The sequence below is a fragment of the Pinus tabuliformis genome, chromosome 1_2, assembly GCF_031772625.1.
Source record: "Pinus tabuliformis cultivar Carrire ecotype Pingquan chromosome 1_2, CPIR1, whole genome shotgun sequence".
Taxonomy (NCBI): Eukaryota; Viridiplantae; Streptophyta; class Pinopsida; order Pinales; family Pinaceae; genus Pinus; species Pinus tabuliformis.
In genome coordinates, this window is record NC_142298.1 from 987,830,695 (window position 1) to 987,902,783 (window position 72,089).

Genomic DNA, 72,089 nt, shown 5'->3' on the forward strand with positions numbered 1-72,089 from the left:
TAACATTTTAGTTTATTTTATGATGGATTTACTAAACATATGTATTGTGTATACTCAATTAAGTTCTAATTACCAAGTAATGAGTACCTAAAGTTGATAAGTTCAAAAATATGGTAAACAAATAATAAAAAAATATGATAAAAATAATATTGCTTTTTCTTTTTCTCTAAATTTTTTAACTTTTATATTATTATTTTGTTTTATCTTTTCAAATTTCTTTCATTACTGGATATCTTAAAAATGTTTTTTTTCTCAAACTCTACAATAATTTTGATTTTAGATTACATTGTGGTGGTTTCAGAGTTCATCCCTAACATATAATGCTTTTAAACTATCACCATTCAAAATGAGAAAAAAAAAGTAGCTTGCAAAGTGTCAGAGCTCAATTTGGCCCTCTCTAGGAGCCTTTGAGAAGCCTAGAAAAGTGACCTTGAGATATATCCTGCACTGACGAACCCTAAAATAACGTAATTCAGTTGTTGAATGCTCCTAGGACACTAGAAAAAAACATTGCAATGCTCTTGGTGGACTCAAAAACATTGTTGAACACTCTCATGCTTTGGGAAAAGAGAGTTGATGAGGCTAGGGTGTTTGAAGAGAGGACCTAAGGTTTGAAAAGGTCAGAATAGTAATCTAAAGGAGGATAAAGATGAAATTATCATGAAAAATGAACTAGAGATAATCTGATTCATCCCCTTATCCTTCTCGAAGATACTACAAAATGAGCATCCACCATGGAGCAAGGAGAAAGTGTGAAAGTAATGATATATTGCTAAAGTGAATAGAGGGCTGCACCTACTGATAATCCTTTTAATAGTAAGCCTTAATTATGAGTGTAAATGAGATGAGGAGCCTCTTATCAAGGAGCTTGAATGACCTACATATGGTACAAGTGCTTCATTAATATAATGTTGTGTTTTCACCCCAGTTTTGTATGTTTTTATATGTGAATGGTTAGATCTAAGTTTATTTATTTGGATTTCAATCACTAATGGTGTTAACCTTTGAAGTAGAAGAGAATATTTCTATGTACTTATCTTTATTTTGGGGTAATAAGTGTTGGAGACTAGGGAAAATAATCCTAGAGATGGGCATTAGATGGACCAAAATATGATCAAAATTTAGTAAGAGGTGTATCACCCCCTCCCAGGTCTACCCAAAGTAACCATGCCAACTAGCGTAAAATGAGGAGAGATGCTACTATGATCAGATCCGACCTCGTATGTCACCTGAAGGAAGTGGAATCGACGAAACATTACATACAATCATCCAACATCATCAACAAAACCCTCAGGAGACAAGTCAACCACTCAGATGCCTTGTCCTTAGGTCCCAATATTATATTGCAGCTCTTAGGCCATAGTATCTCTCATGCTATGGGTAAGGGAGCAACCAGAAACCCAAATTCGCTCTCATAGGCCTTCCTACCAGTGACTATGGACCAAAATGGCTAGTTTTGTGCCAGCAACGTCGAGATTTAAAACACTTTTCTAGCACATAATCCTAGCCCCTACCCAGAACTTGTTGTAACTTCCAGAATTCATTTGAAGCATGATAACAATGTTGATAATTCAAAAATCACCCTAGGACTCGGCCTGAGCATCCCCAACTGGGACTGACATTCTGTCAAACACTTGGCATCAATGCAACCTACAGGTCTAGGATACAAGACAAAGCATAAATGACTGAAACAACTTACCTACTTCTCCATTGAACTACCGCATCATCAATTTGGTCTTTCTTCCATCCATTTAACAATTACAAGTAAATACATGAAATAACCATGACATAAACCAGTCATTCAACCATGCTTATAACCAACATAAAACCATACAAATATTACAAATATGACAACCATCAAATCCACATATAAATCAGTGAAAAAAATAACAGAACTTAGCTTTTATTAATCATAGGAAAATTTGACTAGGTTCGAGACTTCAACGTACCACCCAACCAAAGACATGGTTGAACCAAATCTCTTTTTTAGCTAGTCACCCCCTTTCCATATTCCAAGAATGAATGTGGAATCGCATAGAAAAACTAATCGAATAATAGCCAAGGGAATCCAATGGTTAAACCACCTGCACCCTCATCAAACCGTGATCACATCAAAACAAGTACTTCGATCAAAACCGAACATAACTTGGAATGTCATTCGGAATCCATCACTATCCTTGAGGAATTTTTTGTTTCCTTGTCTCTCATGATTTAAAACAATCCAAACCCAGATCTCTAGGCCCTAAACCGAGACTGCTCCCTTAGGCTTTACCGTGCATCCCACCAAAACTGATCATGGGATTCCTAGGCCTTTGGGAATGAACCTTGAGACCACCTCTGCCCTGGATTCCAAAATCCATCCAGTAATTCCAAAGCTCAAAACTGAGATCAACATCCCAACACACCATGGAATTCAGAAAAAGGCTAGGTGTTAGTGGCTGAAACACCCTCCAAAATTTTGTCTGCATCCAAATTTCAGAGCCTTTCTTGGTTTTTCCACTGATGGTTGCAAACACTCGAGCTCATTCTATGAGCTCTTGTAGAGTCCTTACACTCTTTTGCTTGTCTGACCAATGATCGTATTTTGGCATGTTGATTGCTTTGTCATTCTTGCAATGTTTATATGGTGATTTGGAAGGTTGGTCTTTGTGTGCATCAATTGTCTTCACTCTGTGAACATAAGTCATACTCACACAAAAAGTTGTAAGCACTGTCAAGCAACTGTCTTCATGGTCGTTCAAATGTTTCTCTCAAGTGTCACACTTGTCCCTCTTAACCTTAAGACAGTGTCATTGAGCACATGTTTGTCGTCAAGTCGTGCTAAGTGTCTGATCACAATGTCATGTCTACACAAGTTCAATTTCTCTCACACTTAGCCATTTTTCTTGAAAATATGTCTACCAAAAAAGCCCCTTCAATTGGACCCCGACTGAGCTGCACTGCATAGTCTCAGCTCTCAATGACCCTCCTCTACTGCCTAGAATTTCATAGTTCTTGTGGCTATCCTCTGGGGTAGCTACACTGTGAAATCTTGGAAATGAGCAGGCTATCTATCTCCCAGAATTTCACAGAAGTTGTCTCCAAGCCCGATCCAATATGTGCTTCACACAAGATCCGTTATCAAGCTTCCATCTAGTCTACCAAAAATCTTCACTGCACTCTAACCCAAGGCTCCGTTGCTCACCAGAATTGTGCAAACATGCCCAACTTCCTACCCTACACTGCCTGCAGAAACTACACAATCATGCTAAGTCAGGCGTCCCACTGGCTTTCTCTACTCTATTCCTAAAAATTGTGCATTTCTGACTGGTACACTTTCTCTTGCCCTGTACTGCATTGTTTCTAGAATCTATGCAGTGCTTCCTGTCCCATACTATCTTTCAGAAATGTTTAGTTATGACTAGTGGCTTCACGCAACCTGATGATGCCCTCCTCATGAAAATTACACAAAATTTCCTTCTAGTGCCCCCTATTGCCCCGCTCTGTCTCCCTCTGAGAAATTTCGTAGATCCACATCTGGACCCTAAGTGACCCGCTCATTCCTCATCCTAAAAATTGCACAAAACTTTCGAGTAGTTCCCCTGGACACCCTTCCTTATCTTCCTCCCAGGAATTTTGCAATTTTTCGCAACTTGGTTCCACATTGTAGTTGTAACTCTTGTCCTTGATTACGAATTTTGCCTCCGACTGACCTCTACACATATTTTCCTGACATTACTCTAGAGCCCCTCATCTCGGCCTAAGCTGGGCTTTATGCAATTTCAGTGTCTTTTCCTCCATCCCGATCACCTAGACCTAAAATGAAAAACAATGCATCTTTCTAGACTAGGATATTTTTGGATTTGATGTCCTCCCATCATGAGTGAATTGTAGGAATAAGTACATTGATGGAACATGGCACAGCACAAAGTGGCATGAAGAAGGAGTACATGCTAGAAGACTTGGTTTCGGTGAACGAACATACAAAGCACATCAAGTAGAAAGCAAAAGGGACACATGCACTAAACCATCAAGCAAATACAAAGACCATCAAATACCCCGCAACACTTTTCCATGCAGAGGTGAAGACACAACATACTGAGAGAACATCCATCACTTAGCAACATAACATATTGACATGGACACCATAGTCAGCTAGTACATGTCAGCAGTGTCATTTCGGGTTGTGTCATTTCTTAGCCACATCACTATTATGGGTCATAATTGTTGTAATAAAATGTAATGTAAAGTGAAAGTCCAAAGAACGCACATATTAAGTTGAAGATTCACATCAATTGAAAATTCATAGGAAGTTGAACAGTCATGAGGGAAGTCCAAGAGTCACAACGGTCAAGCATCACCCTTGTCTATATATACCCCCTAATTGTATGAGCAAAGTAACTTTTCACCTTGGATACTCCCACATAGCCTTGAGAGTTTGTAGTGTATTATTTGAGGAGTGAGGAGTTGCTCCAATGTCCCACTACTGGGGCTAGTGATGTGTGGTGTATAGATGTGTCTTGGAAGTTTTTCTTAATTCAAAAGCTTGTCTCAGACCAGAGCATTTTCACGCATGTTTTGTATAATTTGTAAGACTATTCTTTAAACGTTTGTAATGCATGTTTTCTTAGCCTGTACAAAGATAGTTGAACTACTTCAATTATTTTAGTACTTACATTGTTGAAGATGTGTTGTATTGTTTATCAATGTTGTCTCATCCTTCTGGACTACTCCATAGGACATTAGATAGAACATTCTTGTTTTCCTTGGTTATAATGACCGTCACCCCCATGTGGACTACTCGGTTGGATGGTGTACGTGTTTTCACTAGTACTTTGGTTTTAACGACTGCTGCATCCGTTGTGGACTATTCCGCTGGATGCTGGAAAAACCCTTGGTGTTTTGTGTGTGTCTCTCCCTGGGTGGTACTACTACCCTTCATCTAAAGGCTCACTTTTACCCTCTCCATTACAGTAAGAGAACCCATACACAAAGTTACATTATGCACTCACAGGGCATACTCACCTCGCTTTCTTTAAGTTACAAGCATAACACATTCATGTGCTAAACATCAAGAGATAATTAAAATCTCTAAGATAATGGAAATCAGACCATCATACTGAATGGGACTCCTACACCAAACTGTGCGAGGTTTAGTTGGGACTTCATACCAAGGAGATCCCCTGAATGTTGGCGGGTCCAATACTTTCAACATTTTTGGAGCTAGAAGGAGGGCCACCAGTGGTTTATGGCTAAATTTCCTCTCAATCCAACTTATCTATCATCTGGTCAAGGTAGTAACTTGAATCCCTATCCCCCACACGCAACTCTCATGTTGGTTACTCCTCACCTCCCAGACCTGAAAAAGAAATTTCATATCATCACATCCACGATATCCGTCCCATCACCTGTCAGTTTTCTAAAGCTGTTGGATGGATTCCAGGAGTACACACTCTTCCCTCTTCACAGAGGAAGAAAAAGACTACACCCATAGGAGTGGTAGTTTCATCTATTGAAGAAGTAATCCTTGCCATTGTTGAAGAGATGACATAAGTTGTTGAGAATGAAGAGGAACCTCCTGTTTTCCTAGTAGGAGAAGAAGATAACATCTTACTCTTGGGCTTAGGTTCTGATGGAGGCAGTGAAGGGGAAGGAAGCAGAGGAGGTGGAGGCGAACCAATAGATTCAGAGGCTGAACCGTCAGATTCGGAAGAAGAGGAGGAGTACGAAGAAGAGGTCAACATGGCTGAACAAAAACTGAAATGGATGACACAGGGCCCATTGGAACTCCCAAGTGTAGTGTAGAATATGCCAAGACATGCAGAGAAGTTTTTAACAAACTATGACCCTCACAGAACAGTGAAGGCAAAAGATAATATAGACACGTTATACCTACATCTGCAAACACTCAAGGTATGTTATGACAAAGTTGCATGTAGATTGTTTCCATGTACCTTGGATGGCAGAGAAGATGTATGGTACCATATCCTTCCTATCAAATCCATTTAGAATTGGTGGATGTTCAAGAGAATTTTCCTTGAGATGTTTGCTAAGGACAAAACACCCACCATGTTCTTAAAATAGTTGAGTAGTCTCAAGATCGAGCAAAAAGAAAAAGTGAAAGATTTTAACCAAAGGTTTAACCGTATCTTGAACAAGTTCACTACAGACACGAAACCTCACAACTCAATAACAATTGGCTACTCCACGTGTGCATTGGCGACCAACATTACACAGTTCATGAAGCTAGCTGTGAAACCAACACTTTTGGAAAATTTCCAAGAGGCAATTGATGTGGAGAAAGACTTGTGCACTATTGGAGTCATTGTGGATGACGAACTAGCTAAGGACTCCAAAGACGTGGGTAGGACGTATCAGGCTGCTGTTAGTAAGGTAAAAGAAAATGAAGCAAATGAAATCTAAAACCTTACTCGTCTCATCATGTCCTTGACAACCGAAGTTTCCAAACACAAGAAGTGGACAAGCGAGACAACCATGAACAGTAGGCCTCACAAATTTGCACAGAAGAAGAACTTAGCTTCGAGCAGCAGCAGTCACCTGCCCAAATCTGCATAGAGATCTAACCTTGTGTTCAACATAGATTCAATCGTGACAGATAATTATTTCAAGTTCCATCACGAATGACATTCAGAGAGGACTTGCGAAGGATGGAACCAAGGAATGAGTGCACTGGCTACACAGTTGACTAATCAATTTATGGTCGATGAGTAGGCTGAGCCTGAGGGTGAACATGAAGAGGAAGCTACTGCATATAATCAAGCTCCACGTTTTAGGCATGTAATGACCATGTATCAATGTCTTAACATTGCCTAGAAGACAACCATCGAGAAGGAGCCTCCGAGTGACTATTAAACCCCAAAGAAAAATAATCGATACAGTTTGAGGAGTCAAGGGGCCCCCACTATTTTTGAGATACCGAGAGAGAAAGTAAGACAAAATTTCTTGAAATAGTGGAACCACTAGTCATCTCAATACAGAAAGCACAAGGAAAGTCCAGGAAGGAATCTACACCTAAAAGTATGTCTGTGAGCAGCAAAGACAAAAGCATCCCACTGGACAACACAAACACAAGTCTACCCCTGGACAACTTGATGAGTCTTCCCACTCTGGATTACAATATTATTGAAGATATGAAAAACACTTGTGCGAGCGTCTCTCTTTATGAGTTAACCAAGCTCACGGGTCAGTGGGATATTCTTTTTCACGCACTGCTGAAAACCTCCACAAACAGCGTTGCCTCTTTTAGCAAGGGACCAAGCAAGTCTCCCAACACACTCCCATCCATGCTCAACACACTTCGCATGGAAGAAGGGAACTCGCTCTGCCCACCATTTTGGTTATCATTTGAAATATTTAAGTTCAATGTCCATAACTGCTTGGTTGATTCTAGCGCATCAGTCAATCTCATGCCACTTTCCATAGCTAAACAAATCAATGCGCAATGGAGCAGTATAACTGCGCAGATCATCCAAATTGACCGAACATGTGTACCAACCATTGGTGAACTCCGAGATGTGATCATCTGGTTATCTTCTAACGGACGAGTTCATCAGTGCATTAACATTGTGATTTTGGACATCCCATGAGCATATGGTTTATTACTCGGGAGAGACTGGTCCAACAAGTTGCAAGGATATTTTGCCACACACTGGTCACACTTATGGCTTCTGCACAAGGGAAAAAATGACCAAATTTGGGTGTTATCAAAGAGATATATGAAACATAATGTTACTCCCTGGAATGGTCAAAATTAACTGTTGGCTTTCACATAACTTATGTTCGGCAATTTCTCTATAGAAATGAAGCTGGGGTGTTATCTTTCCCAGGCAATCCCCACCCCACCAAACACATAGTTGGGTATCCTTCCTTTCCCAAATGACGGAAATGAAAAATGTACATTACATTGTAACAATAGTAGTAGTAGTGTTAGTAGTACTAGTGCACCAAGCGGTCCTTGTACAGATTACATGTGGAACTTGTATTTCAAGGGATCCAAACCACAAGATTGATTTGGAGCTAGATGTGTTTTGATAGACCCAAGGAAAAGGAAACACTTAGTCTCAAGCCACTTGGAGTTAAAGTGCATGAAAAATACTGCTGAATATCAAGCACTCATTTTGGGATTACAAAAAGCCATCAGCCTCAACGTTGCTATGTTGAAAGTGGTAGGTGATTCAGATATCATGGTACATCAAGTACGTAACACCATAGACTATGTTTCACCTCATCTTAAGAGTTACCAACAAGAGGTATGGAAACTTATCTCTAACTACCAAGCTTTTAATATCATTTATGTACCAAGAATGCGTAATGCAATTGCAGATTCTCTGGAAAATGTAGTCGCTAGGATGACACCACTTAGGGACAAATTTTCTATTAAAATTTTGTATAAGCCATCTATCCCTGACAACATCACTAATTTACGTGTTTTTTATGATGATGAATAGATACTGCATTTCATGGACAACGATGACTTCTTTAAGGATCTAGTGATTGATGAAGATGAGCACGAGCAGTCTCTGCAAGACATAGCTAATGCAAGTAAAGGAAACCTCAACCCCAAGGGTGTGGTTTCACTCAAGAAGATATATGAATTGCAAAAACACTTTCAAGGACCTAAGAACACTAAAACCCATAGTTCCACATTGATACACAAATAAATTAATCTTGGAATAGATGAAGATCCGAAGTTCATGAATCTCATTACATGTTGCAAACTAGAAGAGCAATGATCCTTTGTCCGCTTGTTCAGAGAGTACCGTGACTTATTCACATGGACATATGATGACTTGAAAACATATGACACGTGAATAATCCAACACATCATCCCAATCAAGGAAGGGGAAAAACTGTTTCAGCAAAATCTCAAGAAAGTACATCCATCACTGGAGCCCCTCATTCAAAAAGAGTTGACTAAGTTGTTGGAAGCTCAGATCATTTACAAGGTTCATCATTCCACATGGGTTTCAAAATTAGTTCATGTCACAAAGAAGTCCGGTGAGATCCGCCTGTGCATTGATTTGTAAAATCTAAATTGTGCCTCGAACAAAGACAATTACCTTGTGTCATCTATGGAACACATCTTGCAGATAGAGTCTACAGCAGGAATGTTTTCTCTGCTAGATGCTTCTTTAGGATATAACTAGGTTCTGGCAAAAGAACTTGACAAACTAAAAACAACTTCCCGTACCAAGTGGGGTATGTTCACTTATCGAGGAATGCCATTTGGGCTGGTAAACGCACGCACAACATTTCAACGCGCAATGGACATCGCCTCACGTTGGCTCATCGGATAGAGCGTGGTGGTCTACCTTGATGACATAACGATTTTTTCCACAAAATGGTCAGACCACCTACACCATCTCAAGAAGATCTTTGAGCGATGTCGTAAGTACGGGATATCCTTGAATCCCAAGAAGACCGTCTTTGTAGTGTTTGAGGGGAACCTCCTTAGATACATTATTTCCAAGAGTCGGATCAAGGTAGATTAGAACTAAGTATGGACCATCACACAGATTCCTCATCTCATGAACAAGAAAGCTATGCAGCCATTCCTGGGAAATATCAACTTCCTCACAAATTTCATCTCTCATTATGCATAGATTGTCAAACCCATACAAGATATTATTAAGAATGATGGAATTTATAGTTGGGAGATATTATTAAGAATGATGGAATTTATAGTTGGGAAAAGAAGGAAAAGGACGTGTTCACCCGTATTAAGCAGGAAATAACAAAAGAAACTACGCTATACAACCCAGATTTCAACCAATATTTCTTGCTTTACACATGCTCTTCTAACACTTCACTCGGTGCAGTGCTCACTAAGAAGGATGAGGTGAACAATGAACATCCCATCTCCTTCACGAGCGCGAGCTTGCAGAGACTCGAGCTCAACTATCTCGACGTGGATAAGAAAGCATATGCAATATACAACGCAGTGAAACACTTCAAACCCTACCTACTGAAAAATCATTGCATAGTCTTTGTGTTGCACCCAGTAGTCAAATCGTTGCTTGTTCAACAAGAGATGGGCGAAAGACATGCGAACTGGATGATAGGACTATAAGAGTATGATCTTGATATCAAGCCAGTTCACACCATCAAGGGTCATAGACTCTGCAGACTGGCAGTGGAAGCATTGCACGCACAAGAGGAAGAAGAAGATCTCGACGCTTGGGAGCAAGAAATCGACATGTACAATGTAAAGCGAGAAACCCTCACTTCGCACTATAACTCTTTGTACAAATAAGTGCACCAGTACATTGAGGACGAAACCATGCCCTCTCACTTCTCTATACAGTAGAAGAGGGCACTCTGAAAGCCCCATCTTGCCAATTGGTGCACGGAGTGCTTTAAGAAAGCACCATAATGGCATTTTTCTCAAGTGCCTGGAAGCACAGGATTCAGAGAGAGTATTATGTGATCTGCATGACGGACCAATCGGAAGGCACCAAGTGCCCATAAATATCCATCCTTTATTGCAAGAATCTGGATAGCACACATAAATATTTCAAGATAATGTTATTAATATCAATATCATATCATTATTCACATTGATCCTGTGTTTTTGTTACCGGAATATCACGCAGAACTATGGACACCGTTATAATAGGGTACGGAAAAGGACAAATTTCATACTTCTTAGCTGACCCAGAACTCATTTTAGACGTGGTTAGTCACTTCAATTCCCCTATGGTTGTTCCTAAATATATAGATTGCTTAGTATTTACTTTTGATTCTTCATAAATACATAGATTGCTTAGTATTTAGATTTGATATTTTTCGTTTGATGATTAACAGATTCCCGCATATATGGTTGTAAACGCAATGATCGTAGCTATGGCCGCACAGATTCCCGCATATATGGTTGTAAACGCAATGATCGTAGCTATGGCCGCACATGCATCCGAGAACGGTCTCTTTGTTTATCACGTCGCATCATCTGTTGCGAATCCATTGTGTAACTCTGTTGCAGCAGACGAGGCATATAAGTATTTTTCGAAGCACCCTTGTGTTTGTAAAACAGCTCCGTTTTCTAAAGAGCATGACCAGCTTTCGCCAATAGATGCATCGACGTTACAAAGCACCCCTAGAGGTAGTTAATCTTTAATATATTCCTGACTTTCTTTTATAGGTCCTCTGAACTTCAATACGTACGTGACAGCTAGTGGTGGTGTTGAAAAACAGGTATTCAATGTAGTGAACAAGGTCTTGTGTTGCAACTTCACTGAACGTTACAAACAAATGCTTCGAAGATACAACAAAGTCATGTGCTGAGCAGAGTTGTACGAGCCATACGTCTTCTTTAGCGGAAAGTTGTGTCGCGCCGCTTAAATATATTTTCTAATACATAATTATTAAGTTATCATTTTTACCATAGCTGACCATCTTACGACTCACAGGTTTAACATCACAAACACTGAAGGACTCTGGAAAAGGATGTCAGAGAAAGACAAGAAAGCGTTTAACTTCGACGCCAATTGTATTGATTGGGTTCCTTACTTTTCAGATGTTCATATCCCTGGACTAGTTAAATATGTGCTGAAGTAAGAAAGGATGGAGCTGCCAGCCTCCAAATCTAGAAAACGTCTTCTATTTTATGCTATGGCTATGAAGGGGTACGGAGGAGTTTGCTTAAGGAGATCAGAGGAATTTGCTGCTGTACTTAAAATTAACTCAGTGTGCTACCTTGTTGGATATTTCCTAGTGATGCAGCGTTAGAAGTTCCATATAACTTATTCAATGAGCAGCTCTGTCAAAAGTTTTGTTTGTGATGTACGAATCAAAATTCCACTGAAATATGGGAGTGTAATGTTTCTTCCATTATTTATTTTGATTAGACAATCATTATTAATATATTATATGTGCAGTATGATTTATTCATTCATTCATAAAAAAAAATTATGGGATTTTTATGCAATATCAAATATTTTTATTAATATATTATATGTGCAGTATGATTTTTCATTCATTTAAAAAAAAAATTATGGGTTTTTTTTAATGCAATATCAAATATTTTTATTCCATCCTATAATTATTTAATTGTTAGTACATTTATTTTACAAAAGAGGAGAATAAATGTTAAATTATTTTTGATAAAATTATTATTATATGAGTTTATTAATGTCATATGATTGTTTATATTGGTTTTTATTGATTTTGAACATTAAAAATATAAATGATATTAAAAGTTTTATTATGGAAGAGATAGTTTTATGTGGATGTTTATGGTAATGAGTTAATTATTATTATTAACTAATGTTATTAAAAATAAAGTAGTTATGACATTTCAAAATTATAACATTTTTAGACGTATTATTGAAGTTATCATAGTTTAAGTTTTAATTGAAATTGTAATAGATGATAATTGGAAAAATTTCATAATAGTAGTTTAGAGTTATGGAAGAGATTACTATCAATATTAAGAAAACAGTGATCATTTTAAAGTGGAAGCCTCAAAACTCTAATCACATAAGAATGCTCCAATGAATGGAAGCTTATATTTTGCTATTATAAAATGATATCTTTTATAATTATAATGGAATAATGCAATTAAGATGAATATCCTAATTCCCTTTATTAAATCATACCCAAGATTATTAAAGCGTATATGCAAATTATTTCTTTCAAAAAGCTCTTCATATATGTTTTCTTGATTTTTCCATAGATTACTGAGAACATAATAAGAACCGGTTGATTAAAGTTAAAGAAATTTATAACCATGACCAATTTTATCCATGTCTTGAAGTATTTCATACATTTCATTGGATTATATAGAATTAAGTGAAGAAAACACATATATTGAAAAGGAGAAAAAAAGAGGATATCTACTTGGTGCTACTTAGAGGACGATTCTAAGGATTTCTCTATAAAAAATTATTATTTATAAGAACACAACTATTTTCAACTCTAATAGTATTGTGGCTTCTTCATCTACAACAAAATTTTTCATATATTTTATGAATCCACGTGATTCTTACTTATGAGCACACCTCTCAAACTACTTCACTCCTAGAATTGACACCAACACAAATATTTAGAAGTTCTATCTTATGTATGTACATCATAGGTGCAAGCATTTAAAAGAACACATCTCAAAGGGCGATGGAGCGGCACCATACACCCCATTGTTGTAATAAAGGGAAAAGAAACTATTAAAATTAACAATACAAGTGTGGGTACAACAACCTATGTATATATCTTTCATTTTCTCTTACACAAATTGTCATTTAAAGCCTTTGGTGCTCCATATATAGATGCATTTCTTAGCAAAATTCTAGTTAGCCATTACCAAAAATTTGAGGGATGATTTTAAGGCAACTAGGTTCCCAAGAATATGTTAATGCAACTACATGTATGCATTCTTAAAAACACATAAGCTTTCTTGATCCTATAGCCATAATGCTTCTTATATTGCCATGTAGTATGCCACAAAGTTTACCAAGTAAATTTTTTCAAGACCATAGGTGTTAAAAGCACATGCTTATTCCTATGTTTATTAGTAAAAGGGAATAGTGCAAACAATTTTTACATTGTTATGAAAATGCTCAATGCACCTAATGGAATCATTAATAAGCAGTTGTGAAGGACTAATTTTAATAGGCGATGAAGGAGATTTTGGCTTTTTCATTGTTTGTTTCAAATAAGTTTACTATTTAAACAAAATTATTTTTATATTTCATACACTTTTTTAAAATTAAACAAAATAAAAATATATTGTTTCTCTTTAATTGTAGTACATTAATCAAATTGAGAACACATTCTTTTCAAAAGAAATTATTTAGCTAAATTTAATCAAATTGAGAGCACCCATGTTCTTTTTAAGAGAAATTATTTGGTTAAATTTCAAAAGTTAAAAAAAGGCTATTTTTTTCCATATCGACATTAAAAATAAAAAATTTCCAACTTAATTTATCAAAATAATTTTCAACCTATGTATACTTTTCTCCTAAAAGTAAAATATTTTTAGAAATATATGATTCAATTCTTAACATTTACACCGAATCCATGATTATTTATCTCAAACTGTATGAAATATTCATTACAAAGTAAGATTTATGTAACTAATGGAACTCCAGGGAATACCATAAAATTATATTTGAAATCAAGCTACGTATTTACATCAAAGAAGGGTTTTTGTTCATGTATTTGAATACATGTAGATAGTAGACCATATTGTATTGTAATGGACTATTCTTTTTCCATCACATTTTTGTATGTTCGATCTCCTTCAGAGTCTTATGAATGGAAAAAATTACCTTTATCAGTGTTTTTTCATTCAATTTTAAAGATCACAAAAAAGATTTAAAAGTGAAATAAAATGTGTCTTATTTATGAGGTTTTCAATGCCTTTGAAAGGGGTTAAAAGTATGCTTGATATCTTTTTCATAATTTAAAGAGCATGAGAAAAGAAGAAGATGTTAACTTCCATATTTCATCATTGGATGAAGAGGAGAATTTGGAAATAAACTTGACATTTTCATTAGTTTAATGGGAATGAAAATATTAGCAAAAGAAAGTTTCAGATTTTCACTTTTAACAAACATGAAAAGATTACCAAAAGAAGGCTCTTTCTTGAGAGACAAGTCACGAGAGAAAATTAAAATAAAAAGTAAAATGGTATATGAAAGTAAGGCCACTCATCGCAATGGCCTCTCCCAAAGGTAATGTTTTGTTGTAATATGGAACCATAACTGATGCAAATTCAAGAGGTCAAGTGTGACTACAATGGTGATAATTCAGGTTAAAGAAAATAGCAATGAAATAGTATGCAACTAGGTGTTGATAAAAATGATCTATAAGCAACCATCATGAACCATAAAAGCTAATGGGAACAACACTTTTGTAGGGTATGACTAGAAATAAGATGAAGAGAGGAATTCCTATCAACATGATGAAATCATGAGCTCTAAAGAGGGTTCTTAAGACTAAAAGGTAATGCATCATGACCAACAAAATGGAAATCAAGTGCTACTCTAAAATATATGTGAACGATGGACACTATCATGTAAGTTATGATATTGAAAGCCTTCAAATCATAGAATGAAATATACCTAAGTAAGATATTGTATTCCATTTCGACATTAACAAATTCACACGAAGGCGTCATTGAGGGAGTATTACCATACCATGTGCATTCATATTGGGGGATGTATATTGAGCATATAATAGGGGGTAGAGGGTTTTTATATTGGCACATATAAAAATTGGAACTCAAAGTTAATGAAAAAATACAAAGGGGTATAGAAAATGTTAATGAAAAAAATGGGTACCTACAATATCTTTGGAAAGTAGGGGTTTTTTTAATTGGGAATTTGTATTGAGTTTGTATTGGTAAGGGGTTAAATAATTTGATTTTTAGAGGTATTTTCCATTATGTAGTCAAATTAAGGGAAATTTTTAGTATGCCACAAACACACAAGATATATCACGGATTCATTGAGTGAAGCCCCCATGCAAATTTGACCTTAATTGAAACTTCTTTACCTAATAACTCAGTATGAAAAACATGAAATATTCCTTGGGGTTGCAAGATATGTCTATCAAAGGTTCTAAATGTAGTTTTAGAATAAGGCAACAAAGTTGTACTGGATTTTAAAAACAATCATAGGATCTATGTTTGAAAAAAAAAATTATTATACTAGATACTTGTAAAACAAGAAAGACGAGAGAATAAAACTATTAAGAAATTCACTAATGAACCAAGGACTGATCCAGGTGGATCCCTAATCGCCCAAAAATATAATTCCTCGGATCGCAGTAAAACTAGGATCAGATTGAAGATCTCACCACAAGCTTTCTAATGGAACAAATGATGCCTCAATCCGAGTTCGTGTGTGGAACTTACACCCAGTTAAGTTTTCTAGTCAAATTGGGAAAAAATGGTAGATTTATCAGAGCGCTAGACAAATTTGGAGCATCACTAACATTGGCAATTTGGCTAAACTTGGAGGCTTAGCGGCTAGATTTAGCAGATGCCAAACAAAGGCATCAGTAACACTACAGTCGTTGGAACCACCAAATATCATTGCACTCTTCCAAGTTAAGAGAAGGATTCATGGCCCAATAGCATGAGGACACGTGGCCCAATCAGATGGTCCCATGTGGCACCCAACAAATGACCCAATCAGCCACAACCAACATAGCTAGTGACTTATGGAAAAATTTCAACAGTCAAAATTTTGGCGATTCGTTTTAAACAAATTATGTTAAATATAACTGAATGGTTATCATTCCAAATGTGTCTGTGGTCGGCCAAACCAATAACTGATGATTTAAAATATGGCAAAGAAGATTGGCAGCATACCAAATTAACAAAGTTTTGTTGGTTGGTGATTTGGTAAAGGACATACCATTTTGTGGTGGTGATGTATTCAACACTGGTTTGAATATGTTTAAACAACAATGGCTACAATTTATATGGTGGTTGACATATTAAATTAAACGGACAGTTAAGAAATACGATGAGACCTAGTTCCAACGATGGAAGATTTCCCCCCCACACACACACAAATATGTATATATATATATATATATATATCATTTCCTTCCATGGAAGTGCACACTTTCTCCTTCAACTACTTGTATACTCCTCTAAAATATTTATTTCCCTTGTAGTCTTCACTCATAATATCATTAGTGAAAGGTTCAAGCTACATTATCACTCCAATTGTTGAAATCTTTCTCATTGGTGGTCAAAAAATAGTGTGTGTTGGGTTATTTGTTTCTCCTTTCTTGTACTTGATTAATAGGTGAAAACCATAGTAAGAATCCTAACAAATTATAATGTCTCACTTGCTGCATCTTCCTCTTGATTTGTAGGCACTGAAGGACTTGATGATCCATATATTCTTTTCCCAAGAGATAGTTTCTCCACTTCTTCATCACTTGTACAATTTCAAAGATCTATGTATCATATGTCAGATGGTCAAGTACTACTCTATCAAACAACTATAACTAGTAAGCCATAGGCTTTCCTCCTTGCATGAGCACCACTCCTAATGCGTACTTACTAATATATGTATCTAACTAAAAAATTAATTGAAAATTTGGCATGGCTAAGATATAATTTTTAGCAATATCCTTCCTCAAGTTCTAACGCACCCCCTGTTATCCCCAATGCTAACTAAGTGTAGAAGGAGGCAGTTGTAACAACCTCAGGTTAAATTTTCGTGTAATAAAGGATATTAAATGTAAAATAATATGATCAAGGTCATGGGACATGTATTCCAAGATGAATGTTGAGAAAGCACTATAGTAGGAATCACTTGTGGTTTATTATGGCTAAGGAAATTGACAAAGGCATTGGAAAAGACAAAGAGGCAAAATTGACATTTAATTATGAAAATAAAGGAAAATAGGAGAGAAGGGAGATGAAGAGACACAATTTTAATGAAAAGGAAAATTAGAGGAAAATGAAGAAAATAGAGGTATCAATGATAAAAAGGCTTTAGAGAAACAATTCATAGATGTTGCTACTTTAGCTTTTGTTAGTTTTGGCTTTGGATCAGTTTCAGAGAGAGAGAGAAGAGAACAAGAAAGAAAAGTAAAGCAAGGAAAGGAAGGAAAGGGAAACATCCTTCATTACAACAAAGAAAAAGAAAAAGAAATAAATCTATCGATGCATGTTGGGAAATACTCAACATGACAAGGACTTTGTGCATTGTGGAAACAAGGACTTTATGGCAGTCTCGTCTTGGTCACACATCTTTGGAATCCATAGTAGTGAGCACCAACATCACATCATTGCACAATGCCTCGAATGCATTTTTAAATGGCATATGCATGCTTATAGGAATTCACATAAGAGTTGATTCTTTTTTTAATGAAGAAAATAGAGGTATCAATGACAAAAAGGCTTCAGAGAAATAGTTCACAAATTTTGTTGGTTTAGCTTTTGTCAGTTTTGGATTTGCATCAGTTTCAGAGAGAGAGAAGAGAACAAGAAAGCAAAGGAAATAAGCAAAATGTAAGGTATTGGCTTATTGTATTATAACAAATATTATTTATATATTACAGGTCTCCATGCCAAAGTTAAGGTGAATCTCTAAGGTTATATATATATATATATATATATATATATATATATATATATATATATATATATATATATATATATATATATATGAATTCTTTTATAATTAAAAATGATGATGATGATGATAATTTAACATAAGACGATGGCCTAATTGGTGATAGTTGTTTTATGAAGTACTATGTACACTATGAGATTCAAGGTTCAAATGGGAAACCCAACAATAAATAATAATAATGATAATAATGTAAAATAAAATTATAAGTTAAATATTTTTTATGATTTTTTTAGTTTTAGTAATGTGAGATGGATGATAAGGTAAGTCTTTTGATGTTGATTTAACTTTATCTACCATTTAATTTATATATCAATATGTTGTGAAAATTTAAGTGGAAAATTGTTGCACATGTAGAAAGCCTCACTCCTTGGTGATGCCTTAAAGTATGAGAAGTAGTTGCACGATACGATCAATGAATTGGAAGAGAAAGCTTCGAAAATTATTTTATCGGTCTATATCAACCACATTAATTAATGTGTTTGTGCTAGTATTACATAGCTCCAAATTAAAATTACTTGAAAACCTTATACCATATTGAAAAATATGTTTGTCCCTCAAACATATAATAACTCAATAAAATCGCCTTATTTAACTCCATATAATTATCTTATATTCCTCCTTTCAACAACAATAGACTCGAGGCACATTTCCCTCTTAGCAGTTTATATATGGTTTTTTTAATAAATATTATTGAATTTAGTTTTGTTCTTGTAGAATGTATTTAGTGAAGTTATCTTAACTATTTTATATATATCCCTTTTTAAAGGAAATTAGTTATACAATACTTATGAGTGAGGTTATAATTTTTAGTTATTTAAAATGTATTTTTAGTTATAAAAATAAATTGAATATTTGAAAAATTGTTTTTTTTTTATAATTATAAAAATTACATTAATTGAAAACATATCTAGAAAATTTTAACAAAATTCGAAAATTAACTCCAATATATAAAATTAATTGTGTCTTATTTTCAACAAATCATTTACACACTCCCTTTATACAAATTCCACATTTCAACCCTAAACAATAAATTTTAGAAAAAAAGAAGTTAACACAAAATCTCTACCCAAAGAATTCCTTTTAGAATGCTTAGTTTCTGAACTTGAAAAGCATCAGAAGGAAAATAAAAAATAAAATATCAAAATATCAAAAATGGCAACCCCATTGATGTGCATTTGATTGACCTACTTGAAAAACGTGACAAAGCTTCAACATATACACTTGTAATGAATATTTTGAAACAAGAAATTTCACTTGAGTCCAAATGAAACATGCATGACCTTTTGATGTTGGAAAAAAAGGAAAAGCATGGTTTTAAGAGAGAAATATGCCAAGCCATCGATGTGGGTGGAAAATGATTTTTAATTGAGATGGTAAAACACAATTGTGGATATTTTATATGGAAATGATAAAGAGATTCAACCAGGTCTTTTCATTCCAAATACCTGTACCACAAACATCTTCTAATAATTTTACAGATATTTAGTTTTAGTTCACTTAGTTCTACATTTTCTATTGATATCACGAAATTCACCTTCATTGGCTCCTCTAACAAAAAGTACTAGAAAATTTTATGGACAGTTTGAAAAATTCAAAGAAGAGGAGTAACTTGCCCAAAACCTCATAGTAATGGGTATGAAAATGTGGAAGCTAATGGAATGTAGTTAATAGTATGTAATGTAGTCATTAGTCACTAGTGTCGTGTGCGAGGCTCATCGATGAAAAGAAATCGCAACCTTTGATTTCCCTATTGGATTGTGATTAACAAAAAGATTAGTCTTGGGAAAAAATGAGATTAGTATTAATGAAAGTGTAGTATAAATTGCGACATCGTTTTTCCTTTTCTCTTTAAACAAACTAGAAAGAAGCAAAGTTGCAAGCTAAGAGACAATAATTTCAATGATCTCGATATAATTCTATATAATGCAACTATCTAACCCAATCAACTAAATCAATCTACATTGAAAATGCATTTGTCAAAGTCAAAGAAAATTCGTGACAACTTCCACCAATAGTAACATTTACATAATCTTCAATTGAATAATTGAAGAAATATGCAAATTATACAACATATCATGACTCCAAATTACTACACAAATGGGAAAATAAATGTTTAAGTCAAATTTATAGGGTAAGAGCGTGAAAAAGGCCTTTAATGTAGTTGCAGTTTTACAAGATCCCAAAATTGTAAATAAGAGGCCCATAGTTGCAATGTTAGGGTACGAGACACAAACTTGCACATAGGAGGGACTATCAGTCATATGCGTACGTACTAAGAAAATATACAGTAGCAACATTAAGAATCATGCGACAAATTGTGTATCCCAAGTTCAACTGTAAGAAAATCTGATAGGAGTCGCCTCATCTTTGTCGCTTCTGCTTTACATATGGGCATGTTAGTAAATATAACTTATATATGTAGTCCTTCAAAGGTATGGTTTAATTTCCAATTTGTGTCAATGACACTATAGGAAGTGATCATTGCTCCATCACTGGTGCTGAACTGGAAGGAGAGATTCTCCCCTTTCAAATAAGATTTTCTCTACCAATTCTATCCCTAGTTACACGACATTGTTTGCCAACCATTGTTGGAAAATTTAACGGAAATAACCTCCACATCTCCTACACCTCCTAGGTTGGCAATGAGCACCAAATTAAAATAGGGGTGCCCACTCATGGGTTTAGGTAGGTTTCCAGATGCAAATGAGCGTAATATGGGTGCTGAGATGGCACGAGAGTATTAAGTTTCAAAAGGGAGTGGTCTAATTTTTTGATGCTTCACCGTTAATTTTTTGTGTCCTCTCTCACCAACTGTCATTAAATGGCTACTATGATGGGCCCACTCTTTCTTCTCCAGCAATGTTTGTCTCCTTTATTTCACCAACCTCCTCTTGGTGTCCATTTTGGTTATGTCCTAGCTATAAATGATGGTACACACCATGCATCATGCATGGCCTTGCTCTACTTCAAGTTTTCAAATTTCAAAATAAGCGCAAAGAAATTTTGAGACAAAGCAGGAAGATAGATAATCAATGCCAAATTGATCATGAAATAATATACGCTGGGCAATTTAAGGGCCATGCTTATAATTTAGACAAGTTGGAGTGGAAAAGAGTGGGTGTGGAATTGAGGGCACAACCAATTCTCTCTAAAATGCAGCGCACAACACCTAGGCGGAAAAGGGTTAATATGGTTTCCCTCAATGGCCCCTAGAGAATGAAGCTTTGGACCATCCATGAGGAGGGCTTCCATTCCCTTATTGGCATCACATAGAAGAATGAAAAATCATTTATGTCTCATTAAATTCCCTGCCCTGGATACTCTCTCAATTATTCTTTGATATCCACTAAAATTTGGAAGCGTTTCTCAATAGGATGTCATGGAATAATTTACTAGGAATAAAAGAATACAACGTTGTAGTGAAAATTCAGTGGGAATTGTATTTCACTTGGAAAAGCAAAGTGTGACCAACTAGCGTCGGTGACAAGGCTGGTGTCGAGATGGAGATCTGTGACTCCATCACTTTTTTTCTTTTATTCAAGTGTATCTTTAATCTCATCCATGAATGATCCGTCACTCTTTTTCTTTTCTTCACGAGTATCTTTAATATCATCTATAAATGACCTTCAGTGACTTGTAAGAATTTCTAATAATTTTTATTTTTTTTGCATATATATAATATAAAATTTAAACTAATATAAAACAAGCAATTTATTTATTAATGTGATGGGAATAATAGAAGTATTTCTCTTAAACATTCTACTTTTTCCTTAAACATTCTACCCTGACTTTTTAGCATTGTTATTGGCATTCATCCCATATAATTTGACTATTAATTTTATCTAAAATTTTATAAAATCATCAAACATTTAAACCATATAACTATATTTTTTATAGTTTTCTTTTTTATTTGAATAAATCGCTTTGATATGCTGAGTTGAGTTACCAAACTATGAGAAAGTGAATGTAACACCCATCCACCATCAAAATGGTAATAATAGAATTTACAAACAGTTACATTAATTTATACTATGAAAAAATAGAAGAAAACAATTATTTATTTCTTGTTAAATCTCAAGGAGACATACAAGCACATGGGATTCACAGTAGAAAAATAAAACTTGTTATTATTTAATGTACTCTCAAACATAATGAGTAAACAGATAGTTGTAAAATTGTTTTTCTAAGCACTGGTATGCAACTTTATGTATGTTCTATTTTTTAAATGTTTGTTAAGGTTTCCGTGGTTATGATATAAATTGAAAGGGTAGACCTATAACCTTGAGCTTTGGAGAACCTTCTAGAGACTGTTTTTCACATCACTTGTCTTTATGACAATCGAATGCAGTGGGATATAGTTGTCCTCATCCCCACTGTATAATATTAATGGTTTCAATTGAATGGTGGAGTTTTCAATTGGACAATTGATGGTAATTGTTCCCACCATAGCCTCCCATTGACACCATCATCCTATTTTTCTGTTGGAGCAGCTTTGCAATCCTCTAAGCTTAGGGTTTTGGATTAATTCATGTTGATTTTAACCTTGGTAAGTAAAAATTGTGGTTTCCTACACATTTTTTTCATACACTTGTTCCAGAACCTTTACAGGAGATGAATTCGGGTTGTCGCAGTGCCAAGGTAGAATGGAGTAGTGCATCCCTTGATATTACTACTCAAGCATGTGATAAAGTCTCATTGTTACAAGTAACTGTGTTTTCCTTGCTTTTTCCTTAATGACATTTCACAGTCTCATTAACCCTCTTTTTTTATTTTTAACCCTTGCCTTGATGCAAATAATTTCTCCTACATTTCACCACTTCTCCAAGGCATTTCTGTAGGTACCAGTTCCTGCATTCTTGCTAGAGTTTGACTTCTTCTGAGGGTTTATGTTTACTATATCATTCCCACTTAATTATGAGCATGCATTTGATTATAAGTTCACCTAAATGTAAAACAAAATTAATCCCCTTGACCCACATGGTTTGACCTATAGGTGTAAAGTTTTGCTCCGACTTCAAATTTTCATTTACGACTGTCAGTTTTTTCAAGTCATGGTAAGTCACAATCATAAGGTTTTATGTGTTCTAGGTTTTTGGGTTTTCAAACCCCTTTCTACTTAGGAAAATCAAATTGTTAGGGTTTGGACCATGGTTCAAATATTGTCTTTTCAAGCTAGTTATCTAGAATTTAACTTTTAGATTATGAGCCACTCTATATTTCCCCTCGATGAGCCATGTATATATATATATAAAGAAAATACTTAGGAAATCCATCTGTATGTTGATTTTACATTCTTTCCTTTTCAAGATTTATCTAGTTGGAATGCCTATAAATCTTTTTGGGGAAGTTCCATTTGGATTTCATTATGTAAACATTTTTAGAGGCCACTACCACCGTGCTTTGGTTATTTGACTGTGTGCCTTTGTTTCCTTAATTGATAGATATTTTGTAGGATGTCTACCACAATGTGCATTGTTAAAGCATTTGTTCATTGTTAATACATCATTTTAGCAAATAAAATTGATTCATTTCCTATGTAATGACCAGTTATTGAAGCGAAGGTTGTTTTCACATGCAATGGCATTTTTTACTTAATTTCTTAGTTTATTAAACACTGGTTACGTTATGCCATTTTCAGAGTTACTTATGTAACGCTCTTGGGGCACCGAACCTTTGTATGTGTATATATTTGTTACTGTTCGAGTTGCCACCTTTTATTTATCACTAGAAGGTTAAATTATTTGGTTTTGTGCACACAATTTTTTCATACCTTGTCAACTAATATTTCTTATTAGTATTTCTTTAAAAATTGTGAACAATACCTTTGAGAGAACGAGATCCGGTCCATGGAATTTGTTCCTTTGTTTCAGTACTAATGTCTTCATACATGAAAAAGAATTTTTTTCCTGGTGGGCCTCTGGCTTAGAATGGAAAACTAACATATTTCCATTATACTACAATAGCCATCATAGCTATCTACAACCAAATTTATTAGAGTTAATTCAAATATTTCCCTCTGTCTTCTTTATAACCAAACACACCATTTTCTTTTCCAAGTGTCAATTTACCCTATCACTCACAGAGTTACATGTAAATAGGTTTTTATTTACTTTATATCATGGTTCCTTCCTTCTTTTGTTCTTTTAATAGCCTGTTGGAACCAACCATTAGTTTCATCAATTATACTTCATTCAAAATACAAAAATAATTCTCTAACATTTTCCTTATCATCAAGAGATTCACATCACCCACAAACCTAAGAAATGTATCTTACATAATATATGGAATTTAAACAATACATCTTTCTGTGACAACAACTCATCCAACAGTAGTTTCCAATTTATTTATCCGATATATTTACTAGACAATTTATACTAGGAAAGAAAAAGAAAGAGCTGTCTTCAACATTTTAGAGTTAAAATTCTTCTGGAAACATATTTTTTAAGAACCATACCAAATTAATTTCAGAATTATTTTGGAAACAAAACATTTGAGAACCATACCATATTCATTTCAAATAAAATAATACTTATTTTCTTAGTTAGCTCTACCACATAAATGGGACCAGGAAGAGACTCCTTTAGCCACCCAACCTGTGAGACGGGTAATTACATCTAGGTCTCCCCCTCATCATCTTCAACTTCTAGAGCATTTTAATACAATAATTGCTATGGGACCTCAAGACCTCTATTCCAGTCCAAAATTTTATTTTTAAGGGTTACCACTAGTTATGACCAGCTCAAGAAGACCCTCCAATAGTGCAACTTCTTTCTCTGACTACATCTTGTCACAAGTTCTATTTTTTTCCTATTACTTCCTCACTTCAACCACTCGTGCCCTCTCTCAGTTGAGATATTTCCTTTTAATCTCTCAAGGAAGGAAGTAACTGTGTAACTACCTAGAAACTTAATTTTTTCTTTTGAAGTCTTTCCCCCTGATTTCTCTGACTAAGCATAACTTTATTTTAAAGAAAATCAAATAATAATAGCTACACATTTATATTTAAGTTCTTTTACCAACCTCTATCAAACTAAAATTACCAAGTCTGACATAATAAAAGGTAAATGGTGATTATTTACATGACGAGGCGTGTTAAATATTCCCCCCCTTCAGCGAAACTCTGTCCTCGATGTTTACTCGTGCTCTTGGAATAGGTTAGGGAATGATTCTGCCATCAATCATCAATCTTCCTAGGTGGCCTCTTCTAGGTTATATTGATATTATTGTTTATTAATAATAATTAATAATTAATAACTAATATTAATCAATATTAATATGATAAGTAATATTATTATAAATAATATAAATTATTAATATATAATATTATTATAAAAAAATGTAAATTATTAATATTGTTATTACATAATAAATGTGGTTAATATATACCTATTGGTGTACTTCAACCACATTTTTTAATGTGTGTGTGCTAATAATTAGTATATATATGTATCTATATCCATATATCTTAATTGTTGTTTACTTGTTCTAGTTTCCATCGTAAAAAATATTATGCTCACACCCCAGGATAGGTTGCACCTAATTCTCATCCTTGATAGCTTCCTCAAATGATGAAGGTTGAAATGAAAAGAATACAAATTTTGAATTAAGATCCAAATCATCATAAATACCTTGCAGACTTCTCATTTTTCTCTTACCATTGCTTAATTTATCACCTGATTGATTACTTTGAGTATTTCAATATGTTGATCTCCTTGAAGACCTATGTTGTTCAGAAAATCTTGGAGTCCTTGTTGACGTGACTTTGTTTGGTGTCTCCTCCTGTAATTGTTGTTGCTCATTTTCTGCTACATCTTCTTCTTCAATGAGTGGTACTCTTACATCAATTGTTTTGTCTACATTCTCATTCCATGACTCGTGTTCTGTGAACACAACATCTCTATTAATTATAGTCTTCTTAGTGACATACTTATACAATTTATAAGATTTTGATTGCTCACAATAACCAGTAAATATGAATTTTTCACTTTTGTCGTCCAACTTGCCTCTTAGCTCTTTAGGTACAAATGCATATGCTACACATCTAAACACCCTAAAATGAGACACACTACAAGACATACCTGACCATGCTTCTATTGGAACTCTCTTCATCACGCTCTTTGTAGGAGATCTGATCCTCAAATAAATAACGCATGCAATTGCTTTTTCCCAATACTCATTTGAAAATTTTCTTCCTGTCAACATGCTCATAATTATTCTGTTCATTCTCTCTACTACACCATTCTGTTGCGGTGTGTATCTGGTTGTGAACTTCCTTCTAATTCCACATTATTTGTAGTATGCATGAAATTCTTTCAAATCATGTTCTCCACTATGATATGATCTTAATAACTTGATCTATCACTTTGGTCTGTGGTCCTCTACTAGGGATTTGAGTTCTTTGAACTTTGAAAAAGGTTTAGACTTTTGCTTCAGAAAATAAACCCATTCTTTTCTATTGAAATCATCAATGAATGTGAGGAAGTAACAACGTCCACCAATTGACTTGTTTGCATGGGTCCACACAAGTTTGCACGAACCAAATCTAGTGGTTTCTTTGCTTTGTGTGCAACTCCTTCTGGAAAACTTTCACGGTGTTTCTTTGGCAAGGTACAACACTCACAAATACTAGAAGGTTATTTTATGGGAGCTAATCCTCTAACAATTTTCTTCTTCTACAACAATCTTAAACCATAAAAATGCAAATGTCCAAACAGAAAGTTCCATAAACCATAATCATCAGAACATGAAACTATAAAAAAGCTAACCTGGTCTCTGTAATCCATGTCCAAAATTTCAACACCAAGGTATCGTTTTCTTATTCCTTTTCAAGTATACTTTTGCAAATTAATATCCTTTTGCAAATTTGTGTGGAAGGGACTAAAATACCATGCAACACTTTTTTATATTGAGTTCTATACATTTTTAACAATAAAAATATAAGTGATATCACAATGTTTTACTACAAAGCGATATGTTTTTAGTGGTAGTTATTGTAGGTAGTTGTTTTAGAAATATTAGTTAAATTGAGACTCCATTAATGTTGTTAAAGATAAATTAAATATAATATTTTAAAAATGAGGTATTTTTAAAAATATTATTGAAGTTACAACTATTTTAAGTTTTAATTAATTGAACCAAGTCATAAGAGTAGCTATGGTTTCTAAAATTATATTTATAGAATATATTATAATAAATATTAAAAAATTATGATATTTAAATTGTAAGCCTCGAAACCCCAATCACATAAAAGACATTCTTTGAATGTAATTTCAGTTTTTTTTTTTTTTTTTAAATCCATATATTTTACAGTGTAATATTGCAACCTTGTATAGCCTTAATTATTAAATCATATGTAATATTATAAGAAAATTATGTAGAATAAACTCTTTCTAAAAAAATTCTTGATCTTTCCATAGAGTATGGAGATATAATAACGAGTAGCTAATTAAAGTTGAAGAAATTTGTAAGGAAGACAAAAGTTATTCATATCCTGAAGTAGCTCGTACATGTCCATGGATTTCTAGAGAAATAAGTGCAAAAGTCATATATATTGAAAAGGATAGTACACTATGTGCTACTTGCATGAGGCTTCTAAGAATTTCTATATATGAGATAGTTACTTATAAGAAGACAATTATTTTCAACTCTAACGGGAGTGTAAATTTTCATCCATTTTGTGAATCCACATGATCCTTGCTTACAGTTGCACCCCTTACATGCATTCTTCTTGGAATACATCACTCTTAGAATCGAAGGAAACACTCATTATTAGAATCCCTAACCTATTGATATAAATCACATGTATATGAGTTGAAACAAACACATATCAATGTTGATGAAGTGGTAGGATACAACCCATTGATGCAGTAAAAGGAAATGAATCTACTAGAGTTAATAATAATAATATAAGAATGAATTTCCTTCAATGTAATGTGAACTAGAGTTATTTTAAATAAATTCCACAAGATACTTATGATGGAATAAACATATTATGGTTCATTTACTGATGTAGAGGCCAACAATGTTTAGGTTCACTGTTAGTTGAGGCTTTCCATTTTGGGTATGATGTTTTATACTTATATAGGAATTCTCTCTTACACAAGGTGTTATTTAAGGCATTTGGTACTTTATATATAGATGCAATCATTAGAAAGACTATAAGGGGGATTAACAAAATCTTGATGGATAATTTTGTGGAAACTAGGTGCCGAAAAACATGTCCATGTAATAATGTGTGTACATTCTTTAAAACAAATAGATTTTATTGTTCCTATAGCCTCAAAACTATTTAAATTTTCATGCAGGCTACTACATAATTTTCCGAGACAAAATTTTCAAGAGAATAGGTGTTAACAAGTCATGCTCATTCCTATCTTTATTAGTAGAAGGAAAGAGTGCTAAAAATTGTATTGCTATACAATTTCTCAATGCAATATTGAAAATTATTAATGGGCACTCATGAAGGAACAATTTCAAGTGGTAATATTGAAAATTATTAATGGGCACTCATGAAGGAACAATTTCAAGTGGTGATGGAGGAGATTTTGAGTGCCATATGAAAAAAAAATGTTGACTTTTTCCTTTTTGGTTTGATAGAGGTTTACTAAAACAAATTTATTTTTATATTTTATAGTTTTTTTGAAATATAAAAACAAATAAAAATAATATTTTTTTTCCTTAAAAGTAGCATATAAATCAAATTGAGAGCACCCGTGTTTTTTTTTCTAAAAATTGCTTGGATAAATTTCAAAAGCTTTAAAGAGATTTAGGCTATTTTTAATCATATTTTCATTAGAAACAAATAGTTTCTCCTTCATTGTTGTAATCGTAAATCCTTGTAGAACTTTCACAATGGACAGTGCAGACATATTTATTATCACTATGAAGCTCTATCAATTTGTATAATTCATATAGTTCGGTAGTACTTCTTCAAAAAACGCTGGGAACTCTTCATGGTCTTTCTATAAAATTTACTACACCAAAAATGACATTGGACATAGATTTAAAGAAGCCTATTCCATTGATTGAGAAAATCAAATAATGAAACTCTTCTAGAAACTCCATTTCTAATTTGCAATTTCGAGGAAAAAAGAATTAAAACATCCTCCATACGATAAAAATCCCCAAAACCCAAACATCTAAGAAGAAAGACATATAAAACTTATTTACTAGCATGTGATAGACCAACCAAGACTTTAAGTAGAAACCATTAAATTGTTATAGGATTCCATAACATTGGAATATAGTAAAATAAAGTAGAAACCAACCTAAAACAAATCCATCGACCAATAAACTTCAATAATTATGGTAAGAATAATATATGGATATTTTATAATCAGAGTTTGATAAATCAAAACAAAAATTAATATTTTTTTTAGCTTTAATATACCATACACCGTAAAATTTTCCAAATTTAGTGTGATTAGACAATCTCATGCATCAAGCTATGTATAACTTAGATTCTTGAGGGATGTATGTTCCTTAGTGTCTCTACATTTTTCTAATTCTTCTTTAGTAGTTGTACATTTGAATGAACAAAATGTAGTTTTTTTGCCTCATAATTCCATTGTTATTGCCTTTAAAAGCATAATTGTCGAGGAAACCATGCGAACTAGTTAGTGAAACTTGTAAAAAGTAACAACGCTAAACCATAGAAGCATGTTTGTTCATATATGAGAGTTTCATTACCTAAATTGAATTTAAAGTCCGATCGATGCAATATCTATAGGAGTCATGAATCTTCTCATTTAGGATATCATTCTAGGTAAGCTAAAAGTCAGGAATTAATGAACCCTTGGGACCTGGAGAATGATTAAAAGGTTTGTAGGTTCTTCAATTATTTGAAATTTAGAATATAGATGTGAATTGAGGTTGTGATGTTTGTCATGATTTAGTCAATGGCATAAATTGATCTGTCATATCACCACATTGAGTTATGACTACTCAATTTTATAAAATTCTTGGAAGTGATGAAATTGTTACTCTTTTTATTGTTTATATTTGTTCCCTCATCCTTATCAAAATAAGAAAATATGGAAATACAAAGTGTAGTTTTGTGCATGGAACTATTTGGTCAATTTCTAATTTGATTAGGTTGAAACTCAATCAACATAGGAGATGGAAAAGAATAAACCAAATTATTTAAGAGCCACTTATATTCCTCATAGCTCAATAAGCTCTTCACTTTCACTTAAAGTTCCCATGGGACCATCATTCCAAGGAGATATATGTGGCATTTCTTTCTTCATTTCAAGTAGGAGGGAGCTTTGGTGTATTTTGTGTAATAATTGGTGGTGTATTTTGTGTAAGCCTTGGTGGTGTATTTTATGTAAGCTTTGGTTTTCGATTATTTTACAATTAAATTTTCTTAACATCGTGATTCTTAACACTTCTTGAAGCACATTTTTAACCAAAATGGCTAGATTAACAACTTTTTTTTTATGTCTTACAAATGAGTCGACATAGTTTAGTTTCCAAAAACAACGCCTTCCCCAAAATATAGAGGTCTCAAGAATCATTGTTATTCAATATTGATAGAGATCCAAAGATCTGAAGGAAGTTATAGAATGAGGACTTCCAACTGTGCAAGGATATATATGAGGTTTGACACTGGAAGTGTATATGAATTTCCTTGCCTTGAAATTGGTATAAGTAGCAACTATAACCATGGATATAGCATACTACTCTAGCATTTTATCAATGGTGTGATTGTGAGTTATGTTGGAATATGTATCTATAGATATGGATAGGAATTTACTACAATCATCTCCTGGGTTTTATCGAACAACATTTTGTAGATGCTCCAATAGTATGCTCAATACTTCCTTCTACCATTCCCTCACGAAATCCAATATTTAGCATAGTTATCGAGCACATGAGCACATGAAGACATGAATTGATGTACAAATTTCACATTTTAGAATCTCGACTCATATAAGATGCACAACGCATTCTTCTTCTTTAAAACGAAGCATGAAGAAATTTTGAGATAAAGCGGGAAGATGGATAATTAATGCCAAACTAATCATGAAATAATATATTCTTGGCAATTTAAGGGCCAAGAATATAATTCAAACACGTTGGAATGGAAAATAGTGGGGGAGGGATTGAAGGCACATGCAATTCGTTCTAAAATGTAGTGCACAACACCTGGGTGGAAAAGGGTTAATATGGGTTCCTCAACGGCTCCTGGAGAACAAAGATTTTGTCCATCCATGAGGAGGGCTTCCATTCCCTTATGACATCCCATAGGAGAATCCAAAATCATTTCTATCTCATTAAATTACCTATCATGGATAGTCTCTCAATTATTCTTTAATCTCCACTAAAACTTGGAAGTGATTCTCAATAGAATGCCATGGAAGAATTTACGAGGAATAAAAGCATGCAACATTGCAATGAAAATTCCATGGGAAATGTATTTTGTTTGGAAAATTAAAGTGTGACCGACTAGCATTAGTGTCAAGGACGGTGTGGAGATGGAGGTCTGTGACTCCAACACTTATTTTCTTTGCTTCAGGTGTATCTTTAATCTCATTTATGAATGTTCCATCACTTTTTCTCTTTTCTTTGCGTGTATCTTTAATATCTTCCATGAATTATCTTCAACAAATTGTAAGCATTTCTAATAAATTTTTTGTTTTGCATATATATAATATATAATTTAAACTAATATAAAACAAGGATTTTCTTTATTAATGTGATGGGAATAATAGAAGTATTTCTCTTAAACATTATACCTTGTCCTTAAATATTCTACCTTGTCTTTATATCATTGTTATTGGCATTTATCCCATATAATTTGACTATTAATTTTATCTAAAAAATTATAAAGTAATTTAAAATTTTCAGACATTTCAAACATATAACTATGTTTTTTATTAAAAACAAAATAATATTTGAATAAATCCCTTTGATACCCTGAGTTGAGTTACCCATCCAGCATCAAAATGGTAATAATAGAATTTACAAACAGTTACATTAATTTATACTATGCAAAAGTAGAACAAAAAATTATTTATTTCTTGTTAAATATCGAGGAGACGTACAAGCACAAGGGATTAACGGTAGAAAAATAAAACTTGTTATTATTCAATGTACTCTCTAACATCATGAGTAAAGACACGATTGTAAATTTTTTTTTTTCGACACATTGGTTTGCAACTTTATGTATGTTCTATTTTTAAAACATTTTTTTTCGACACATTGGTTTGCAACTTTATGTATGTTCTATTTTTTAAACATTTGTTAAGGTTTATGTGCCTATGATATATATTGAAAGGGTAGACTTGTAACCCTCGGCTATGGAGAAACCTCTAGAGATAAATGGCCACATCACCTATCTTTATGATGATCGATTGCAATGGGATATAGTTGTCCTCATCCCCACCGTCCAAGATTTAGGCTTTCAATCGAATGGTGGAGGTTTCGATTTTTCTGTTGGAGTAGTTCTGCAGTCCTCTAAGTCTAGGGCTTTGGCTCAATTCATGCCGCTTTTTGGCCTTGGTAAGTAAGAATTGTGGTTTCCTTCACATGTTTCTCATACATTTCTTCCAGAACCTTTAGAGGAGATTAATTTGCGTTGCCGTGGTGCCTAGGTAGAATGGAGCAGTGCGTCCCTCGACATCCCTACTCAAGTATGTGACAGAATCTCACCCTTCCAAGTAACTGTGTTTTCTTTGTTTTTTCCTTAATGACCTTTCAGAGTCTCATCAACCCTCTTTTTTTATTTCTAACCCTTACCTTGATACAAATAATTCGTCTTACATTTTGCCGCTTCTCCATGACATTTCCTCATGTACCAATTCTTTCATTCTTGCTAGAGTTTGACTTCTTCTGAGGGTTTTATGTTTATTGTATCATTTCCACTTAATTCTTATCACATATTTGTTTATAGTTTCACCAAACTGTATAAAAAAACTAATCCCCTTAACCCACATGGTCTGACCCTCAGATGAGAGGTTTCGCTCCGGCTCCAACTTTTCTTTTACGACGGCGAGTTTTTCAAGTCATAGCAACTCACAATCCCAAGGTTTTCCCTGTTCTAGGTTTCTAGGTTTTCTACCCCCTTTCTAGTGAGGAAATTCAAAGAGTTAAGGTTTAGGCTAGGGTTCAAATGTTGTCTTGTCAGGCTAGTTATCTAGAAGGTAACTTTTATATTGTGATCCATTTTATATTTTCCCTTGACGGGCCATATATATAGACATATTAAGAAAAGTCTTAGGAACTCATTTTGTAAATCGATTTTACATTCTTTGTTTTTCAAGAATTATCTAGCTGGAATGACACTAAATATTTTAGGGAAAGCTCAAGTTGGATTTCATTATGTAATTATTTTTAGAGTCCCTTACCACCGTGCTTTGGTTATTTGACAGTCTGACTTTCTTTCTCTAATTAAGGGATTTTCTGTAGGATTTCTACCACAACATGCATGGTTAAATATATTTGTTCATTGTTAATCCATCATTTTAGTGCATAATAATTATCCATTTGCTATGTAATAAACAGTTATAAATATTAAAATTAAAATTAATATTAATATTTAATTTATTTTTATATAATGGTTAGTAATATAAATATTTATAATTAATAATAATAACAATATCTATATTAATATCATTGTTTATTAATAATGATTAATAATTAATATTAATGATTATTAATATTATAAATAATATAAATTATTAATATTGTTATTACATAATAAATGTGGTTGATATATACTTATCAGTGTATTTTCACTCTATTTTTTAATGTGTTTGTGCTTATATATATATATATATATTTGTTTACTTGCTCTAGTTTTCATCGAAAAAAATATTATGCTCGCACCTTGGGATAGGTCGCATTTTTGATTTTCTAGGGGTGAATATTACGGTCACACCTCGGGATAGGTTGCACCCAATTCTCGTCTTTGATAGCTTCATCAAGCGATTAAGGTTGAAATGACAACATTGCAAATTTTAAATTAAGCTCCAAATCATCATAAATATTTTGCAGACTTCTCCTTTTTCTCTTACCATTGCTTAATTCATCACCTAATTGATAATTGTGAGTATTTCGATGTGTTGGTTTGCTTGAAGATCTATGTTGTTCATAAAATGATTGAGTCCTTATTGACGTGAGTCTATTTGGTGTCTTCTTTTGTAATCCATACTGCTCATTTTCTGCTACATCTTCTTCTTCCATGAGTGGTACTCTTACGTCAACAGTTTTGTCTACATTCTCATTCCATGACTCTTGTTCTTTGAACACAACATCTTTAATGATTATAGTATTCTTAGTGACATAGTTATGCAATTTATAAGCTTTTGATTTCTCACTATAACCAGTAAATATGCATTTCTCACTTTTATCATCCAACTTGCCTCTTAACTCTTTAGATACAAATGCATATGCTACACATCTAAACACCCTAAATTGAGACACAGCACAAGACATACCTGACCATTCTTCTTTTGGAAATCTGTTCATCACAGTCTTTGTAGGAGATCTGATTATCACATAAACAACACATGAAACTTCTTCTGCCCAATACTCATTTGACAAGTTTCTTCCTTTCAACATGTTTCCTTCCATGCTCATAATTGTTCCATTCATTCTCTCTCTTACATCATTATGTTGCGATGTGTATCTGTTTGCAACCTTCCTTCTAATTCCATGTTGTTTTTAGTATGCATCAAATTCCTTCAAATCATATTTTCCACCATGGTATGATCTTCATACCTTGATCTATTGATCACTTTGGTCCTCTACTAGGAATTTGAATTCTTTGAACTTTGCAAAATTTTTAGACTTCTCCTTCAAAAAATAAACCCACATCTTTCTGTTGAAATCATCACTGAATGTGAGGAAGTAACAACTTCCACCAATCGACTTGTCCGCATCGGTCCACATAGGTCTGTATGAACCAACTCTAGTGGTTTCTTTGTGTTTTATTCAACTCCTTTTGGGAAACTCTCACGGTGTTGCTTTCCTAAGATACAACACTCATAAGTACTAGTAGGTTCTTTGATGGGAGGTAATCCTCTAACAATATTCTTCTTCTACAATAATCTCAAACCATAGAACTATAAATGTCCAAACTAAAAGTTCCATAACCAATGATCATCAAAACATGCAACTATAAAAGAACTAACATGATCTCTATAATTCATTTCCAAAATTGCAACACCAAGGTATCTGTTTCTTATCCTTTTTCAAGTATCCTTTTGCAAATTAATATATTTTTTCAAATTTGTGTGGCAGGAACTACACTACCATGCAAAACTTGTTTATATTGAGTTCTATTCATTTTTAACATTAAAAATACAAGTGATATCACAATGTTTTACTACGAACCGATATGATTTTAGTGGTCGTTATTGTAGGTAGTTTTTTAAGGCATATTAGTTAAAGTGAGAATCCATTAATGTTATTAAAGGTAAATTAGTTATAATATTTTAAAATTGGGGTATTTTTAAAAATATTATTAAAGTTACAATTCTTTTAAGTTTTAATTGAAAACTTTAGATTATAATTGAACCAATGTCATGAGAGTAGCTATGGTTTTTAAAATTAGATTTATAGAAGATATTATAATAAATATTAAGAAAATTATGATCATTTTAATTATAAGCCTCAAAAATTTAATCTAAGGAGCTTAAAAGTGGATTTATAAAAGACATTATGATCAATATGAAGAAAATTTTAATCATTTTAAAGCCGAAGCGTCAAAACCCTAATCGCAAAGAAGAGTTTCTTTGAATGTAATTTTATACGTTTATATTTTAAGCCCATATATTTTATAGTGTGATGTTGCAACTAATATTGCTATCTTTTATATCCCTAATTATTAAAGCATACATAATATTATAAGAAAATTATGTAGAATAAGCTCTGCCTTTCTTGATATTTCCATAGAGTATGGAGAACATAATCACGAGTAGCTAATTAAAGTTGAGGAAATTTATAAGGAACACAAAATTTGTTCAAATCTTGAAGTAGTTCGTACATGTCCATGGATTTCTAGAGAAATAAGAGGAAATGTCATATACATTGTAAAGGATGGTACATGAGGCATATATACTATGTGCTACTTAGTTGAGGCTTGTAAAAAATTATATATACGCAATTGTTACTTATAGGAAGACAACTATCTTCAACTGTAATGGGAGTGTCCCTTTTCATCCATTTTGTGAATCCACATGATCCTTGCTTTGTTGCTCCCGTTACAGACACTTTTCTTGGAATGCCTCACTCTTAACATCGAAGGAAACACTCATTATTAGAATCAATAACTTATGGATATAAATCACATGTTTACGAATCCAAGTAAACACATCTCAATGTTGATTAATTGGTGGGATACAACCCATTGATCTAGTAAAAGGAAATGAATTTACTAGAGTTAATAATATTAATATAAGAATGAATGACCTTCAATGTAATGTGAACTAGGTTTAATAACTTAATCATTTTAAATAAGGTCCACAAGATACTTATGATGGAAAAAACATAATATAGTTCATTTACTGATGTAGAGACTTATAATGTTTAGCATCACTTTTAGTTGAGGCTTTCCATTTTGGGTACAATGTTTTATACTTATATAGGAATTCTCTCTTACACAAGGTGTCATTTAAGGTGTTTTGACTCTATATATAGATGCAATCCTTAGAGATATTATAGGGGATTAACAAAACCTTGATGGATGATTTTGTCAAAACTAGGTGCCGAAAAACATGCCCATGCAATAATGTGTATACATTATTTAAAACAAATAGATTGTATTGTTCCTATAGCCTAAAAACTATTTAAATTTTCATGCAACCTACTACATAATTTTCCAAGAAAAAATTAACAGCAACATAGGCGTTAAAAAGTCATGCTCATTCCTATATTTATTAGTAGAAGGAAAGAGTGCTAACAATTGTATTTATGTACAATTGCTCAATGCAAAATTGAAATTGATTAATGGGCACCAATGAAGGAGAAATTTCAAGAGGTGATGGAGGATATTTTGAGTAACATATGAAAAAAATGATTGACTTCCTCCTTGTTGGTTTGAGATGGGTTTACAAAAACATATTTATTTTTATAATTTATAATTTTTTTTGAAATATAAAAATAAATAAAACACATTTTTTCTCTTTAAATGTAGCATATAAATCAAATTGAGAGAAACCATGTTTATTTTGTAAAAATTACTTGGATAAATTTCAAAGGATTTAAAGAAATTTAGGCTAATTTTTAATGATATTTTCATTGCAAAGAAATAGGTTTTCCTTCACTGTTGTAAACGTAAATCCCTGTAGCATTTTCACAATGGACAATGCATACATATTCATTATCACTATGAAGTTCTAACCAGTTTTATAATTCATATAGTTGGGCAGTACTTCTTCAGTAAATGACGGGAACTTTGCATGGTATTTCTATAAAATTTACTGCACCAAAAATGACATAGGCCATAGATTTAGAGAAGCCTGTGCCATTGATTGAGAAAATGAAATCATGAAACTCTTTGAAACTCCATTTTTAATCTGTCATTTCCAGGAAAAACAAATGAAAACATCCTCCTTATGGTCAAAACCGCAAAAACCCAAAAATCTAAGACAAAATGACATATAAAACTTATTTACTAGCATGTGATAGAGCAACCAAGACTTCAAGATGAAACCTTTAAATTGTTAGTACTTGAAAAATTAATATTCAAAGAGATTCCATAAATTATAAGAAACGTTTTCGGCGTAAATCACACGATAGTACATTTGTCGACACATTTCAAACCAACGAGTGTGGTTCATCGTCAAGACAAGTTGAAGAACCAGATCATGGCTGCATGTTAAATAGGGAGAGCAGATCATCTAACGACTAGGTTTGACTGAAAAAGGCTATATTGAAAGAACAGCTATATTAGGTCAGACTGGATAAATGGCTAGGATTGACCAAGAACGACTAGATTTGACTATTCAAGTTGTTTAATTATATAATATTATTATGCTAAAACAAATACATTTTAATACCTATCATATGTTATTTAAGTGAAAAGTTAACCATATTTGGTTAACTTTTCACTTAAATAACATATGATATGTATTAAAATAATATTTGTTTTAGCATAATAATATTATATAATTAAACAACTTGAATATTCAAACCTAGCCATTCTTGGTCAATCTTAGCCGTTTATCCTGTCTTACCTAATATAGTTGTTCTTTCAATATAGCCGATTTTCAATAAAACCTAGCCGTTGGATGATCTTCTCTCCCTATTTAACATGCAGCCATGATCTGGTTCTTCAACTTGTCTTGACAATGAACCACACTCGTTGGTTCGAAATGCGTCAACAAATGTACTATCATGCGATTTACGCTGAAAAACATTTCTCATAATCTTGATATAGATCACAGAAGCCTCAATTCAACAAGAGATTCCATAAAGATGGAATCTAATAAAATAAATTAGAATCCAACCTAAAACAAATCCATCCACCAAGAAACTTCAAAACAAAATCAGAGTTTGATTAATCAAAAAAAAAATTAATAGTTTTTAGCTATAATATACCATACACCATAAAAATTTGCAAGTTTAGTATGCTTAGACAATCCTATGCATCAAGCTATGTATAAATGAGATTCTTGAGGGATTGTATGTGCCTTAGTGTCTCTGCATTTTTCTAATTCTTTTTTTAGTAGTTGTACATTTGAATGAAAACAATGTGTTTTTTTTCCTGCCTCATAATTCCATTGTTATTGCCTTTAAAAGCTTAATTGTTGAGAAAACCATATGAACTAGTTAGTGGACCTTTCAAAAAGTAACAAAACTAAACCATAGAAGCATGTTTGTTCATTCATGAGAGTTGCATTACCTAAATTGAATTTGACGCCTAATTGATGCAATATCTATAGGAGTCAATAATCTTCTCATTTAAGAAATCATTATAGGTAAGTTAAAAGTCAAGAATCAATGAACTCTTGGGACTTGGAGACTGATTAAAAGATTTGTAGGTTCTTCAACTATCTAAAATTTGGAATGTATATGTGAACTGAAGTTGTGGTCTTTGTCATTGTTTACTCAATGGTAGTCATTGATATGTCATATCATGACATTGAGCTACGACTACTGAGTTCTATAGAATTCTTGGAAGTGATTTAATTGTTTCTCTTTTGATTGTTTATATTTGTTCCCTCATCCTTATCAAAATAAGAAAATATGGAAACACAAAGTGTAGTTTCCTGCATGGAACTATTTGGTCAACTTCTAATTGGATTAGGTTGAACCTCAATCAACATAGGAGATGGAAAAGACAAAAACCAAATTATTTAATATTTGCTTATATTCCATGTAGCTCTATAAGCTCTTCACTTGTAGTTATACTTCCCATGGGACCAACATTCCAAGGAGATATATGTGGCATTTGTTTCTTCATTTCAAGTAGCAGGAAGATTTGGTGAATTTTGTGTAAGCATTGATGGTGTATTTTATGTAAGGTTTGGTGTTCTACTATTTTACAATTAAAATTTCTTAACATCATGATTCTTAACATTTCTTGAATCACAGTTTTAACCAAAATGGCTAGTTTCACAACTTTTTTAATGACTTACAAATGAGTTGACATAGTTCAGTTTCCAACGGCAAAACCTTCTTCAAAATATAGAGGTCTCAAGAATCATTGCTATTCAATATTGATAGAGATCCAAAGATATCAAGGAAGTTGCAGAATGAATACTTCCAACTGCACCAGGAGATATATGGGGTTTTGACACTCGAAGTCGATATGATTTTCCTTGCCTTGAAATTGGAATAAGTAGCAACTCTAACCGTGGATATAGCATACTACTCCAGAATTTGATCAACGGTGTGATTGCAAGTTATGTTGGAACATGTCTCTATAAATATGGGTAGGAATTTATTCCAATTATCTCCTGGTTTTTATTGAGCAACATTTTGTAGATGCTTCAATAGTATGCTCAATAATTTCTTCTACCATTTCCTCAAGGAATGAGATATGTAGCATAGTTATTGAACACATAAAGACATGACTTGATGTACAAATTTCATGTTTTAGAATCTCGACTCATATAAGATGCACAACGTATTCAACTTTTTTCCCCATTTTTTAAATCTTACCTTGCAATTCAAAAAATATCACCACATTTCACAACATTCAACGTGAGGTTTGGAAAATTTTCATAGGAGATTTCTAAAATTGACCTTAAATATTTCTTAAATATGCATATATGTCAAAAATGTTGCGCAAACTTCTTAGTTTTTCAACTTTGAAATTTATTTATGTATTTCTGTTAGTGGAAAGGGGCTAAAAGGTAAGGAAAATGAGTTGTTTTATCTTTTTTCTATATTTTTTGTTTGATGTAAAACACAACCAACTATTGGTTGTTGAGATATATTATGGAAATTTAAAAGATTTGGACTATGATGTATTTACTTTTGGACAATACTTAGAGTCCTAATAATGGATATAATTTCAACTCCAAGGAGATTCTCTGTGATTTCCTAATCAACGTTAGGTTGATATTTTGTTTTGAAAAGCTATTATGAAGATCGGTGTATTGTAAATGGGCCCCTCCCTTAGAGGGAATTGATAGTAAAAGTATGTCTAGGATTTGAACCTTGTTAATGGAAATTCATCTCATTGATTAGCAAGTTGATTTACTAAACTAACTACTAGATCTTTACCACAAACATAATATGATGATAAGATGAGCCTAATTCCATACTATATATTTTGTAGGGAAATAGGAATTTATCTTAGGTTTATTTGGTGCTTTTGTTCAATGTTTAGTAATCATACTCCTATACTAATAACCCTCTCAAATTGCAAGAGTCATTGCAGTCCAATCTGTTCAAAGTTGGATACATATTCAACCAAATTCACCTAAGATTTGAACTTCACACAACTTTACTATAGATTCAATTCCTTGAAGTTAGTATTACTATGAGGAGTTGGACAAGAACTCATGGAAACACTCAACTTCTAGAAGAGCTCTATTGAGATTGGGTTTTTGACTTTACTAGTATAAGCAAGAATAACAGATTTATGGGTAACTCAACACCATAAACATAAATCTTTGCTAAAAAAACTGATCAATTGAACACAAGGTCAACTATGGCATAAATCATAGAAAAAATAACTTAAAATATATTTGTCATGCACTTGCTAGATCAAGGCATACATATAAAGATAAAATTGAGAGTGGGGGAGGGAATATGAAAAGATCCATTTTTAGTTAAAAGAACATATTTTTTGTGAATGAATAACCTTCCCCATGGATTCGTCATTACACCAAATGGTAGCAACGCTCCTGTCCTAATTTGACAAATAAATAGACCAATTTTAGGGAACACAAACCTTAATTACGAAGTTGCGGAAATTTATAAATACTAACAGAAAAGAAAAATGTTAGAAATAATACACGATATATAAGTATGCTAAATTGTTAAGAGCATTCGAACATTGGATCTGTTAGAAAATTCAACTCATTTGTAAGCTTCATTTTCCACCAAAGGAAGCCCCTGCTTCAAAATTAATATCAAAGCCAACCAACGTCTTTATTTACTATTTTTCAATTAAGCATTTTAAAAGTTAATCCTCTAACAACGATTCTCAAGTCACTACATCATCAGATTATTGAGCATTACTAAAATTGTGAGAGTTTTATCCCTCCTAAATGGTGAAAGTTCATAACGATGCAATGTTTTTCAAACTATATAATCAATGTGACTCCTATTTCGAAATCGTGGAAAAGTATACGATGTCCTATTTTTCAACCCCTACTGTGAAAGTTCATAACGATGCAATGTTTTTCAAACTATATAATCAATGTGACTCCTATTTCGAAATCGTGGAAAAGTATACGATGTCCTATTTTTCAACCCCTACTGTGATTTTACGTAGAAAGTCAAAGACAACACTCCACAATATTTAGTAAAGTGACTCCTCTCTACAATAGAGGTTGATTAATATATATACTCTACACGTCATACCTATTGCATCTCAACTTTTGGAATATACCTATTTCAACTTCTCCTCTACAACAATCACATGAACACATCAAGTCACCCGATCATACGTCTTTCCTCCACCATCCCAGTTTTATGAACAGAACAGACTATGAATACAACTGTAGTTCTTGGTCTTTACTTAAATTGCATTCAGTAAACAACTAAATTCCATAGAGAAAAACAAATCACAGTTTTCAAAACAACAAAAAATAAGCGGTAAACTTATAACACGTGGGAATAGAAAATGAAGGACGCACACATAAAGACAACGTATCTAGTTCAATATAGTGGTTATGACCCGTGGAACGTGGAGGGAAGCGCAATCATTTCACAAACGAACAAAGAGTATATAAAGGTCTAATATCTATATGGTTTTTAGCGGCGTAAAATTTGGCCTAGTTGAATTAATTGATGTTCTCCTTGGAATTTGGGTTGCATGGACATTTGTATTTTAAATAAATAAATAAATTTTATACATATTGGTGACTGGATAGACTGGTTTCCTTGGAAAAAGTATTAAATATTTCAGAGACCACTTTTTTTCTTCTAATAAATATATATATGATCATGAAGCTTAACTGCTGTTTACTTGTTCCAGTTTTGATCGAAAAAAAATTATTCTGCTAAGGGCGAATGATGCCGAGTCTGCAAAATCCGATTCAAAAGTGAAGTAAGAAATCCGATTCAAAAGTGAACTTTGAAAACTTCCTGTGGTTGGGGACATTGCAACGGATCATAATCTCGGAGTTGATACGGAGAGCAGCAGCGAGCACCTCTGGAGAAATGTGGACGCCATTGTAAATATTGCAGCGAGCACCGTGTTTGATGACAGGTTCGCGGGTTATATTTCATCTTGACAAAGCTGATTGGCATTACCTGTCTTTATTTTTTTAATTATGTGTAATAATCTTATAACAGAGATTTTAAAATTATATTAAAAAAATATTTATTTTTTCATATTTTTTCTAAATAAAAGAACATTTACATCAACCTTAAATCAAATATCAATGTAGCAATAGCTATTTTATAGTGTAAGTTAAATTAAAATAGAAAAAAATATATAAAAATTTAATTAATAAATACATATAAAATATAAATATTAACTATAAATTAAATTCAATAAAATTTTAAAAGAGGTTTTAATTTTTTATCTTAAAAAACCATTATAAATTGTAAATTAAAATAATTATTTATATTTATAATCAATATATGTCATAACTTTTAATTATTAAACTTATTTTAATTTAATATTTTTAATAAATTATTTTCCTAAATCGTATATATTAATTCTTTTATAAAATATTTCAAAATCGTATATATCAATTCTTTTATAAAATATTTCAAAGAAAAATGCTAACTACATATACTTCTTATTATATATATTATTATAATTTTAATAAAAATAAAATATATATATAATTTTAAAAAAGTTTTAATTTTTTATTTTAAAAAACCATTATAACTTGTAAATTAAAATAATTATTTATATTTATAATTAATATGTTTCATAACTTTTAATTATTAAACTTATTTTAATTTAATATTTTTAATAAATTATTTCCCTAAATCGTATATATTAATTATTTTATAAAATATTTCAAAGAAAAATGCTAACTACATATACTACTTATTATATATATATTATTATAATTTTAATAAAAATAAAACATATTTATAAGAAATTTATAAAATGATAAATAATATTATTAATAATTAGGGATTTTATCTCTCTTAATTCATAGTAAATCAGAATTTAACATAAATCTATGTTACTATATATTATTTTGTTTTTATTTCTTTGATTTAAAATTACTTTTATATAGCAATTCCATATTAAATAGATAAAAAGTTACAAAAATTTATATAATTTTTCTTATTTTTTATGATAAAAAATTACACAATTTTATATAATTTTTAATTTTTTGATATATGTATAATTAGATCAATGGAAAGACAACACAAATTTGAATTAATGACCAATTACAATTAGTACTTTAATAATGTACTCAATTACCATTACATCTTCACATTGTTAATGACATGTTATTTTATATTTTTTAACCATAATAAATATTTTAATATATAAATAATTCATATTAAACTAGCAATTGCACCTGATGTTGCAAAGCAAAAACCGTAAGGAGGTATCATATGCCTCTATGGTGCCACCAAGCCTCTTGTGATATTTAAAGATAAAATAATTGAAAATGGCCCCAACATTGATCTCGGATGTGTAACTAACTGCAGTGGCTAGAGGCATCATGGTTGTAGATCCCAATATAATTGGCATGTTGATTGAAGGAATCCACTTGACCTTTAGAAAGGCCTTGTGTGCCAAACACACAATAACTGGAACAACTACCCCACCTAAGAAGAACCAATTGAATTGGGGATATATACTCCAAGCTTGCCAAAAATCCACTTGGGACCAACCAAACCAATATGACTAATGCATGAAAAAACACACGATCACTAGGGCATGTCCATCGAATATTTGCAGCCAAAAGATATATTTGGTATATATCTTTCACTGATCCTAACATGCACCATGTAACTCCTAGGTTGGCTGTTCGAGCCACTATTGTGCCTATAAACTACATTGGATTCACAGGAGGTCAGTCAACACAGCTAATGTGCGCAACTACCGACATGATAGAAACAAAATTCAACAAATCTTAAGTAAATGTGAGATAAAAATTGTAGTTTTCTCAAAATCAAACTAATCCTAATATCTACAATGCAACTCCTAGGTTGATTGTTTCAGCCATTATTTTTCCTATAAATTGCATTGCATTCATAGTAGGTCAGTCAACAAAACCAATGTGTCCAACTACTCACATGATACCAACAACATTTAACAGATGTTAAGTAAATGTCAGATAGAAAATTGTAGTTTTCTCAAAATTGAATACCCAGTTTTAACATAGAATTCTAGTTTGCATCTATAGTATATATACAAATTTGAAACTAAGAAAAAGTCAAGTTCATATGAATTTAACAGAAATCTCAATAGTGTGTTTAAACATTTATAAACTGTATAGAGCTAAATCTTAAAACCGGTTCTTTGTGCTCCTAAAAATATTAAACCTTTCTTCAATTGACGAGTAATAAAAAAATATTTCTTTGGAGCGATTAGCTGCAAGAGGTGAAAGGAAAAATAAGATTCTTTTTGATTGAACATTAACTATTTCTCATTTTCTAATTTACAGTTTTAGCTTTTCCACATTACTTGACATTGATTTCTTTTTTGTTAAAGACAAAATGGTCATCCTATTACTATTGGAAAATGCAGCTTACACATGGGATATTTTATAGTTTCCTAAGGCAAGCTACAATACGTTTGGACCACATCTTTGTTAGAAAAAATAGTGATGTGGGTCCTAGCAGGCTTGTACCTACAAAGACCACAACCATGGAAACTAGGTATAATAGCACAGTTCTTGCATACACATTTTCTTATATTGATCCTCAGTACCAAAGGACTAATAGCCTTGGGCCCAAGTATAATTTGTATGCTATGAGAATAATCATTTTGCAATTGCTCACCAAAAAAAAACCCGTGGTTGTAACAAATGAAGTTAAAACATCCATTGAGAATGGTTCATTTCAACATATCCTAGACAAAAATTCTAGAGATTGGCCTCTTAATGAGGCCATGGAATTGGAAATATTACGATTGAGATGTGCATAGTTCCAGGGCTGGGATAGACCAGACTTGGAAAACTATGTTTTGCCAGAGCTTGAGAGATTCAAAGTCATTAATGTTTCTCAAACCAGACATGTCAAAGAGGAAATTAATCGTATGCCCCCAAATCACTTTCTATGTCCTATTCTTTAGGTTAGTTTTTCTCACCCACACTTTTCATTTAAAAGAAAATATCGGTGACTATTATAATCTAAGTTGGCAGGACAATGATCTCCATTAAAGGATGTGTTCATTTAAGTATAGAACCTTAGTGTCCTGGACTAGTGCTTGCATAACTAATTTAAACAGTACAATAACTAGCTTGAGCTCAAATTGACATAGTCCAAAATAGACATTTTTATAATCTTAGGACTAGAATCTCTGTACCTTACACAAGTATATGTCATAACCCTAGAATCTGCTTCACTTATATGTGTGCGTGTCCCTAAATGAGTTATGTAATACTTGAATTTGTTTAATTTTCTTGTGCAAATCTTCTCATGTATTTCTAGTACCAGGTGTTTAAGACAAGTTTTATAATGCTATCAGTCTAAGAGTCTCTATAGGTGCTCTCCCATATTCTATTAACCTTCCCTTGTAATCTCTCACAATTCATAAGCCTTTCTATACATCAAAAGTTCATTCATCATGTTTAATGGTTTATAAATAAGTAATTGACAAATAAACTCCAGAAGTAACAAAGATAGTGATTTATCATATTGTATCAAGAGGAATACATTCCATACAAATTACAATAGTAAAATTTTGCGTCATAGCGGAACTAACTCATAGAAATTACAAGCATGACTGGACAAAATTATTTTCTCACTGCATTGGATTCATCTAGATTTGTTTTGAACACATAAAATAATGGTGCTAAAATTTCATTCATCCCTCACACATAACCAATCCCTAGGTTCAACTTTGAGAAAATTAGTAAGATGTGTTTCAATGCTTCCTGTTTAAATGCCTAAATAAATCTCTTAGGAGAATTATAATTTCCATGAAAATACAATATTGCTAGGACACAACCCATTTGTCATTTTCACATTAACAGTTCCCTAGGCTTTGTAAACTTCAAAAGACCAATCCTTGTTACAAATGTCTGACCAAATATAATTCAACCCAATAGTAACATGATCCTCATTTGCAATTGCAAATGCAGAATCTCCAAAGAAAAAAATGCATACCTGGATGTGTACGTTTTAACATTCAATCTGTTCAATTGTCTCTGTATCCTAAGAAACATCCAAGCCAATTGAAATTAGACAATTGGAGACACCTTCTTAGAGGCCATCTTCAGTTCCAAAATGCTTACTAATGTTAATTGACGTTAACGATGTGATTCCATATAGTATTCCTCCCAAGGCTCAGAGGATGTTCTCCATGGGTAATTTCAAATCTTCTGAGGAATCCAATTATAGCTAGATGTGCTAGATGCAAATAATTATAGAATAATCACATCTCTTGAAAACATTGCAAGAAATATTTCTAGTCAGAACAATGAAAATGATAAAATCATTCTTTATGGGAAATAAATAAATAACTAACTTTGAAAAAATAGTAATTTTTAGTGACTTATCATGGGACAAAATCTATTTGGAAAGGTTCCTCTATAATGGTTAACCAACATAGACCACAATTTGTTCAAAACATCCTCAACATTTCTAAAACCATTGAGTTAACCAACACAGAATGCAGATCTTAATGCGCAACAATCCAAAACTGGCGTTGATCTTGAGCACTTAGACAAGGCAATTATAAATCATTTTTCCAGCAGTTGGCTCTCATACATTCTTTTTCAACTTTAGATTGGAAGGATTTGCCCCAACAGTCAAGTTTCTCCCATTCTTTAATAGGAAACCTTGTTTTCTTCATTAATTTGGCACACCCATCACAGTGAAAATGAACCGTGAGCAAAGTTGTTACCTCACAGTGCAAATGAACCCTGAGCAGAGTTGTTACCATAGCTGGCTACAAAAACATAGTGGTTTTTTTTTATAATTTCATACATTGGCATAGCTTCAAGGACTAGATCTAAATCAACAATACATCACACCATAAATTCCATGTTGGATGAAAATCTGGGAGTCTGACTTTCAAAGAGATGTGAAGTTAATTGATCAAAAGTTCAAACACTCTCTTGTGACCTTCACATTCTGAAATGTTATAGGAAAACACAATGAATATAAAGATACCCATAACCTTACAAATCCTAACAAACAAGGGACACCCACTAAAAGATTCAAACATATCGGAAACTTTCCAACTCTAATTGGTGCACTCAAAGGAGCCTCATTATGTACTACAAAAACCCTATAATAGAATATCAAGCAATAACGAGATAACCTGAGGATCCTAGAACCTACAAAAACATAAGGGTATTAATGAAAACATGTCTTATTAATTTATTAGAGCAAACCATGTGTTCTACACCAGCATTATGATTGAGGCATTATAGTTTCTCTCGGCCGGGGAATCCCCCAGTCAGGTTGGAAACACTTGTACAAAATAAAAATAAAAAAAATCAAGTTAATAATTAGTTTACCAAAGAGAAAAACCTTAAGCAAGGCATTCTTACTCTCATTTTCAACTGACAAGTGTTGAATAAATCCAAAACTCTTTGAAGAAAAATGCTCTCATTTACGTGAAATTAAACCATGTAACAATGCACTACTCTAATGGGCTCTGTGATGCCCCAATGATGCCCTGTCCTTCTTGCCCAATCCTCTTACTCTTGTAAATCCCCCAGAAAAATGGCTTAACAAAATGAATTGAAGCTTCTAGACTATAGATTTTTGTATCTCCCTCAACAAGCATCCCCTACTCTTACATGTTGTTGAGTTATGTTACCAGAAACAAGAAACGGGAAAGAAACAAGAAACAAATTTTTGAGGTTTCGCATTCAAAAAACAACGAGAAAGAAAAAAACATTAAAATTGCTTTAAAAACTCATTTACTAGAATACCAAATATTCCAAACCCATCCTTGTTCCTACAGTTTTATTATGTTAACAAAAATTCAACAATATATTAATGAATTATTGGCTTTAGCATGCAACAAAACAAAACACTAACAAAAAATTAACAATTTAATGAAAGTAACTAAATACGTAGAAACATCATCTTCCCTTTTAAGTATATTGTGAGTTGGGATTGCTCTCTGTTGGGAACCATAGATTTGTGCATTTAGGTGGACAGATGGGGAAGGATCTATCATCAACTTGTACAAAAGATTTCTGGTTATAATAAGAAGAAGTAAAAATCTCGGTTATAGAATGACCATTTGATTCATTCCAGAAAGTTGTTGGGGGTTAAATTCTTCGTCTTCTTACATTCAGATACCTATTGGACCGTCAACAATTTTATTAAATAATTATCTAACATAATTAATAGTGCCCAACTGAGTTTTTGTCATTAGATAGACATTCCAAATTTGCAAGTTTCACAAGTTTCAATCCGTGATCTATACAAAACGAAACTAAATATATTGGAGTTGTTTTTAGTGTGACTTTTTGGACTTTCCGGTACCAGAGTCCAATGAAAATTTTTGAGGTGAAATATTGATTTGTGTTATTTAAACTAGTTTTTTTACTGTATATATGGATTCAGCACCCTTGAAAATCCCTAGGGCACTTCGATTGCACAGGATTACCCATCAAACTTGTGATTTCAATAAATTCCTACCTGATTTTAGATAAATTTGAGCAGAAAAACCCACCGTAAAAACTTCCAAAAAATTGCGCTAAAGACAACTCCAAGGATATTAAATTCTTGAAATTAAAAAAAATACCAAATCATTACTTCAATTATTGAAAATTTATTCATCCTAAATTGTTCCTCTAAGCTGCGCACCTAGAAAATGAAACTAGTTGTCTATCTGCAGGCCATGCGTTTTGCGCAATTCTTTTTTGGGACGAGAGTTAACTGGAGTTTCTAAGATGTAACCGACCTTGGGAACGACGTTTTCCACACCGACTCGTTTCTAATGGTAACATAGGTTTTGAGGACCATTTATAAAATCGAGAGGCACCCTCCTCTCTATTATAAATGAAATTGAGGGCCTTTAGCCCTTTTCCCTTTTAAATAGCTACGGTTGGTGAGGGTTGATCTCCTTTAATTCATTACTTGGGGCTGGATGATTCACATGTATGTATGCTCGAACTGGATCTACTACCACTAGCAATAGGCCATGACTAACTGGATTTAGGCAGAGAGTATGCATGTGATGCACTCAAGAGTACACCATCAAGGAAGACTTCAATTCCCCAGAGCCGTACTTTACGTCTTCTTTACCTGGAATTAAACCCTCACCAAAAACTATAACACGTTTACCTGAGATTAAACCCTTACCAAAACCTATAGCAATTCTAGCAAGTGGAGGAAGTATAGCGTTCTTGCGGAGATAAGCAACTGATGACTTGAGCCAACGCGATGTCAGTAAAAGGTATCCTTTTGCTTAGGTCCTAATTTAAGACACATGAGCACGCCCCACTTAAAAAGTTTGTTTTACTTTTGTCTTTATTTAAGACAATTAAAATGTTATGATGGGTATTTAAGACGAAATTAAAATTTCATTTTGAATAAACATCTTAAAACAACCCTTCATGTAGTAGTGTTAGAGTTTAGTTTGAACTTAAAGTGGCCAAATTTTCATAGAACTAAGAAGTATTTTCTCTGTCTATATATGTTATGTAATCATTTACAAAATCTTGCATATTCGTGTATCTTGTTTAAATGAATGCTTTCTCATAAATTCGTTAAAGGTTCACTAAGGATTCTGGAGTGTTGTTAGAAAAGAAAGAGGTCGTGTTAAGAAAATTCGGGCATTAGATATGTTAGAAAGTTCATGTAAGAGAAAGCTCATTTGCAAGATTCTCCGCCGAAGGAAACCCCCATGCTTCAAAATTGATATCAAAACCAGGTAACATCTTCATTTATTATTTTTCAATTAACCGTTTTAAAAGTTAATCCTCCAGCAATGATTTTCATGTCACTACATTATTAGATTATTGAGCATTACTAAAATTATGAGAGTTTTATTCCTTCTCCATTTGAAATAGTGAACATTCAGAAGGATGCAATGTTTTTCAAGCTATATAATCAATGTGACTCCCACCTAGAAATCGTGGAAAAGTATAGGATGTCCTATTTTTCAGCACCTACTTTAAAATGGAGAGTCAAAATTTTAGTAGAAAGTCAAAGACGATAAAAATAGAATACATTTCCACAGCATTGGTTAAAGTGACTCCTCTCTACACACTACGTTGATCTACTATACATAATCTACACGTCATTAACAAAATTGGACTTTAACGATTGTGTATGGTGGCATATGAACTTTTTGAATATACCTATTTCAACTTCTCTTTTACAACAATCACATGGACAATTAAAGTAACTAGATCACATGTAGGAGTAGAACTGTCACACCCCTACACCTGTGGTAGTCTTTCAACCGCTTATAGCGAGGTGCGGCACTACCAACCATTTTCTTTTCACCAATACTTACGATTGTAGACTACGCCTAACATTCCATACTTAGTTTATTTTTTGTTACCAAGTATTATCTTTATCCTTTATACAGATGAAAAGCCATATATATTCATCATCAACAGCAATTAACACATATACAGTTGCACAACAGTATAAAGGGGGGGGCAACTCCCCACAATATGAGTCTGCCCAAATCAATATATATAATTTTCCACTTTTACAAAGTACAAGTTAAATCCTGGGAAACCCCAAATTTACACCTAGCCAAATTTCCAACTTTCGGCAAACTCGGTTGCTCAGCTCGTCGGCACCTCCGCACGGTCGCTGCACGACTCACCAACCCTTTGTTCACCTCGTCACACGATCGTGTTGTTTGCCCAACTTGGGCGTGCCTCGTCATAACCAAGTCTTCACACACGGGCACCTCGGCACGAGTCACACCTCCGTTCACAACTCCAACACTTCACTATTTCCACCGTTTCGTTGTGCACGATGCGCCCTACCAGGGTCGCCCATCCGCACGATCCTTCATTTCGGCTTGCACGACACGCCCTCGCCCGGTCACCCATCAGCACATCCACCTATTCACCCATTCACCCAACTCGTCCACCCGAACTCGTTCACCCAAGTCGCCACATGACTTCACCCAGGTCGCCCGATGACCTCACCTGGTTCGCCTGAACAACTTCACCCGGGTCGCCCGACGACCTGACCCGGCTCGCTCGAATGACTTCGCTCGAGTCGCCCAATGACCTCGCTTGGTTCGCCTGAACGACCTCACCCGAGTTTTCTGCCTGACGACCTCGCCCAAGTTTTCCGCCCGATGACCTCGCCCGAGTTCTGCCTAAAGAACCTCGCCCGAGTTTCTTGCACGAGTTTCTTGCATGAGTTTTTCGCCCGAGTTTCTCACCTGACTTTTCTAAACGAGTTTTTTCACCCAAGTTTTGCCTGTCATGCGGGCTCATCCACGCACTGCAGAACTCCTTGTTCGAACTCATGTTGGCAGAATGATGATCGAATGATGGTTGTTTGCCTACAAATTCCCTCCAATATATACGGGCAGGTGGCGGGTTATGTCACATGGCCAACCCACACCCAATGCCCAAGTTGACTCATTCAACATGTTGCCTTCGCCCGAGTGGAGGGTCGGCCCGCCCAACTCGTGGGACTGCCCTCTCAACTTGCCCAACATCATATAAACTCATCTCCAAGACACTTCGCACACATTCGTTCATGTCTCCTTCGCACGGTGAAGTCACTCTGTCCGTCGCACAGACTGTAGGTCCTTACATCCTCCTCCACTTGAAGTCATTGTCGTCCTCGACAATATCTCATCCCAGCAACCATTTGTCACCAAGATATCCATACCAAGGCATACACCCCATTGGTATGTCATACATCGAAAATCATCTCAATCCATGATCATCAACCACCCTATCACAATCTCCACATGCTGCTCCCCATCGTGGAAGGCTGGCCCCTCCATCTCAAGCTACATGCTTCCTGCAACATATCGTGTCGACCTCATCATGTATCGTCATCGTGTGAACTGCTGCCATGATACTCCAACATAATGCTAACACATATCTACACACTTTGCGACCCCATGTCTGAACTAGTTGGGTAGCTAATCCAACCATCACGCTCAAAACATGAGAATGCACATCCTCATGCCACCATCAGTCGTTTCTCAGAACATCTCGTCACATCATCAACTCAATCAATAATCCATATCCATATAAGTAAGCCATGCTCAGGTCCATGAAGTAGTCTCCATCTCATCTGCAACATGTTGTCCATGATGTTTGGTGTTAATGTGCTGCATGAAATCAACCACATCTATCCTAACATCATCATCCATCTGCAAGACATCCATCTCCTCAAGGTGAAGAGATCATCTCCCGATTCTCGATGTGCCACATCTAGGTCCATGAAGCTACCTCCATCATATCTATAATGCGCCATCCCTCAAGTCTGCCATAGAAACAAGTATGCACCTGTCTCATCTCCCATGTGCTACCCACGATCATAGATCAATCAGCTCCAATGTCTCAAAAGTGGTTAAGTCTCGGCTCAACCCATGCCCAAGTGTTGCCACCAAGGCATCATCATCGTCGTAACTCCATCACTCCAAAGTGTCTCATATCGATCCTCCACATCAAGTCACTCTTCCAAGCCACACCCATACATGTACTCGAAAGTATGCACCCCATCCTACATCAAAGTCTCTGACCTCAACTCTTCAATGCATCAAATCCTCTAAGTCCAACATATATGAAGTCCCCAAAAGTCACAACCTCATGTCATCATGAGCTCCATGTGTCATCTCCAACCAACACTCTAGCAAGCATACAAGTCTCAGCCCAAAGGTCTCTACAAGATGCCTCAGCTCTCCATGTAGTAGGAATGCTCCACAGTCTGCTCGCAACTCCATCCAAGTCCATGGCCTTGTTGTACAAGAGTGCACAACCTCTCCATTGGCTCACAAATAATACATCTCCATGTCACACCAGCAAATCTACCTGCACAACATCCTTACCTTGGCACTCCTCATTGGATGCCCATAAGTGACACCTCTACAAGTGCTCCTGCATAATGTCCCTGCATAACACTGCCATGCTCCATGTCTCCAACCTGATGTCCATGACTAAGTTGCCCATGTAGTCCAACCAAGTAGACCCATCACAACAATCGGTCATCCCCATCCAAGTCTACAATCTTCGGTCTAGTGAACTTGGTCACCCAACCATATCATCATCACATGAGTCTCTCCATCATAGCTCCCCCACTAAATGTTCCACCAAAACTTGCTTTTGGTCTCGGCCATGAGAAGTCCATCCAAGTATCATCAACTCAAGTGTGTGCCCTTCTTCAATCTATCCATGAGTCATGCCTGGCACTTAGCCAATTCTCCATGTGGCTAAAGCATGACCCAATCCTCCATAACGATCATCATGTTCCTCCCTTGTCACGGGCCCTTGTACCTTCTATCATAAGGTCACAAACAACCCCAACAAGTCCTGTAACAGTCAACAATCCTTGCTTCTACATGCAAGGTCTCATCATAGACATCCATGGTAAGATACTCCCTTGCATTGGCAAATTACTTTTGCTCTTCCCTGCATACGGTTCATCTACCAAAAGCTCAAGTGAAACAAAAGTATCAATAGTACTTACATCATCATCATGAGGCTCCTCCATGTGAGTATCCTCATCCACCCATGTCTGCAAACTGCACGATCCTGGTCCAACTTGATCAACCTCAAGTTCATCCTTCATTGTTGTCACATTTGCAACATTCTCAAATATCACGACTTCCTCTTCCTGGTTAGCACAATCTGCAACTTCATCCTGCTCCATTGTCCAGCCAAGTTGAAGAAGTTCGTCTTCAACATTCTTTTCAAGACTTCATGTTCCTTTCAAATCTGGGTGTTCTCTTCTTTCATTCGCTTCAACCTGTATAAGGTAAGCAAGAGCTTCCCTTCGCATTCTTCCAAACCTGCCATGCCTTGTTGTTCAGCTTGGTCCAAGCACTAAGCTTCACCTCTACTAAACCTGTTTCACCATTCACCAGCTTCACTAAGTTCCCTGCAATCATGAACCAGCCCTTGTTCCACTTGTATGTGAAACCAGCTTCCTTCACCTGCAAGTACCTGCTTCCGCTGTCATCAATTGTCAAGCTTCTTCAACCTTGAATAAGCTTCAATACCATCTGCACTTCGTCACGAGCAACCCTGCTCTGATACCAACTGCCACACCCCTACACCTGCGGTAGTCTTTCAACCGCTTATAGCGAGGTGCAGCACTACCAACAGTTTTCTTTTCACCAATACTTACAATTGTAGACTACACCTAACATTCCATAGATAGTTTATTTTTTGTTACCAAGTATTATCTTTATCCTTTATATAGATGAAAACCCATACATATTCATCATCAACAACAATTAACACATATACAATTGCACAACAGTATAAAGGGAGGGGCAACTCCTTGCAATATGAGTCTGTCCGATTCAATATATATAATTTTCCATTTTTACAAAGTACAAGTTAAATCTTGGGAAACCGCAAATTTACACTTAGAACAATGTAAACTTTGAAACGGGAACTATAAACTCAAAACGGGAACTCTGGCCAAAAATCCCTGAAAAAACATAAAAAACAGTGCTAAAAATGAAAAGTATTGATGCTGAAATAACACCTTTTCTTTTCTTGGGTAAATTTTCAACATGTTTTAAAAATGGCGGTGAAAACCAATATTTTTGCAAAAATTATCCAAAAAACACCCTCAAAACGAAAAGGGTTAATTCTGGAAGAACACTTTTTTTTTTTAAAAGTAAAATTTCAACATTTCGAAATAATGCCATGAAATATTTTATCATGACTCTGAAAAACATTAAATTTAAAAAAATAATGAAAACATGAAATTTAAAAAAATAATTAAAACAATGAAAAAACACAAAGAAAAACAAAACATAAATTAAAAGAAAAAGAAAAAAAAAAAAATTAATCATAAAAATGTAAAAAGAACAAAATTAATGATAAGAATTAAAAAACTAAAAAAAAAAAAAAATTATAAACAATTAAATAGTAAAAAAAAGATTTTTAAAAAAGGGGGAAAAAAGAGTTATCTTGTAAACCAAAAAAAAAAAATGGCAAAAAAAAAAAAATATATGGAAAAGAAAAAAAAAAACATTTAAAAAAAAACAAAAAATTAAGTAGTTGAAAATAGGAAAAAAAAAAAAAAAAAAAAATTAAGAAAAAACAAAAAAATTAAAAACTACTAAAATTAAGATTAAAATGTTGTTTACTTAAAAAACAAATATAAAAATATATATAAAAAACAAAAATAAAAATAAAAACAAAAAACAAAAAATGTTAAAAAAATTATCTCACAAATCATAAAAGAATTTGGAAAACAAAAAAACAAATATATATATATATATATATATATATATATATATATATAAGTAAAAATAGCGAAATTAAAAAAAAAAACATTAGAAAAAACAGGGGAAAAAAAATAAAAAATTAAAACAAACTATTTAAAAAAAAAAAAAAACAAAAATAGAAATTAACTAAAAAAATTTAAAAATAAGTAAAATTACTATTAAAAAAACAAAAATAAATTCAAATTACAAAAAAAAAATGCATATTTTTTTATTAAAAAAAAATGTAATTATTTTTTATTAAACATAGATATTTTATTTTTAAAAAAATTATTATTATTATTATTTTTTAAACAATCTTTTTTATTATTAAAAACAATTTTTATTTTTATTTTTATTTTTTATTTAAAAATAAATTATTCAACCTACCTTTTATATTATATAAAAAAAAAAAAGAGACAAAAAAAATAAAAATAAAAATAAAAATTTAAACCTACATTTTATATTTAAAATATATATATATATATATATATATATATATATTTTTTTTTTAAACAATGTTTTTTAATTAAAAAAACAAAAAATAAAAATTTACATTTTTTTTAAATAATTTTTTTTATTAAAAAGAAATTATAATTTTTTTTTAAAACAATTTTTTTGTTTTTATTTTAAAATATAAATAATAAAAAATAGTTTAATTTTTTTTAAACCAATTTTTTTATTATTATTATTATTATTATTATTATTTTTTTTTAAATTAACATTTCTTTGTTTTTTATTTAAAAAAAAATGGTGGCCCTCCGCCCCCCGGCCGCCCGTGGTGGCGCTGCCGTGGGCAGAGGGCATACACGCAGGCACCTCCTCCCAAGCCAGCGCCACCACAGGCGGCCGGGGGTGCAAGCCCTCCACCCACGGTAGCGCCACCACGAGCGGAGGGCCTCCAATTTTTTTTTTTTTTTTTATAAAAAACAAAGAAATGTTAATTTTTTTAATTTTTATTTTTATTTTTAATAATTTTTTAAAATTCAAAAAAAATAAAAAATAAAATAAAATAATTTGTTTTAAAAAAAATTAAACTATTTTATATTATAACAAAGTTTAAAAAAAAATGTAAATTTTATTTATTTATTTTTTAATAAAAAAAAAAACATTTTTTAAAAAAAATGTAAATTAAATTTTTTTTTTTTAAATATAAAATATAGGTTTAATTTAATTTTTATTTATTTTTTTAATATAAAACGTAGGTTGAATAATTTTATTTTTAAATAAAAAATTAAAATTAAAATAAAAACTATTTTTAAAAATAAAAAAGGTTGTTTAAAAAAAAAAATTTAATTTTAATTTTTTTTTAAATAAAATATCTATGTTTAATAAAAAATAATTATTTTTTTTTTAATAAAAAATAAACATTTTTTTGGTTTTTTTTTTTTTAATTTGAATTTATTATTATTTTTTTAATATTAATTTTATTAGTTTTTAATTTTTTTTCGTTAATTTCTTTCTTTTTTTTGAACTATTTTGTTTTTAATTTTATTTTTTTCCTCAGTTTTTTCTAATTTTTTTTTTTTTTTTAATTTCTCTATTATTACTTATCTATATATATATATATATATATATATATATATATATTAATTTTGTTTTTTTGTTTTCCAAATTCTTTTATGATTTGTGAGATAATTTTTTTAACATTTTTTGTTTTTTTTTTAAATATTAATTTTATTAGTTTTTTAAATTTTTTTCATTTTTTTTTTTAACTATTTGTTTTTTAATTTCTTTTCCTAGTTTTTGCTAATGTTTTTTTTTTTTTTGCAATTTTTAGTGACTTATATATATATATATATATATATTTTAATTTTGTGTTTTTTCTTTCCCAAATTGTTTTATGGTTTATAAGATATTTATTTTAACATTTTTTATTTTTTATTTGTCTCTTTTTATATATAATTTTATATTTGTTTTTTAGAGACAATTATTTCATTTGGATTGAAAATTTAATTATGTATAAATATGTAAAATATCGAAAATGCAAAATATCGACCTTCTTCTTTAAATATGCAAATCAATAAAAACCTCACTACAAAAAAAATAAAAATAAAAATAAAAACAAGAAGATATGAAGAAGAAGACCACTTCCAAATTTATTAAATTTACAAAATAATTATTTACATTTCATACATTAGAAAAGTTAAAGTCAAAAAATAGATCTTTTAAAAAAAGGGTCTGATGCAGAATAACCACTTTTTTAAATCAACATGAAAATCACTACCATTTTAAAACTTAATGTACATAAAGAAATAAAAAAAAAATTAAAGTGCCAAAAACTATGCTCTAAGAAAAACGTGTGTTCTGCATCACCCCTTTTCAAAATCGGGTCACTTTTTTGCTATCTCTACAAAACGGGTAACAGTATCAGTTCCTTTTTCAAAGTTTACATTGTTTTAGCCAAATTTCCAACTTTTGGCAAACTCAGTTGCCCAGCTCGTCGGCGCCTCCACACGGTCGCCGCACGACTCACCATCCCTTTGTTCACCTCGTCACACGATCGTGTTGTTTGCCCAACTTGGGTGCGCCTCGTCATAACCAAGTCGCCACACATGGGCACCTCCGCACGAGTCACACCTTCGTTCACAACTCCAACACTTCACTGTTTCCATTGTTTCGTCGTGCATGGCACGCCCTACCCGAGTCGCCTGTACGCACGATCCTTCGTTTCGGCATGCATGGCGCGCCCTCGCCCGACCGCTTGTCTGCATGTCCACCCGTTCACCCAACTCGTCCGTCAGGACTCGTTCACCCGAGTCGCCACACGACTTCACCCAGGTCGCCTAATGACCTCACCCGGTTCACCCAAACGACTTCACCCAGGTCGCCCGATGACCTCACCCGGCTCGCTCGAACGACTTCGCCCAGGTCGTCCGACGACCTCGCCCTTGCGCCCGAACGACCTCACCCGAGTTTTCCACCCGACGACCTCACCCGAGTTCGCCCTCGCCCGAGTTTCTTGCACGAGTTTTTCGCCCGAGTTTCTCACTCAACTTTTCTGAATGAGTTTTTTCACCCGAGCTCCGCCCGTCGTGCGCGCTCATCCACGCACTGCAAAACTCCTTGTTCAAACTCATGTTGGCCGAATGATGATCGAATGATGGTCGTTTGCCTCCAAACGCCCTCCAATATATACGGGCGGGTGACGGGTTATGTCACTCGGCCGACCCATCCCCAACGCCCAAGCCGACTCGTTCAATATGTTCACTTTGCCCGAGTGGAAGGTCCGCCCGCCCAACTCGTGGGACTGCCCTCTCAACTCGCCCAACATTGTATAAACTCGTCTCCAAAACACTTCGCTCGCATTCATTCATGTCTCCTTCGCACGGTGAACTCACCCTGCCCATCACATGGACCGCAGGGCCTTACAAGAACAGATTCGTAGGAGCAAAGGCAATACTAAATCTCTGGTTACGGTTATGAATACAACTATGCTTCTTGGTCTTTACTTAAATTGCAATCAATAAACAACTAAATTCCATAGAGAAAAACAAATCACAGTTTTCAAAACAACCAAAGAAGTATGAAAATAGTACCATGGAAAGCGGCGTAATCAAGTGGCAACAATTTCTGAGTTTCCGCGCAGAAGATAGAAGAAGGCGGGAGTTTTTTTTTAAGGTTCAGATTGAAGTAAAATTCGAAAACACTTGGCTATACACGAAACACGAACACAAATAAAACTGTTTTTATTCTTGAAGCTTCTGCCGATTCACGTAAATTTTATCGCCATAGAGGGTACACACGTTATTTAATAAGATTAGTTTATTTTACACCTGGAATTTTCCACATCGCGCGCTACCTTTATCTGAACTTCATCACTGCCCGGCGCGCCCGCTGCCCGTCGTCTGACGTAAACTGCTCTCCGGCGGTGTCAGCGTCACCTCTACTGTCGCGAAACTGTGTGCAATCGAAGCGGCGGCTTTGGAGATGACGGGCAAGCGTTTCTTTAGTGGCAAAGTGCGGAAAAACGGTAAACTTATAACACGTGGTATCCTCCAATAGCATTAGGAAAAATTACACAACGTACATTTCTGAATGTCTACTGGTTATGACCCGTGGAACGTGGAGGGAAGCGCAATCATTTCACAAACAAACAAATAGTATATAAAGGTCTAATATCTAGAAGGTGTTTATTGATGTTTTCTTTGGAATTTGGGTTGCATGATGATTTGTATTTTGAAGGTATAAATAAATTTAATTTAATTTTTTAAATAATTAAATTTTAAAAATTAAATTTCTATTTTTAATTAATTTTTATCTAATTTTAGATAAATTAATTTTAGATTTAATTTCTATTTATTTATGGTAATTATGATTTGATTAATTAATTTTATAGAATTGTAATGAAATTTAGTTATGAAATATTATATATATATATAATTAATATGGGAGGGATGCATGGAATATTTATATTAGGAATATCTAGAAAAAGGAATTACCTTTTGTGGTGCAACAGAGCCGTTAAGAATCAACATTGAGAAAAGTTTAACAAAATGTCGATATCTCTATCTATATAAAATTAAAATGATCTAAAATAGTTAGATTAAACATGTGAAAGGATGTCACTCTAGAAAGAAGAATATGTGAGTAGCACATTATTGACCGTTGAAAAATAAAAAATCCCTACCTACTTTATTGATAACTTTCTGAGTCATCGGAAATGGATCGTTGGGTTCGGTAAAGCTGGTTCCTGAGCTGTTATATATACGTTTGTTTCTTCAGAGATTGAGCGGAAGCTTATTGGGACTTTTTATATGATTATGTGCTTCGCCTTATTCCATTCTGCTTCTTTTGCTCTGTGGCTGGAGTGCGGATATCATATTGTTTATTGCCTTCCAGCAATAATTGTGCTGTTTGCCTCAACATAAATTGCGTATGTCACACATAATACGAAGCCGTGAACACGAAAAAGTTTGAAGATAGATTATTTATGTACAACACGTACGCTTGGTCTGATAAACGCGTAGTTTCTGATATTTTTGTGTGCGAGTTGCAGACTTATCAAAGTACGATCGATGGCGTCAAATATTCTTGGCTTTCTCAGTGAGAAGAACATATTGGTCACTGGATCAACCGGTTTCCTTGGAAAAAGTATTAAATATTTCAGAGACTACGTTTTTTTCTTCTAATATATATATGATAATGAAGATTAACTGCTGTTTACTTGTTCCAGTTTTCATCGAAAAAATATTGCGGTCGCAGCCCGGGATAGGGCGCATTTTTGTTTTGCTAAGGGCGAATGATGCCGAGTCTGCCAAAATCCGATTGAAAAGTGAAGTAAGAAATCTGATGATGTCAAAAAATTCGCATAAATTCTCCTATCACTGTCAGCGTCAAAAATTGGCCAATGCTCTGCCTACGAATGATGTCATTTCTTTGCTATGAATGACAGGTTTTGAAACTGGAGCTGTTCAGTAGATTGAGGGAGCAACATGGAGACAACTTTGAAAGATTCGTATTCGAGAAAGTTGTTCCTGTGGTTGGAGACATTGCAACGGATCATAATCTTGGAATTGATACGGAGAGCAGCAGAGAGCACCTCTGGAGAAATGTGGACGCCATTGTAAATATTGCAGCGAGCACCGTGTTTGATGACAGGTTCACCGGTTATATTTCCAGTGCTGATTAATCTTGACAAGCTGATTACTCGTTGCCATTAGGAAAGCATTTATGTCTGAATGTAAAGACTAACAACTTTTCGCACAACCTAGGTATGATATTTCTCTGAATGTCAACACAAAGGGAGCTGAGAATATTGTGGAATTCGCGAAACGATGCCGTAATCTTCAAATCCTCCTGCACGTCTCCACTGGTAAGTCGACATATTATGATTCTATCTATTAGTTTTAGAAAAGTTTATGAAAGGTTTAAAGAAGAAAAAAGCTTTCTTAAACCATAACAAATTTACATTAATTTGGTAGTTAAGTTGGCAGGTATATTTGATTAAAATTGGATTTTTTTTAACTGTATTTTATTTGTAATAATTTTATGGAGGCTAGATTTTTGGAATAGTGATAATTTAGTTATTAATATTATGTTATTATTTTCGCGCTCATCCATCTTCAATTTACCTGAATTTCTATGTAGATTTAATTTGATTTTTTTAAATATAGAGATTTTAAAATTATATTAATTTTTTTTAAATAAAATAATATTTACACTAACTTTAAATCTTTATAACAATGTAGCAAAATATATATATATATATATATATAATTAGTTAATATGTATATTAACTATAAATTAAATTCAATAAAATTTTAAAATAAATTTTAATTTTCCACTTTATATAAATTAAATAATTTCTTATACTTAATATATCTCATAACTTTATATTTAAATTTAGTTTTTTTTTTTTTTTTTTTTTTTTTCAAAAGGTGGAAAAACCTATCAAACTCAGTTTGTCAAACTAACAGTGAGGACAGCCATCTCTGGCTGCTATCCGCGAATGTCAATTGACACATCACTGTTATCAAGGAAAACCACGCCACCTCAAATAACCCGCTGGTGGTCCGTAAGGGAGCAGGCTTTCACTCCTGCCAGATGCCTCTGGGTCTTCGGCCGTTAACCTGTTTCCTTACGTCCGAGGAAGACGAGCTCTTATAAAGGTTTTTTTTTAAATTATATATATTAAATTTTTTTAAAATACATGAAAGATAAATGCCACCATGTAACTATACATATTACTATAGTTCTAATAAAATTGAAAACAAAATTATTTATATATATAGATGTGAAATTTATAAAATGACAAATAATATTATTAATAATAAGGACAAGTATTGAGAGAAATAAAGTGCAAATTTTTCTTAAGCATTTTTACTCAAAAAAGGTTTGTATTTTCTAAGATTTTATCTCTCTTAATTCATAGTAAATCAGAAGTTACCTTGTTTTTCAGTATTTTCACTCAAAAGAGATTTGTATCTTCAGAGATTTTATCTCTCTTAATTCATAGTAAAGCAGAAGTTAACATAAATCTATATTGATATATATTATTATTATTATTATTATTATTTTATTTTCAAATTACTTTTATATAGCCATTCTTTTCTTTTTCCACTAGAAAAATCCGTAATTTTTCATTAGATTTGGAAAAATTACATATTGTAGATGCTTTACGCATATGTTGTTTGCCACTATGGACTATGATCATAAGAGAAACATAAAGAAACTATGTGTATCTATAGCCAGATATACCTCACAGGGCAATCTGCTATAATTTGTTGTATAAAAACTATCAACTGTGACTATACATTGAGCCTCACAAGGCTCTCATGATTTGTTCTGTACATTTCAGAAATATCATTTGTATTGTTCAAAATATATAACAAAAAACAAAATAAGTGCCCTGTTCAGTGATCAGGGTCTCGCTGATATGCTTGATCTATGTATGGCCGGTGATAATACTGGTATTCATTTGTCCCTTGCTGCTCGGTAATCTCCCACACACCCCTGTGCATCAGCGCGACCTCCTTGGATAATTTGTCAGCATGGCTGTTATGCTCCCTGTAGATATGAGAGCAAGAAATATTGTTAAATGCTGCTTTGAATATAAATACTTCATTTAGAATGATGCTGAGTGTGTGAATGTGACAATCAGATATGCCATTGAACCAATTGATAATAATTTTTGAATCCCCGAAGATGTTTATGTTGGTACAATGGTGACCCAGTGTGAAGTGTAGTAGGTGGCGCAATGTTATGAGTTCAACATAGTTATTGGTTCCGACACCCAAGCCCATTTTGACTTTATAGTAATGCTGTGCGTTGATGTATAAAATGAAACCTCCACCGCATCCATGTAGATTTGCAGCCCCGTCAAAGAAGGCCCATGGTGTGTTTGTGTCAATACACGGAGGTGGATGTGGTCGGCGTTCTTTGGGTGGCGGGGGATCTGGAAGCTCCCTAAGTGCTGATATAATCCCTGCCTCAACCTGTGGCCAATGAGTAGGCCTGTTTTCAAAGATATGGCGATTACGAGCTTTCCATATGTGCCAATTGACGAGTATCGGGAGGTTTATGATCTTCGTTCCTTTGTGTCTATGAGCCCATTCTTCCCATGCGATGTTCAGGTCATCTCCCTCCCAATGCACATTGTATGAAATTGAATTTGATAGTGAGATCCACAGGTCTTGAATAACCCTGCATCGCAGAAAGAGGTGCTCTGTGGATTCTGATGCACCTTTACACAGTATGCACCAGGTGGGCCCTTGAAAAGCTCTATGTGAGAGCTGCTCCCCTGTAGGTACCTTGTTCCTCAGCATGCACCAGAAAAATAGCTTGGTTCTTGGTGGTGCCGTGAGCTTCCAAATGCTTCTCCACCAAGAAGGGATGATATCCGGTTTTTTATGTAAATTTAGAACGATGTACCCGACCTTTGGGGAGTATTTACCATTCTCAGCCTGGCTCCATATTAGTTCGTCCGGACCCTCTTTGATTCTGATATGGGATTCAATTAAAGCTGATCTGAATTCCTGCCACTCCTGATGCCATCTTTGAGGAAGGTCCATCTGATGCGCCGACCTCCATGCCTGATTAAAAATCCCTGAGTTCTGCTGGTCAGCAATATGTGCAAAAACTTTGATCTCTCGTGAGTGAAGATATCTGATGAGGTCTTGAGAGAGGATATGCCTACCTCCACTGCCAATCCAAGGATCCAGTCCTATTCTAGCCAGGGATCCATCATTGATCCTCCACACCAAGTTGTCTCTGACTAGTGGCAATGAATGAAGCAACGCCTTCCATACAGTTGAGATGCCTGTTTTCTGCCAGCTAGGAAGCCTGACCCAGTCCATCAAGTCTTGGGGCCAGATATATTTATGATATGATAGGCGGGACCATAGGTTCTGACTAGTCAACAAGGACCAGCCCATTTTGGCCGCTAGGGCTTGTGCAAATAGAGGAAGATCTTTTAGGCCCCATCCCCCCCACCGCTTTGGTAATGCAATCTTTTGCCAGCCGATCCAGGCGAAAATGCGTTTGTCTTGATTCCCGGCCCAGAGGTATCTGTTGCACATTTTCTGTAGTCGAGCTAGAATATGTCTGGGAATCCACGCAAGAGCCATCCAGAAGACTGGGGTGGCTTCCAGGACTGTTTTGATAAGCACTAACCGACCTGCCCTGGATAGATATCTGTGACTCCAACAGATGAGCCTTTTCTCCAATTTTGTGACAAGCCAGACCCAATCTGCTATCCTTTGACACGTGGGCTTTAACTAGTAACCCAGATATTTTAGACCTCTATCCATTGGATGGATGCTGTAAGGGAATACCTAATGAGCATACTGAGATTCATGAACAGTTGTGCGGGCGAAAGTGATAGTGGATTTTTGCTGGTTTACAAGCATGCCAGTAGCAATTGAGAAAAGATGAAGGATCCGGGAGAAAGCCTGGGAGTCTCTGATGCTGCCATCCAGCATGATAAGAACATCGTCCACAAATAACAGATGAGTGAGGTAACAGTCATCAGTGATCTTGAGGCCACTGAGGGATCCGTCTCTCTTAGCTGTCATAATTAATCTACTTAACCCTTCCATGACAATAAGAAATAAGAGAGGGGATAGGGGGCAGCCCTGTCTGAGACCCCTTTCAGAGTGAAAGAAATGGGAAGCCGATCCATTGATGAGGACACTGAAAGTAGGGGTGGTGACGCATGCCATGATCCAGTTGATGAGATTAAGAGGGAAACCCAGGTGAATGAGGAGCATTTTGATATAAAGCCAGTTGACCCGGTCAAATGCTTTTGACAGGTCGATCTTGAGGATGATGCTTTTGAGATGTTTGGACCAAATAGAGTGGAGGGCTTCTTGAGCGGAACCTATAGCTTCATGGATCTGTCGATCTTCAAGAAAAGCAAATTGCTGGGGAGAAATATTTTTAGATAGGATGGGTCTGAGGCGATTTGCAATAATCTTGGAGATGATCTTGTATAGGCAGTTGCACAGAGATATGGGATGATAGTCATCAAAGGAGGATGGGGTGTCAGACTTAGGAATGAGGGCAATAAAAGTAGAGTTTATAGCATGATATAGACAACCAGATGATCTGCTCTCCTCCACCACCCTCAGTAGGTCTTGTCCCAATAGTTCATAGAAAGCTAGATAGAATTCGATTGTCCAACCATCCGGGCCTGGGCTTTTATCTTTCTTGAACCATTTTAATGTGCTTTCCAATTCCCCTGAGGTGACAGGTGCAATGAGGTCATCTGAATCTTCCTCATTTACATATCTGGGGAAATGATTTGCCACATTTATGATCTCAGCCAGATTTGTGCCAGGTGGGTTCCTGTAAATGCTCCTGAAATGAGAAGTTTCGAGCTAAGAGAGCTTGTTGAAGGTATCCGCATTACCTCCCTCCAGGAGAGGGAGATTCCAGATGGTATTTGTGACTTTTCTTCCTTTTGCATAATTTTGAAAAAATTTAGAGTTTTCATCGCCAGCTTTAAGCCAAATGGCTCTGCTTCTCAATCTTTGTGATTCTTCCCTTAATTTGAGAATATGAGCCTTTTGGTTCTCCAACTCGATCAAGCGTGCCTTTTCTTCTCCTGTGATGAACCCCAAATTCTGATCATCCAATAAGGAGCACAGTTCAGCTTCAATGAGGTTGAGCTGAGCGTTTTCCCTGCTAAGCTTATCCTTTGCCCAATTGATAGCCTGATGCTTCAGCATGGAGAGGTTTTTGTAGAAGCCTTTTGCCAGGGATGCCTCTCTATCGATGGGGTTTGCAACCCAGAAGTCAGTAACCAATTTTATGAAGTCCGGGTCCTGCAACCATGTGTGATTGAATTTGAAGGGAGCTTTCGGCTTCTGGTGAGGGCCAAGAATTTCCAGATAAATAGGGGAGTGATCAGATATACCCCCCGAACCGACCCATTGCTTGTAATGATGAAGTTGTTGAAAGAGCGGACCCTTCATCAAGAATCTGTCAAGTCTGCGGGCCAATGCCGCTGCACCCACTCTCCTGTTCCTCCAGGTGGGCAGAGGCTTTTGCATGGGGACATCCATAAAATTGGTTTGTTCCAAGATGTTTGTCATATACCCAGTAATGGCATCTACCTGAGCCGAAGATCCCCAGGATTCACTGAAGCCCAAAGAAAAATTTAAATCCCCACCCAAAATAATGTGGTCAGGGGTCAGTAAAGAGAGGTTTAGGAGGTGAGACCAGAAAGTTTCTCTCTGGTGGCAGGGGCCATAAACATTCACAACACGGAGGGTTTTGCCGAGCTCTGCAGAGAAGACATCTATACCCATGAAGCCAGTTCCCCCCCAGGATGCATCAACCCTGATGATTCTAGGGTTGTATCCGATAGCCAGCCCCCTGGATCTTCCAACCACATCAAGAGCCATGAACTTCCAACTCGAGGCCAGAGCTTGCAGAGAGTGGGTGATATTCTCGGCCAGTCCTAGGGTCTCTTGAAGCAAAATGATATCAGACGTCTCAACCTCAAAAAGTCTCCGTAAGGCTAGTTTCTTGGGGGCACTAGCCATGCCCCTGCAATTGAAAGATAAGCATTTCATGGGGGAACGCTTCTCGGGGTATAATTTGCTCTAAGGACCCCATCAAGAGTGGATTGACGACCGGAGGCGACCTCCGCCCCCGCACACAGAATAGCTTTAGATAGATCAGTCTTTCTACCTCTGGAAGTCAGAGGTCCAGGGCCCGGAGTAGCTAGCCCTAACCCGGCCTGATGGCTAGGCGTATCCATGGGATGGGAACGAGGGCGAAGAAAATATGGGTGGGAGATAGAGGTCCCAGAGGAAGTCGGCGAGGTGGAGGATGATGAGGGGGGAAGGGAACAGGAGCAGTAGCGACGAGGGGGGGGGGTCGACAATTTACAATGAGCCAAAGAGATCTGAGCAGATGATACAACCATAGATGAAGTTTATCAAGAACTATGGAGGAAGGGTTTAGAGAGATACCCGAGGCATGTGCGGCTTCAGCAGCAGCACGAGCTCTGGTCATCGGCGGAGAGAGAGTGCCGAGTCCCTTCGTCCCAGACTTTTGTGGAGTAGCTTGGGCGGCAGGCGAAGACCCCGGAGGTGGACGAGATATAACCGGAGAAGCTCCTCTAGATGGAATTGGAGTAGTCTTGGGGGAGTCCTCTGGTTTTTTGTTGAGCAGGCACTCTTTGTAGAGGTGTCCCACCTGATGACACCATCTGCAACGAAACGGGACGCTTTCATAATCCAAAATCTGAATCCTGCAGTATTTCCCCCACTGAAGAGTAATCTTCTCCTCCAGTCCTTCACGTGTGTCCAAGTGTACCAGCACACGAGCAAGGGTTCGATTCTTCGATTCCACGAAGGTTCGATCATGATCTAAGTAGGTGCCCAGAGCATTTCCAATTCTGATGAGAACATCCTCACTCCAGTACTGCAGTGGTAGCCCTGGCAGTTTAACCCACAAGGGTCCTGCCCCAATCTGTTCGCGCTCCGGGTCGAAGAGGGGGCTCCACCTCTTGAGAAGAACCAGAGCCATCTCAATATGCCAGTACTTTGCCAGTACCAGATCTGTGTAGACTTCCTTTGCAAAATGGAGAGAGAACCATCCTCGGGGCAAGACATGAACATCCGGTAATTCTTTCAGTAGGGCACCCCAAATTTCCTTGACCCATTGCGTCAACCTATTTGCAGAGTAAGCACGCCCTCGCACATGTCCGACCAAGACCGTGCGTGCCATGACCGCAGCTTCCCCGATGGCCGAGGTCTCGCCAAACCTAATAGTAATATCCTTAGTAGTCGCCTTTATGCACTTTGTTTTCCTCTTCTTGGTACGGGGGGCCGAAGGGTGGTCAACAAATGGATTTTGGACACCCTCAGGAGAGATGTTCTTGACAGGTTTGATGTTTACCGCCGGGGTTTCGAAACAACCAGAAGGCCGCAACCCAGGCACAGGGGGGATATTAGGGCCAACCACGGGAGCATTAACCGGGGGCGTCGGGAGAACAGTGGAGATGGGTGGATGAGGATCAAACAAGAGTGAATGAGGCGTGTAGGTGGATAGAATGTGTAGAGTGCCCAGAGATAGGGGAGGAGCTTCAAGACCTGGAGAGTCCACAGGGGGCGGCTCAGAGGAAGAGGGAGCAGCGTTATAACCAGGCAAAGTAACAATAGGCAAGACGGCATGCGAGGTATAGTCTGATATCGGGAAAGGTTCAGAAGCCAACAAAGAGAAATTAGGGTTATCGAAAATAACCCGATCCGGAAAAGGGTCCGCGGAGTAATCCACAAGATCTGTCTCCATATTCTCCTCCATTACAGCCAGCGGTCAGTAGTGGATGGCGATGGGTGTGGAAATGGTTAAACGGCACCGGCGAGAGGCAGTGAAACGACTACGGTACAGGCTACAGCCTGCAAGATTATGCAGTAAACCCTATGCAATTACCCTAATCCGGCGCGCTCCATCTTTTCATCTTTATATAGCCATTCTATATTAAATAAATAAATAATTACAAAACTTTATATAATCTTTCTTTATTTTTTACGATAATATAATTATTCTTTTCTAATATATCTATGATTCGATAAATGGAACGGCCACAAAAATTTGAATTAATGACTGATCATAATTAATACTTTAATAATATACTCAATTATCATCACATCTTCACATTATTAATAACTTGTTATTTCATATTTTTTAAAGGATAATAAATATTTTAATATTTTGATAAAAACATATTAAAATATTTTTAATATAAGTTGAAAACAAATATTTCACTTACCATTCTTATTTAATTATATATTTATTATATAATGTTCGTGAGGATTATTTGAGTCCAGAGGCAGAAAGTAATTGGTGATCTAACTTACCCAAAAAAAATTATTTCACATTTGTATCTTCATATTAAACAGAATTAAAAATAAATTATTAACACTGACAAAACAAAAGTTATGATTATCAAATCCAAGAAGGACACTTGCGTTAATTTTATGTATGACAATAGTAACTTGGAGGAAGTGTCTTCCTACAAGTACCTAGGAATTGATATTCATCACAAGCTCAATTGGAACTATGGCATTGAGAAAAGGATTAATGGGGGATGGAAAGCTTATTTTGGTCTTGAAAATAATTGTAAAATGACAAACCTCGTAATGTGGGATAGAAAGAAGTTTCTCTTTGAAACTTTAGTCACTCTGCTTATCTTATATGGATGTGAGGTTTGGGGTTGTAGCATTTCTAGAGAATCGTGGAGAAATATTGAGCAAATCCAGAAACGTTTTATAATGTATAACCTCAAAATTAAAAGCAACACACCCTATCCTATTCTCCTTATAGAAGTGGGTCTTTCCCCTATGGAGAGCCTAGCTATGACTAGGCTTCTATTGTATAAGCACAAACTCAATAAGATAGGAGACCATAGACTTCCTAAGCTAGCTTTAAATTCAGCCAAAACCAACTAAGGTTCAAACGAGGTTAAAAATATTGTTACTTCTAAGTTCAAAGAAAAAATGTGGTGTGAGAAAGATTTAGCAGCTAAAATAAAATTAAGATATTATAAGTTGGTCACCAACCCCACCCTAGAAGATCAAAAGTAGCCAAGATTAGAACCAACTCTCATGAGCCCCATAGTGAAACAGATTGTTGGGCAGTTCCTAAAACACCATGGATGGAAAGGTTCTACCATCTTTGTGAGAATATGAACATCGAGGATGAAAATCACTTCCTCTTAGAGTGCCCAGCATACAACCACATTAGATCTCAGTTTCAAAATCTTTCTTTTACGTTGTCAAAATTACAGTGAGCTCGTGAGGCTTCTCTCCAAGCTTTTTTAATATAGGAATAAAATCTTAAATGAAACTAAATAATTTGTTTCTTTAGGTCCGATAGACCAAAGTTTGGTCTTAGTTGACATTAACCACCATCATCATCATCATGGTAAAAAACATGTAAAACTTAAAATGAAAATGCTGATACATATTTTTAATTTTTTGATATTTCATAATAAAAGAAGAACCGTGTGAGGTTTACTAGTAATTAAGTGGGGTGCTGAGTTAAATATATATATATATATATATATATATATATATATATGCATATGAGTTAAAAATAAATTATATTGTTTTTATTTAGATTATATAAACACCATGTACCACTTAAAAGTCAGGGTAAAAGAAAAAACGTGTTTAAAGTGGAACAGGGAACAAACAATCATTCTTATTATTCTTATATATTAGGAAAACAAATAGCTGTATCAACTGTCACTGGACTAATATATATGGAACGTACAAAAGCTTACGTTGTAGGACGTAAAAGTGGACAAATAAAAGAGAGTTGTCTGAAGCTGGGGCACACTTTAATGAACGGTAACGGACTTGACGGCGAAAGTAGTCCACCTCTGAGCTTAGATATTGAAGCAGAATTTGGCCTCCTAGAGAAAACACAACTCAAACAGCAGGCCTCGTCAACTACTCACACTGCAAGCACAAGTTCGGTAAAAAGACGCCAAAGTGAAGCGTCTCAAAGAATTAGGTTTGGAAAGGTGAGTCACATAGACGCGTATTGTAATTTGCATTGATGTCATTCTGTAAAGGAAGGTATTAGACTAACTCATTCATTCATGCAGGGCAAGAACGTTTGGGTGGCCAAATACATACTCATTTACCAAAGCTATGGGAGAAATGCTAATAGAGAAATTGAGGGGAAATGTTCCAGTTGTCATCCTCCGACCGACCATTATTGAAAGTACTTTGGCAGAGCCCTTCCCAGGCTGGATGGAAGGCACCAGGTGCCCATAAATATCGATCCTTTATTGCTGGAATCTGGATAGCACACATAAATATTTCATGATAATGTTATTAATATCACTATCATATCATTATTCACATTGATCATGTGTTTTTTACGGAATATCACGCAGAACTATGGACACCGTT

The 72,089-nt window shown here is 34.5% G+C and overlaps 1 protein-coding gene and 1 pseudogene across 1 annotated transcript; both read left to right on the plus strand.

Moving 5' to 3' along the window:
* Positions 1-10,371: 10,371 nt before the first annotated feature.
* Positions 10,372-11,553, plus strand: LOC149209358 (fatty acyl-CoA reductase 3-like). Its single transcript, XM_089398595.1, has 5 exons — positions 10,372-10,457; positions 10,593-10,674; positions 10,804-11,020; positions 11,138-11,273; positions 11,406-11,553. The coding sequence occupies exons 1-5, from the start codon at positions 10,372-10,374 to the stop codon at positions 11,551-11,553; spliced, it is 669 nt and encodes a 222-aa protein (XP_089254721.1).
* A 49,676-nt stretch (positions 11,554-61,229) lies between these two features.
* LOC149209359 (fatty acyl-CoA reductase 1-like) overlaps positions 61,230-72,089 on the plus strand; it is an 11,906-nt pseudogene continuing 1,046 nt past the window's right edge.

What these genes read in the sequence shown, in the direction of transcription:
- LOC149209358 (XM_089398595.1), top strand. Translation starts at nt 10,372, where the DNA reads ATGGCATTTTTCTCAAGTGCCTGGAAGCACAGGATTCAGAGAGAGTAT. An exon ending in CAGAACTCATTTTAGACGTG is followed by an intron (nt 10,675 to 10,803) that starts GTTAGTCACTTC and finishes GATGATTAACAG; the next exon opens with ATTCCCGCATATATGGTTGT. An exon ending in CGAAGATACAACAAAGTCAT is followed by an intron (nt 11,274 to 11,405) that starts GTGCTGAGCAGA and finishes TACGACTCACAG; the next exon opens with GTTTAACATCACAAACACTG.